The sequence below is a fragment of the Mustela erminea genome, chromosome 17, assembly GCF_009829155.1.
Source record: "Mustela erminea isolate mMusErm1 chromosome 17, mMusErm1.Pri, whole genome shotgun sequence".
NCBI lineage: Eukaryota > Metazoa > Chordata > Mammalia > Carnivora > Mustelidae > Mustela > Mustela erminea.
In genome coordinates this window covers 31,833,898-31,891,023 of record NC_045630.1, presented here as the reverse complement: position 1 = coordinate 31,891,023, position 57,126 = coordinate 31,833,898, and the positions used below count along the sequence as shown (strand labels likewise).

Genomic DNA, 57,126 nt, shown 5'->3' with positions numbered 1-57,126 from the left:
CTCCCTGCACCTGCTCATGGTCTGTGCCGCCGCCTCCCCAACCTGCCTGAACTGAAGTATATTCTTCTCTCAAAGTGCTTCTGTCCCCAAGCTCCCCATGTCCGTCGGTGGCATCGTCGTCTGCCCAGCTCTCCTGGTCTGGGGCCTGGGTTCCCTGCATCCAGCATGCCCTTCCCACCCACCCTCCCCACCGTCAGTGGACTGCTCATTCCAAATGTTCAGTGTTTCTGAGTTGTCTGCTGGCTCCCACATTTCCTGATGCATCAACCCTACCTATGGGGTTTTTGGTGTTCCTTTTTTTTAACACGGATGGCACGATGGTTTCCCTGGTTCTTGTTCTTCCTTCTCTCGGGAAGCTGCCTCCTGTGTTTTGTTCAAACCGTAGTCACTTCGCAGACTTTGTAAGTGTGGTTCACTACCGAGCCCATGTATGTGGGTGACATTTCCTTTCCTTTCCTTTCCTTTCCAACAATTTGTGTTTTTCCCAGGAGTTAACCATCACCTTGTTGTTGTTTTTTTTTTATTTTCTCTTTGGCAATATTTTCTGTGTTTCTATAATAATTCTTCCCTGAGTCTCTAGAAGAGCCCTCATTCTGTCTTGATGCCCCACTCTCTGTGGCTGAATGTAGTCAGTTGGGTGAGCGATCACTCCCAGTTTCCCTGGGGACGTTACCCCTGGAGCCCACCAACCATTGCCCAGGCCTGGAGGGGCTGTTCTCCAGGTTTGCTGCGATCTCTCTGCCCCGCTGTGTTGGGCTCCCCATTTTCTGAGTCTGTCTTCCCATTTCTCAGATGAACCCTGAGTTTGGTGGGGACAGATGTTTTAGGAGCTCCCTCAATCAGGGGGTTTGAGGGGTAACTATTTTGGGATTTGACTGTTTTATGTCTTCCCTCCTCACCTCAAATGTGACTGATAGAGTTTTGGAGGAATCGCCCCGGAGGTTCTGCCTCCTGGAACTGTTGCTGAGGAATCTGGGGTCATTCTGGTTCTCAGTCTTCCTGTGTACCTGCCCTCCTGCCACCAGAAGCCTCATGTTTCTCTTTATATCTGGTTTCCTGAGATTTCCCAGTACCGTGCGTGGTCTGGGGGTCTGTTTGGTTACCTGTCTCTTGCTCAGCAGGCATGGGGGCTGTGCCCCTCACTTCTGCCCCTCCCTTTCTGTGTTGCGGTTGTGACAACTCCCCTCTTCGTCCCCTCTTCTTCCTGAATTTCACGTCAGCAGGGCACTGAAACTCCCAGACTGACCCTGTAATGTTCTTATCTTTTCTCCCCAACGTTCCATCTCTTGGACTTTTTGTTCCCTTTTCTGAGAGATTGCCATAACTTTTTTCCATTTTTTTTTTTTGTCGAGTTTTTTTCTATCTGCCGTAATTTAATTACTAGGAACGCGTCTTTTTTATCTCATCATTTTTTTTCTAGAATAGTGTTCTGCTCTTGTTGCATGGATATGTTCTCTTGTTGTGTGGATTTGCTATCTCCTCCTCTCTCTGGGCCTATGACTGGTCATAGTTCTCTTCCTGTGGTGTGTCCTAGTTCTTCAAATGCTGCTTCTCAGCTTGGAGACTGCCTGACCATCTGTGATTATCGCTGAGACCCACAAGGGCTGTGTGTATGCAGGTGCAGCGGTCTGGGCCACGGCAGGACTCAGGAACCATTGTGCAGGCACGAGCATGGCACCCAAGCACCACCAGCCCCTGACACGCTTCCTTCTGCCCTTCGTGTGGACAAGAGTGTTTTCTCTTTAACACTTTCTCTAGGAGTTTGATTTTGTCCTTAAAACCTGTATGTGGAATTCCACAGGAGTCAAGTCCAGCTCCTTTCTCTGCCCCCGCCTTGTGGGGTCCGGTGGCACAGGGGAGAGTGGGGCCACTGGTCCCTTTCTTAGAGGCGGGAGGGGACAGAGTGTGGCCTCCAGACCAATGAGCACTCTCACTCTGCCTCACCTCTCCAGACTCGAGTCAGCAGCTGCCCTCCCCACCAAAGAGCAGGGACCCTCCAGCTGCCTACCAGCCACGGGCACCCACTCAGGCCCTAGCCTGAGACTGCCCCCTGCATCTTGGGGGCAGAGCACGCACGGCCGAGAGAAGCCAAACACCAGAGCGTACAACCTGCCTTCAACCCTGAGATCAGCCCATTTTGGCTGTGCGAGTTGGGGCCAGTCAGTGAGCCCCTCAGGGCTGCAGTTTCCTACTCTGTCAGAGGAATGATAAGGTGCTTGCTTTCCAGGGCTGATAGGAGGGTTCAGAGATAGGATACATGAGGTACTCAGAACCCTGCCTGGGTATATGGCTATACGCACTGACTTCGTCCTGTCACAGCTCCCTTGTCTCTTCCGGGAAGACCTCCGACTTCCCTGTGCAGGGCGGAGACTTGCACTCGGTGCCTCCGAACGCCACGCTCACGTCCCCTGCCTCGCCTGCTGAGCTGCTGTAATTATTTAGTGTGTGTCTGTCGATCCAACCAGACCAGGCATTCTAAATCCTTCTGTGCTGTGGGTCCTTCCCTGTGGCGTTCTGCTGAAGGTGGTGGACCCATTGATAGAAATTTTTTTTTTTAAGATTTCTTTTATTTATTTGTGAGAGAGAGAGAGAGAGCATGAGAAGGGGGAGGGTCAAAGGGAGAAGCAGACTCCCTGCTGAACAGGGAGCCTGATGCAGGACTCAATTCTGGGACTGCAGGATCATGACCCGAGCTGAAGGCAGTCACCCAATAAGCTAGCCAGGTGCCCCCAGAACATTCTTACATATAACATAAAACGCAGAGACATAGGGTTATTAAAATATTTTTAAGAACAGGTCTGTGACATGGCGTGTGTGTGTCTTTATTAACACATCAAGAAATGAGATTTACCACTGGGTCTAATGAGTGCCCTAATTTCAAAGGAAAGATGCGCATAGACGATATTTTGAGAACAACAAATGGTATGAAAACACCCATGACTTCTGCTGCCGACAAAGTCGCAGGGACTTCTAGCATCACTTTTGCCTTCCCAAGGAGAGGGAACGCTGCTCTTCACCAGGATATGAGCGGAAATAAAAGATAATTCTTTCTAATCTAAGACCTCTTGGATTCTGCAGAGAACATTATCTGGACTGGGAGCTTCTAAGAATTCACTGTTCCATTTATCTTTATAACTTCGGACTCAGGTACAGAGCTTGGGACACAGGAAGGACTTAGCATGTTTCTTTTAAATTAATAAACCTAGGACATGCCACAAAACAGGTGAGGCTCCTTCTTTATTAGAAGCTAAAATCTGTAGGCAAATAACTGATGCAAGATAGAAGCTGGGAGATGTTGTAAGGCAGGCAGTTAGGAAGGTAGATGGCCAGGGATGCGTGCGTGTATGTGTGGGTGCATGTGGTCAGGAGTGCCAGGACTGGGTGTGTGTGCATGTGCGGTCTGGAGTGCAGGACCTGGGTGTGTGTGCATGTGTGTGCGTGAGGTCAGGAGTGCGGGGCCTGAGTGTGTGTGTGTGTGTGTGTGTGTGCGCGCGCGGTCAGGAGCATGGGACCTGGACGTGTGTGTGTGTGTGTGTGTTCTGGAGTGCAGGGTCTAGGTGTGTGTGTGTGTGTGTCCGTGTGCTGTCCGGAGTATAGGGCCTATGCGTGCATGTGCATGTGTTTGTGGTCAGGAATGTGGGACCTGTTGTGTGTGTGTGTGCGTGTGTGTGTGTGCGTGCCTCCGTGTGTGCGGTTACGAGTATGGGGCCTTGGTGTGTGTGCATGTGTGTGTGCAGTCAAGAGTGCATGGCCTGGGTATGTGTGTGCATGTTGTGTGCATGCATGGTCAGGAGTGTGGGGCTTGGGTGTGTGTGTGTGCACATGTGTGGTCATGAGTCCAGGGCGTCTGTGTGTGTTTGTGTATGTGCAGTCAAGAGTGCAGGCCCTGGGTATGTATGTGCGTGTGTGTGCACATGGTCGGGAGTGTGGGGCTTGGGTGTGTCTGTGCACGTGTGCAGTCAGGAGTGTGGGGCCTGGTTTGTGTATGCACGTGTGTGGTCAGGTGTGTGAGGCCTGGATGTACATGTGCGTGTGTATGTGCACACGTGTGGGAGGAATGCAGGGCCATGATGGAGCTGTATGTGTCTCACATGTTGTGACTCTCTGGCTGTGAATCTCTCTCCTTGACTGGAGCAGGATTTCCATGGACACAGACCATGTTTCATTTATGTTTGTGCAATGGGACTGATATTTTGAAAATATTAAGAGGATGTATTTTCATTCCCTAATAATCATGCTCCCTGCAGTCTGGCCTGTCCCCAGGGCCAAGGAACGCAGCCCCAGGAAGGCCAAGAGAGGGACGAGATGAAGGCACCACCTGCCACGACAGCCAGGGGAGTGGACAGGTCTCCTTGCTGGGGAAGGGCCCTGAGGAGACACGGCTGAGGGCACTACCACCTTGCATCTGTCGGAGACCCTGGTCCCTTGGCATTGCCAGCTCACGTCTGCCACGGAAGGGAAATGCTGCAGTGATGGTAGGGCTCTCGGCTGCCATGCGGCGTAAAGGGAGCCAACGCGGCCACGTAAGGCAGCTGAGAACGGCGGGCCAGGGTGTCCAGGGTGTGCAGGGAGAGGAGACAGGCTGGAGATGGGCAGGAGCACAAGGCTGAGACTACAGGTAGGGCAGTAGCAGGCAGCTTTGACGGGGGACCTCACACACACTCCGAAGCGTTCACCAGTGACAGACTCACGCCCTGGATGCCAGCAGGACGCCTGGTGGCCACGGGGCAGAGCCTCTGGGAAGAGGAGCTCCAACCCAGCTTACTGTGCCTGCCACCCTGAGGACATCTGGGTTTCCCTCCTCAGACGACTCACCAGCACTTGGAGTGCAGGGTTGGAACGCCACCTCCACGTGACGAAGCGAAGAGGCAGTGATGGGCCGCAGCAGAGCCCTGTGGCACAGTGGGACTGCACACGCTGTTCTCATCACGGCGCACCTGCCCCCAGGTCAGCACAGTCCCCGGCATCAGTCCTCCCTCTACCCAGTTGAGATGGGCCTGTGAAGTCCTCTGCCTTCATTCTATCGCGGGGGAAGGAGCCTGAGTGCCTGCTTCCGTTGGTTGTCCCTGACCAGGACGGGGCTGAAAGCTGCTATTATAAGTTCCCTCTCTCCTATCTTCCCCACCCTCCCACATGCCAGATTTTATTAAAAAAAAAAAATCAATAAACAAATTCCCAAAATAGGAGGATTCCTAAATAATACTATCAATGGATCAAATGGAGCCATGAAAGAAAATTCAGAGAAGACATGACTCTAATAGAAACATGTTCACAAGAAACATGTTCACAGTGACAATGAGATAAACTTTGCAGGTTACAAAGGTTCTACAGATTTCTAGAGAAAACAACTCCAAATGTACATGAAGCTTTGTCGACATGTGCATTTTCCTGTGAACTACAGGTTGAGCTTGTCCCAATTTCACCAAGGAAAGAAGAGCAAGCGTCCTTCCTCACTGTGTGACCCGGCCGCACTCTGGCCACTCTGTGGGGGGCACAGGGTCCTTGATGGCAGGGGGCAGCCCCCATGCATGCAGGAAGAGGCAGATGGGGGTTCCAGGCAGCGTCAGGACACGAGGAGTGTGCCTTCTCCTGGCCTGGTACCCAGGCTGCGACCCCTGTGTGACTGTCCCAGGGAGCTGGCTATACACATAAAGACTCCGTGAGATCCTATGTTAACACGCCTGCTACTCATTGGGAAGCTCCTGTTTGCCGGAACTGTGTCTTCTTGAGGGGTGAGTTGTGGTCTGGCTCTGAGGAAGCACCAGACAGAGGCTGGTTCCCAGCCGCTGCCACCCTCTCTTTGGCCACAGAGTCAACCTTTCCCCCCCAAGATGGATTGGAGTTGGGGTGGGATTGGGATGGGGACAGGGTTGGGAAGGGTCGGGATGGGGTCAAAAATGGGTCAGGATGGGGTCAGGAAAGGTTCGGGATGGGGACAGGATGGGGTTGGGACGGGGTCAGGATGGGATGGGGTCACAATGGGGTCGGGACACAGTAGGTGTAGTGTCATCTGTCATCAGTAATGAGAGTTCTTCTAAAAATTTTAAGGAGCTCTGCCGTTTTCTTCTGCTCCTGGATGTGACAACGGCAGCCCAATGACTCTTACAAGACCTCCCCACCGCCGCGCCCCGGTTGTTGGACTTTGGATGTATGAGGGCTCTTGGGCCCAGCATTGCACTTGGTCCTTCGTTTGTGCCTGCATGTCCTGTGCTGTAGGAATGAGGCACGGCGATCTTGATGTCCCGTGACTTGTGTGTGGTCACAGGGATGTGGCACAGTCAGGACCACAACCACCACCAGCCCTCCTGAGCTAGCCTCTCAGTGCTCAGGGCGCAGCTGGGAGTCCTTCTGAGAGAATTCACCCATTCTGTTCCTAAATAGTCCGTGAGCCTCGGGGGGACACGCCAGGGACTCCTCTGCTTGGCGTGGACCTGTGTGTTTTCGCTTTGGCTACCCACCGCCGTCAGAGGCAGGGCGCGAGTCAGAGAAGGGCTCGGCGCTGCTGCTGCCCACCACTCGGCACCCGTGAGCCAAGTCCCCACCCTTTCCTCGTGCCCTGGTTCCTGGTGCGAGCCCGACTTAGTCTGTGCCACTGAGCTTGCGCCAGCAGCTAACCCTCTGGTGCCGCCCCATTGCCCTGGCTGGTCGACCCGCTGGCTCCTGCGACTGCACCACCATTCCGCCATTCGGTCAGAACGCGGCATGTCCTGGCCATAGAGGGGTCTGCTGTTGCAGTCCTCCGTGGATTTTGGCTTTGGTCTCATGAGCATGAGTACACGCTCCAAGCTCGGGGTCTCCAAATCCCTGTGTACCTGGGTTGTGCCAAGAAAGCAGGAGCTGGGTGCTGAATTCAGCTGTGACCTCTGGCTCGTGCCCTGGCTCTCGGGTCTCCCTCTGTGGATGCCTCCTATGTATGTTCAGCCCACCATCTTGTCTGGGGCGAATTTCATTTCCATTTGGAGCCTTATCCATGGGTATGGGGGCAGAAGGGGGTTAGGCCCAGCTTTCTCTTTTGATCGGGGGCAGGCTGGAACACATGGAAACAGAATTTGGGGTTATCAGCAAACTCCATCCCCAGCTCTCCTAGTCTCATAGGAAAAACCATGGGTTATATGTTCTGACTTGGTGATTTATAGTCTCATTCCAAGAAACCAGAAACACCTTTGCGAGAAATCACCTTTTCCTGGGGCAGCATCTCTCCCCTTTTTGCTTTCTGTGCCGTGCAGCCTTATGTTCCATGCATGCCCCTGCCCCACGCCCCTCAGGCTCCCCTGGGTTCACTACTCAGGCCTTTTATGCCAGAAGGGCCCAGCAGAAGCAGACTTAGTGATGGATGGATGGATGTCGTGGATGGACAGATGGATGGACAGACTGGTATGGATGGATGGATGGATGCACAGCTGATGGGACAGATGGATGGTCGGTGCATGGATTATGGATGGATGGTCAGTGGGTGAATGGATGGTGGATGGATGGTCGGGCATAGATGGATGATGGTCAGTGGATGGATTATGGATGGATGGTGGATGGACAGATGCATGGATGATCAGTGGACGGATGATTGATGGACAGGCAGAAAGATGGATGGCATAGACAGAGGGATGGTCAGTGAAGAGATGATGGACAGATGGTTGAAGGATGGTCGGTAGGCAGAGGGACGGGTGGATAGATGGATGGTCGATGGAATGATGGAAAGAAGGGCATAGACGGAAAGATGGGCATAGACAAATGGACAGACGGATGGATGGTCAGGGGTGGACTTTGGATGGGTTGTCGATGGAAAAATGGAAAGATGGGCATAGATGGATAGACAGATGGACAAAAGGCAGAGAAGAGGGACTCCTCCTCTCTGCAGCCACTACAACTCTCTTTCCGTCTTTCTTTGGAAAAGCTACCCACACCTGCCTTGTCGACTCAAGCACACTCCCAGCCGGGAGGTTGTGTGGATTCTCTATGACCACCAGATTAGAAGTGTACCCGCAGTGGGAAAGCCACGGGCATTCCAAAACTTGAGTGGCTAGATCTCCGCCTGAAGCACCGGCCACAGATCACTGTTCTCCCTTCATGTTTCGGAGCTGAAAGTTTTCCGACTGGAAACTCTGCAGGCCTGCCCTCTCACACCTGCTTACCGTGCCTTCCAAGTGCTCCCAGGTGTCTTCATTCTTTCCATAGGTGCTGCCAGTTCTCATCAAATTTTAATTTTAAACAAAGACAGTCAAAAAGCACAACCAGGGAGAAAATACGGTAGGTTCTCTGACAGCAAAGGGAGCATCACGGAGGACGCCATGTGTTGGAGTATCTGCCTTTCACTCCCTCCCAGACTAGGCACCATGAGAAACAAAGGCGCATGCATCCCATGCAGCAGGTCCCCTGAGACAGCCCCTCCCTCAGGCCACCTGTTCCAATACCAACACCGTGGTCATGCTTGTCTTGGATCCCAGCCACTCAGAGGAGCCTGTACTACCCACCCCTGACGGGAAACAGTAGAAAGCACTCAGATCTAGCTCTGGACCCTACAGGGGGCTTCCCAGTGCCACGAGGAGACCTGCTCCTGCCTGTGTAATCGTCACCTGGGCCCCAAACACAAGTTTTCAGTTTTTTCTTTATTCTTTGCATTCCAAGGCAACCTTGTGTACCAGCCACGCTCTGTCCTTTGCTGTAAAACCACAGGTGAACCTGCGTACTCCATGGCTGGGGCCGAGCAAGAGCAACATGGCCTGGGGATGGCAGTCGTCCACACTGGCTGCCCCGAAGCCCTTGCTGACTTCCGAGGCCCTGTTGGTTGGCGTGAGGCAGAGATGAGGTTCTCAGGGCTGAGCTAACACAGCTTGCCTGGCTGGCTCAAGCTGCACGGGGCCACCACTCACAGGACTGTGTGCGCCTCCCCCAGCAGTGCTGGGAAGATGCCATCTGCTTCCGCAACAGGCTCCAGCAAGGATCCTGAGATGCCCTGTCCCAGCTGGGAGCGCGTGTGCCCTCCATCTTCCCAGAGAGATCACCGCCCACACACACTGAAGGACACCCGTCCAGGGTGTTCTGAAGACATGGTAAAGTCTCGGATGAGGCAGCCAGAGCACACTTCATGAGCCCCCAAGGGGCTGTCCACCTCCTGTACCCTACCGGCTGTTGCCCGCTTGCATCTTGCTTCATGAAATCCCAGCCTGGTCGCTGCAGAGGAATGAGTCTTGGTGATGGAGGGACAGGTTCCCCTGTCTCTGAGCATGGCTCCTCCTGGTCAGGTGCCGGTTACGATGGGAGGCAGCTGTGGGGAGCGGGGGTTTGTTGGGGACGCTACAAGCAGCCATAAAATACATCGGATGTAGCTCGTGAAATCCTGGGCTCCCTCAGCACAGCCTGTTGTATTCCTGATGACAGACACATGTTCCTGCAGGAAATGGTACAGTATGTATGTAAAGGACACATCTATATTCACACATACTACCTGGATTCCAGCAAGCGCCACCGGGATTAAATGACCTTGGTGAGGTCTTGCAAAAATCACATGTCACCTGCTGCTGGCCCCTATAACTACTTCCAGGCATCTGCGTTCTTGAACATCAGCCTTCCCGGCCCATTGAACCCACATGGTTTCTTAGCATCTGTCCATCAACCAGAGGTCCGGAGTTGTTTTTAAGGCTGTAGTTTGGATCCGAGACTTCAGCATTCGCTTCCTGGGCACTGGTGTGAGTTATTCTGCAATGCTCCGTGACGGGAAGTCGCTGTGGGAGGACCCAGACCTGCCGCTCATCACCAGCTGTGGCAGTTTGTGTCTGCAGAACTGTTGGCCACAGTACCAGCACCTCCTGCCAGGGTGAGTATGAGGATTCAGCCGGATTGCACACATAAACCACTCAGAACATGTCTTGTACTATCACCCATGCAAGAAAAAAATGACTCTGCAAGAAATTAAAATGAAATTAGGGCTTTTTGCTAAACCTGACAGATTTAACACGTGGAGAGTTGTTTTTTTTCTTTTCCTTTCAGAAAACTCTACTAAAATGAGAATTAAGGAATAAGAAAACACACAAACCCCCAGCAACACTTGAAAACAAGAGAAGTGACAATGCAGAAACAGTCTCTAATTTTTTTAAAAGCAGCGGGTGGACTGAGGAGTTGGCAGAGCCACGAAGAGCAGCGTGAGGGCTTGCAGGAGCTGCGGCAGGCGAGGGGCAGGAACACCTGCAGGAGCAATCGGACCAAGGTGCTACAGGCCTGGGCCTTGGGGTGAGCCATCCCCCATGGCATGTGCTTTGCTCACACCTTCTTCACTCTTCAGCCCAACCTAAATTCGAGGGTACCAGGTGCTGCAAAGAACAGGAAAGAGGAAGCAGGCCCAAAGTTGGGGTTTTGGGGAAAGCATAAATCCAGACCAACACCCCTCCCACAGCTTTCCCACCTCTGCAAAAACAGCCCCCTCCAGGCCACTGTCTTCATCCCTCCCCTCAGGGAGACAGTGGAGGCCCTCCTCCTCCTCCAGAAAGATGAACAGCTTCAGGGTGAAGAGAGAACCACCTGTCCTGACAAAGCGGCTGAATTGCCCTCTGAGCCCAGCCCTGTGCCAGGGTTCAAGGCCTGGGGGGGTTGTGTGGGGAGGGGCCCCAGGCTGCACAGCCCTGCATTCAGACCCAGAACTGACTTCTGGTGAGCAGCCTATCCCTCTCCAGGCTTGGACCTCCCACCCGAACTCTTGGGTCCTTAGGAGCTGGGGAGCTGGCACACACATCTGTTTTCTAAGACACACCTACATACAGCATCAGACACTTTTCCCAAATGAGTCTTACCTGTCACCCCCAACACAGAAGACATGAGATGAGTGGTGGTCCCATAGCCCCCTGCCTGGGCCTTGCTGTCCGTCTGAGGGGGATCTTGATAACCCCCTGGGGAAAGACTTGCTGTAAGGTTCTGTAGCACCTCCCCACGTGTAGATGTCTGCCCGCCAGTTTCTACCCAGCGTGGAGCGGCTGTCTGCTGAATACCCACCCAGGTTCCAGGGGGACACTCCGCTCCTCCCTCGTGGCTCCGTGTGGTCCTCCATGTGGAGACTGAGCTTTGGGCAGAGGAAGGTTAGTGACCTCATTGTCACAGGGTGCAGCGATGGAGCAACAGCTCGGCCCCAGGGTTTGCTGTCCAGTTCGCCTATCCGTCCTCCTACCCCAAACCTGGGCCACCCGCGATGGGGGGCCGCCGGGTCCGTGCCCTGACGGGCTGGCTGTGGGTTTGGGAGTCCCCCACTCCTCAGGTTCCGTAACGACCGCGGCTCCCGGGGCCCAGGGCAGTGAGGTACTGGGATTACAGCTGATGGTAAGTACAGGCCAGTTAGAAACCACACAGGCAGGGTGATGGCAGGGAGAGACCCAAATGCGGAGCGCATGTCCTCGGGAGCCTCAGCCTCCCGGGTGTCCACTTGCATCCCGGCAGGGAAGCGCCCTCGAGTGTGTGCACGCACCTGTGAGGTCGGCGGGGGCTTCTCCTCCGCACGGCTGATTGCGTCACGGACCACATGGGTGAGCTGCAGCTGTAACACCCCCTCCTCCACCGAGGGCGGTCTTGGTTCGCTGAAGCCCCGACCCCTGGTCACGTGACTGGTGTTTCTGACGTGGTCCATCTCCAACCTGGGTCATCCGGCTTGTGGGCGCTGTTTGAGGGCCACCATGGGTAAGAAAGAGACGTGCTACTCAGGGGATCCGGAGGAATAGCGGCGGGGGGGTGGGGGGTGAGGGTGGGGGTGGGCGGGGCAGGCAGATTCTTACTTGCCCCCACCCACTGTCGCTGTCGCCTGGGCTTTCCTCCTTCCCGACCTCAGCTTGCCCCCATCTCAGCTAGATTCTCCCGTCCCCCGCCGGCCGGCCCCGCGGTCCTCGACCTGGTCAGCAGGCTACCACCGCCTGCCTCTGGGTAACATACCGTGCTTCTGAGTTGCAGTGATCCTGGAAACACTGTCATCCCGCCTCTCTCCAGCCCCCTGCGGACACGGGGACCGGGGACATGGGGAGCAGACCAGGGTGATGGAGGGGCCCAGGCTTCTAGCCGTACTGCTCTGGGACCTCAGTTTACCAGTCCAGGTCCTTCTCAAATTACATTTGGATAGCCTTTCAGAGTTTTCAGAGAAGTTAGGGGTCTTTGCTTCCCTGCCCCCCCACCCCCAGAGGTTCAAGACAGACAAGGTAATTCCAGATCTCTCTTTTTTACATATAGTAACAAGGCTCTGGAAGCTGATGCAATTTCCTGAAGGAGACGTGTCCCTGAGGTGCTAGAACAGGTAGCTGCCACTGGGTACACCAGCCCATAAGCCCCATGAGTGATTGCATGTGGATTGGTTTTCCTCATGCAGACTTGAGGCCAGAGCTTCTTTCGTGCCCAGCCCGTCCTATTTGCCAGCTAATGAGACCAATTGTAGGCTCCATAAAAAAATTAAACAGCAGCTGCTTCATTTCTTCTTCTCCAACTTTGAAATCATGATGACCTCGTTTGTAGGCAGCTCCAGCTAGGGCTTTTGGGGCCTGTAGCGCCCAGGAACCCTGAAATGTAAGCATAGTCCTGCTGTGTTTTCGGGTTGGCCAGAGTGAAATATTCTGAGCACTGGCATTCCCAACCCGAACCAGTCACCATGTTCATGAAGCACGGGATGCCTGCTCAGCCTGGTAGCTCTAATTAATAATGCCGTTCAGGTAGGGGAAGCACCTGCAGCTTTTCTTTGGAATACTAGCAAGGAGGTGGAAGGAGCAGGTGATGTGAGCCGGGGGAAGATTAGCCAGATGCGGAATCCCAGACCCCAGATGCTGCTGTTTTAGCAACGGTTCCAGAGGAACAGTGCAAGCCTTAGGTTCACCTCCGTCCTCAGTGCAGTTCCTCCCACTTTGTTCTGGGGTCTGGCCTATGACAACAGTATGGACTGCATCTTGGCACTAGGAAGGAAAGCCTAGTTCGCTTCTGTATCGTAGAGGTTTGGGGAGCTTATAAAATTTTGCAAGAAAAATAATAACAAACCCTGAGCTCTTTCTGAGTCAACAAACACCTGCTTGCATTTTTTCCCCCTTTGTGTTCATCTGAAATTACTGTGTTCCCACCCGGACTGTTCACAAACCCCCACCATCCCTGCGGTAATACAGTAAGGCAGCATTTCACGCTGTGGGTGAGGGTGGAAATCTGTGATGAACGGGGTGTCTTTCGATGCCCTTTAGTGAGTGTGATGTTTTTGAAAGCAAGGCTGCTCATTAGCAAGCCCAGGCTGAGCGGAACAGCCTGCATCATGTGGAGCACTTCCCTTCATCCTCCCAGGTAGTGTTGTGCTGAGATCAGAGAGACTGATGTTTGTTTTGGGAAGGGGTGGTGTTCCATTAGCCCGGATTCTTCTCCGTCTCCTTTCTTCCCCAGCTAACCCCACTGACAGCATATTTATAACACAGTTTCAGAAATTTAGTAATTCGGATAGGATGTAACAGTTCATTCTCGATGTCGGCCAGACAGCACTTTTATCCCCGGCATCCATCTGTTTTGCTCTCGTGGTCTCCCAGTGCCTGCCCCGCCTGCGGCCATCGGTTTTCAGCGTGCAGGACCCCATCCCGGAATGAGACCTGTCAACCACGCCCATGGCATCTCAGTGCCCGTGGCCAGGGGACGCTCCCTATAAACCTGCGGAGGCCCGGGGAGCTGAGTCAGCACCACTCCCCCAGTGGGGAGATGATTTAGGGATACCACTAGAGGGAGGTATGTGGTCTGCAGGCACCTGGGTAGATTTACTACCCGCCAACACAGAGCCTGTCCTCGTATGTGCTGCCTCGGGAGAGCCCATTTCACTCTGTCCATCTCTGAGACAGTGACTTTGCCAAGATCCCCTTGGGCCAGCTCTTACCCACCCCAGTCCGATACTCCCTTCCCACCAGGGTTCGTTAAAACATAACGTGGGCTTCTTGATTATAAGCGTTCATCATAGAGAATTTGGAAAACACAGAAATGCATAAAGAAGACTATAAAAGTTGCTCATCAGTCCTGAATCCCAAATAACACAGGTCCTATTGGGCATCTGTCTTTCTCTTCTACACACACGTGTGCTTTTTGTATGTTAAAAACAAGGATCATGATGTGTATGCTATTTTGTGGTTTTTTAAATTAACTATGCAGGGAATTGTCTCATAATCACCCACATTTAATGATCAGAAGATCTTGAGAGCCTTGCGTGGTGTGAACGGATCACTAGCGACGATGGAGGTTTGGGGGCCTGCTGTGTGGGGGCTCCTGGGGAAGTGCTGTGGGGCCGACAGGCTTGTGAGGGTTCCCGGGAGGAGGGTGATAGGGAGCACACTGGCTTGCTGTAGCGAGGCCGGAGCATCACAGCTGGCCAGCCGTGCTGAAGGAACAGTTGCGGGGTGCCGCTGAGGTCAGATCTGAATTGCTGCCCTCCCCATTTGCAGAACGGCACCAACCCAGGGCCTGCCCGCCCCCGGAGATGGGGGCGCCTTGCAGGACCCCAGGACTCCCTGAAGTAGAACACAGCCTTTTCCTGCCTGCACCCGAGAACGTTCCCCTCCATCTCTCCACCACCGGGCCCCGAGGGAGGCCCTCCCCTCCCTTTCAGGCACTCCTGGTGCTGGAGCTCTTGTGTGGATGGGTTTAGAACTTGGCGGTCAGACGTTGGGGGTGTGATGAGAAAGATCACATGGGGAACCCCGATTTCCTGTGTTTCATGAAGGACAAATAAGATCAGAAAAGCCTGCCTGTCAAAGATCTGTTGGGCTCAGACGCAAACACCAGTTATTGGTTGGGTACCTCTTGTGCTCGGGGATGCCTTTCACCTGACTCTGGTGTATCTTGGAGTAGCTGCCATGGGGGTCGACTCCTTCTCACTTGCGCCAGACGTCTGTACTGGGGATGAGGCTCTGCGGGGAACAGAGGGCCCAGATGTGGCAGATTCCTGCATTTTTCTAGATTAAATGTGACATCCTCAGAGCCACTCACTGCCTGGCTGGGCAGGCATCCACAGTGCTTCCATGGTCCTTGGGCCAGGCAGCCACCTGGGGTTCCTGTGGTGCTGGCAGGGAGAACCCTGGGTTGTCCATCCTTGGCGGCTGCCATGTTGCCTTCTGGGGTTGCCCAGGCCCGTGTCGTAGGCCTGGCTCCTCCTGGAGGGCTCAGCCTGCATCCCCCAAAGCTGATCATGATGCCAGGCCTGCTTCCCTGGCCCCTACATGCCCCTGTTCCCCCAGCTGTCCCTGGGACAGAGGCAGCTGGTGAAGGGTAGACAGCATAGGGCAAGGTGCAAAAGGAAGGAGTGGTCCACACGCGGGTGTGGGGACCTGTGGGACGGTGAGGGTGTGTGTACCCTGCCACCTCCTTGTTTTCGTTTTACCCTGCAGCCCTGTTGACCTGTGGCAGGAAGCTGTTTAAGGCCGGCCTTGCCCTTCATGCTTGGAGGTGGCTGATGGAGGGACAGAGCATCAGAAAGGTCATGTGTCTGCATCTTTCAGTCAGAAAAGAATGACAGAGTGGCGGTCTATGCGAGTTTGTTGGAACCAATTCATGTTGTCATCCTAACCCAGAGGACAGCCTTCTATTCAACGCCCTGACCCCTGTGTGTATTGTTGGAGGTCAGTTTTGGCAGTGGCCGGAGGTACAGATTCATTGGTCAGGGTGCCCATTGTTGGGGGTGCCACACCGTGGCCTCCCCGATCAGATGCAGACCTGGGCCCCCTCATTCAGAGCTTTGTCAGTCTGCACACTCCGTTAAACTTTTTGGTCTCAGATTTCTCAGCTATAAAATGAGGGAAATTATTTTGGGTGAATTTTAAGATTCCTTCCAGCAAGAACATTCTGTAAATTGTGTGTAGTTAAAAAGCTTCAGCTGATACCTACATACATATTATTTTGTAGTTTTCAAAATATTTTTTAAAGATTTTATTTATCAGAGAGTGAGCACGCACACGCACGAGCACAGGGAGGGGCAGGCAGAGGGAGAGCCAGGCTCCCCATGGAGCAGGGAGCCTGACGTGGGACTCAATCCCAGGACCCCAGGATCATGACCTGAGCCCAAGGCAGACATTTAACCAACGGCCACCCAGGCGCCCCCCCCACCCCCTGTCATTTTCAACTTACTAATCAGCTTTGTAATTTATCCACGTGTTTGTGGGATGCCGTCAGCTAATAACCCCGAGGTTTATGTCAATGATGAGGTGTGAGTGCCCCATCTCCGGTTGATAGAAGAGGCCCTCGGGTTATTCTGATGGGTGGTTTTCTATAGGAAGGCTTGTTCTGTTTCTCCATGCTGGGATGCAGTCTGGAGTAATTCTGTCGTGTTGGTCACACATTTATGGAGCAGTATTGAAACTGGAGTGGAAAGCGTGTTAGGCATTGGCACTGTTATCGGTTTTGTAGGAGCTGAAACCGAGTGAGAGGGTTTTTGAATAATTGGGTAATCAAAGCGAATTAAATCAAGAGGGGGAAAATATCAGTTTTGGCATCAGATGGAGAGAGTGACAACTTCCACATCTGTGGTCTTTATGCATTTTAATCAAGTCTAAATTATGCTATTAAGATTTACTTTTGCTGCATTTACTTAGATGCTGTGACACAGCTGACTTTGTATTCATCTCTGGATACTTCTCGAAACGGGGAAGCATTCTCACGGTTTCCAGGGGAAGAGTTGCTTCCCTGTGGAGTGCCGGGTGTGGGCTGGGGCCTGGCAGGCGCCATGTCCCCAGGCCACAGGGGCTTCGGGCGGTGGGTGTGACTCTTCTGTGATCAGCAGCCCACCATGCTGGGACACAGAAGCAGCTCCATGGTCACGCGCCTGGTCTGGCTTTTTGGCCTTGTGGCTGTGTTCCCCAGGGGGATCCTGCTTTTTCAGTGAAGTCTCTTTAGCTTAATAAATAGTAGCAGTGATCAGTGTTCCTTTATTCCAGATGTTTGTTAAATATGTAAAGGGAGGCCGTGTTGAACTGTGGCACGATGATATGCCATATTCACAGACAAAATTAACTTAGACGGCTTTGATTGCCTTTGTTGCATTTTTTATCTTGTATCAGAAAATCTGTCCCAAACCCATTCTTGACTCAAGTGCTTTCTGCATGTGTTCTGTTTGGTTTCCATCTGACTCGCTGGTCCCCAGGAGCATGCCCATCGTTGTGCCCAGGCCGGGGAGCCTGACTGCCATCTCGTGCTGCCCACCGCCCTCTGCTCCAAGTCTGGCTCATGAGATACAGAAGGCCAACTCCAGGGCTTTGTGTGACTCTTGACTTTCCTGAGGACAGCATTCTGGGAGTATTTGTTGTCCTTCTGACGCTCGACAGCCAAAATTTGCAGACATCTCTAGGGCAATTTCAGAAGAGTCCGAATATTTTTGGAAATGAAGGTGGTTCTAGGAAATCTGGCGATTGCCCTTTGTGAAGTGAGATGTTTTTGTTCTTGAGGGAACTGGTTGAATATTAATGATGTTAACATATTAGTGACATTATCTATGCTTGTTGTGAACTTACCATGTGCTGGTTGTCATGCTACTTATATCTGTCAGTAGCTCTAGAAGCAGAGCTGTGACGCAGAGAGGTGAAGTAACTTACCTGAGAGCACACAGCTAGAAGAATGGCTGGGTCAGGCTACAGAGCGCACAGCCTCCCTCCACAACCTGGAGTGTCTATGTTATTTAAGGAAATTTATGTGTGCATATAGAATGACAGGGTAGGGTATGTTTAAAGCAGGGTCTTTCAAACCTTTTTTGCCTGTGAACTGTGGAAACAAATCTAGTTACCACTGCAGATTAACAACTAATAAAACCATACGAAAGAGTTCTCCCCCTTACTGTGTGGAATGTACTCTGATTTTTTCTCTTTACTTTGTTTCCCAAAAGTGCCTGTTGTGACCCTTAAAATCTATTTTGTGACTTTCTGTGAGTCTGTGACCTGCAGATCAGAAACTCTAGTCAGTCCTCGATGTAAGCTCACTTTCCAGGGTCGATGGGGGGTGGTGGGCTCACATGGTTTGTTGAGTGAATGCCTGTTGGCAGCTTTCCCCCAGTGCCTGGCACTGGATGTTGACCCAGTGAGTGTGTATATAGGTTATAATAACCCCTCCTCTCCTCCTTCCCTTTTCCTTTTAAAAACAAAGAGCTGAAATTTCGGCCAAACATGGGTATCATCTGGACTGGAAGACAGAAGGTCAAGAACCACTTAATAATGATTTTGTTGCGGAAATATGGGTTATAAGTGAATTTTTATAAAGCAAATTCCATTTTCACATTCATTTTAATTATAATTTTAACAGTGTTAAATTTTAATTTGCTGTTTTTCCTGCTTTCCAACTCCTGTGAGGGTCTTCTGTGGCCCACCTGACTTTTGGCAAGGTGGTAGGCCCAGGGTGGGCTCAGCTCCCCAGTCCCCAGTAGCCCGGGGCCACCTTGCTCGGTCCTTCCAACACTCCGTGGAAGATGTCTGTCATCAGTGGCGGGGGGGGGGGGGGGCGGGGTCCCTCCAAGTGTCCGAGGCTGACCCTACCGAGGATGGGCCTCCCAAATGTGTAGATGGTGATTGGTAGGCTCTGTACAGCTTGTGTGCACAACAAGTAGGTGGCTGGAAACTTCTGGCAAGTGCGTGGTTCCGGGTTCCCCGACCACCATCTGTGTAGGGCATTGCACTTGAGAAGTTTGGTGTTGAGGGTTGATTTATTTGCTGGTTAGGTTTTGCCTGATGTCATTTCCTCAGCATTGTCTCTGTGACTCTTGTCATTGGTAATGCCTTGTTTTAGACACACCCCCAGCTCTGGTGGCTTCTGGAATAAGGCGGGTTCTCCATACACACCTGCATTGGAATAATCAGTAAAGGCCACATGGAGATGGGATTTCTGTGGCAGAGGGAAGCCCAAGGGGGCGTCTGTGGTGGTACGGAGGTGGTTGGAGGCATCCCTTGCCCGCAGGCCCTGAGGACCTGCCTAGTGGCTTCATGTTGGTGCTTATAGCTCCACAAGTTAGGTGCCTAAGTTTCCAGGGTCTTTAAACTTAGGAAAGGTGTTCCGAGGGTCTTCCCCTGACATGACGGGAGGAAGGGCTCCTCCCTGGCTGAGACACAGCCATGTCGCACTCATTAGCATCTCAGAGACTTTGTCCCCCTCACTGGTGAGGAGAAGAAGCAGAAACTGTGCAGGAGGAGCCAGGTATGTTCGGATCCGCCAGACGGAAGCCGTCGTATTGCTTGGAGGGACTCTCTGGTTTACGCACGGTCACTGGGCTGCCCTGCCTTTACTCCGGGCCACCAAGGGCGGGAGTCCGGCGCCTTGCCTGGCTGCTTCTGGGTCAGGAGCTGCTCCCTGGGCCCCAAGCTACGAGGCTCTCATCGCCCAGGTCGTCCATACTGTACTGTTGTCGTGGGGGCTCCATGGCCGGCTTCCCCAAGTTGGCATGTGTCAGGTCACGCAAAAGGTTCCCCAGCCCCGTCTCCCTGAGACGGTGCACCAGGAGGTGTCAGGGTGGGGGAACCATGAGGATTCTTTTCTGTGTGGTGATGAACCCTTCCCCACAGCTGTTTGTTCAGTCCTTTCTGAACAGGTATGGAGACACCAAAGCGTTGACAAATTGTCCTTTCCCTTGAAGCGCTTGCAAAGTCGTGACGATGTGAGCCCCCGCTGCATGAAAGGCCTGCTGGGGCAGCAGTGGGAGTGGCTGTGAGCCCCAGGCCAGATGGCCCCAGTGACCGGACTGGCCCCCCCACCCCCAGCGTCCTCTCCAGGGTGCGGCAGGGCTCAGACCCCGGCCTGTCGGTGGTCCCATGCCCACCAGGGGGGCAGACTGTGAGTGTGGGGGGCTCCGGAATCTGGCTCAGATGTGCAGACATGTGAGCTTCACCTTGGCAGGAATGCCCTTTTCTTACCCGCCCCAGGACCCTCTCCCCAAGTCAGAGCATACAAAATCAATTTCTCTGTCTCTATTCTGTTCCTTCCTCCAAAGACTCACCCAGCAGTTTACAGAGAAATGGAAACCACCCCGACTTCTAAATTGATTTGGCTGCATTTGATACAGTCTTCCTTCCTCGAATATGACTTTTCAGTTATAATAAGCCCAAAGATTGCTTTTCACACCGCTTTTATTTTTATGGTTCTTTCCAGCGACTCTTATGTTGCTCACAGTAAAAAGGTCTGGTGGGTTTCAACAGACTCCAAAGTCCCCAGACCTGAGGGCTCAAACCCTCATAATGAGCCTCAGGTTGGGACGATTTCTCTGGGGTGAAGAACCCACATTCCTGTCACTGCCCCTGCTTTTAGTCGGAAGGAAAGGGAGAGAGGAGATCTCACCTTCTGCCCGGAAGCCAAACCCAAATTACATTCCTACCTCTGACCTCTCGGGCGGTCACAGATGCCAGGGTCTAGGAGGGTATCCCAGGCTGGGATTCTGGGATGGGCTTGTAGACCCAGGCACCCAGCGCTGCCCCACCGTGCAGACTGCTTCCCGGGACTTGGGTCCAGAGAGAAATAGTGTCTCCTGGGGTGTGGGGACGGCTGGCATTCATGTCTTTTCCTCTTTTTTTTTTTTTTAAAGATTTTATTTATTTATTTGACAGAGAGAGATCACAAGTAGGCAGAGAGGCAGGCAGAGAGAGAGGAGGAAGCAGGCTCCCTGCTGAGCAGAGAGCCCCACGCGGGACTCGATCCCAGGACTCTGAGATCATGACCCGAGCCGAAGGTAGCGGCCCAACCCACTGAGCCACCCAGGCGCCTCTTTAAAGTGCCTGTGTATCTTTAGGAAGACTGCATGTGTCTGGGCTCTCCAGAGAACACAGGGCCAAGGAGGAGCACTAGCTCCTTCTCTGGCACACATGCACACATGCACACACGCACCCGCACATACCCAGGGACCGGCTGACCCAGGGTGCAGGATGGGAAGTCCAAGTTCCGCTTGGTGAGCCGGAGGCCCAGGAGGGCTGCTGATGTGCGCTCCAGCCTGTGTCTGAGTCTGAAGGCAGGAGGACTGATGTGTCAGCCCGAGTATGCAGACAGAGAGAAAGAAGTCTTTCTTACTCAATCTTTACTTCTATTCAGGTCACAAGATTAGATGAGGCCCACCCGCGTCAGGGAGGGCAGTCTGCTTTACTCAGTCTACTGACTCCAGTGGTGATCTTATCCGGAAGCACCCCGCAGACACACCGAGAATACTGTGGGACCAAATGTCTGGGTACCCCAGGCCCAGTTAAGTTGACATATGTGAAATGTCTCTTGTACATACGTGTTGTGTTCTGGATTGAATTTAGGAGGAACTGTTAGGGGATACTCTCTCCGGGACTTACTAAAATGGGATCTTCCCTTTTCCTTCCACGTCCCCCAAAAGAAACATTAGAAATCATCCTGTGAACTCTGTTTCCTTCCTAAGATGTGGCTGCTGGATTGTAAAGCAGAATTTGGAGCCCAGGTGGGCCGGTTCCCAGAGCCAGACCCTCTGAGCAGGCCAACTACCCTCGCATGGGTGTGCGTCTGGTGAATGGATCCGCATGTTACAGGAAATGCCAGAGCAGCCTGTGGAGACGTGGCTGAGGCTGGGGACTGACACTGACCCTCCAGGGTACTTTGAAGAGTGGCATATGGAGCTCTGGCAAGACATGGAAAATGGTGGTCTTGCTTGATGGGATGAGGTGTCCAGAGTGAACCGAGGGCTCTTCTTACACCATCCCTCTTTCTTTCTTTCTTTCTTTCTTTCTTTCTTTCTTTCTTTCTTTCTTTTTAAATTTATTTGACAGACAGAGATCACAAGTAGGCAGAGAGGCAGGCAGAGAGAGAGGGGGAAGCAGGCTCTCTGCGGAGCAGAGAGCCTGATGCGGGGCTCAGTCCCAGGACTCTGGGATCATGACCTGAGCTGAAGGCAGAGGCTTTAATCCACTGAGCCACCCAGGTGCCCCACTACCCCACTTTCTGACGGCTGTCTCTTCACTCCTGTCTGTGGCTGGGCCTGGCCAGTGGCATCTTGAGTCTTGGACTGTCTGGATGCAGAGATACAGAAGCTAACTGTGGTCCCTTGTAGGCAGGGGATGGGAGCAGGGAAGGAATAAATAAGAAGAGCACAGAGCTGGGTCCCTGAGGAAATTCCTCTGTCCTCACAGCATAGTTTTCCTATTTATAGTGAGAACAGGAGTCATTCTGATGGATCCAGGGCTGGCACCCACAGAGGCTCAGCACTCACCTGAGAGGGTTATCTCTCCTCTCCTGGAGAATGGCTCTCTGCCTGGGGCAGGGGGTGTGACAAGCTGAAGGTTTGTGCCTGTGATTGATGATCACCGTGGCTCATTTGTTAGTGGGTGTGACTGCCCAAAGAGTGTGTGTTTGAGAGAGAAACACATGACTCAGTCCAGTCCCAACCCAGACCCACCTCTGGCCCTATGTTGCAGAGGGCAGAGGGGGGCGTTCTGTGCAGGTATGGATGGGAAGAAGGTTGTAAAAAAATTAAGGAATTCAGTCCACTCAGGGTGGAAGAAGGGAGGGGGTAAGAAGGTGTAGGAGAAAGCCTGTCTGTGCTAGGGGAGAGCACTTAGTGCCTCCCTCATCGGTGAAATCCATCCGTCCACCATCCATCCATCCATCCATCCATCCACCCACCATCCATCTATCCCCCAGCCATCCGTCTACCCACCTACCCATCCATTCACCCTCCATCATCCCCCATCCACCCATCCGTCATTGATCCGTCCATCCATCCATTCACCCACCCACCAACCCGCCCGTCCATCATCCCCCCATCCACCATCTGTCTGTCTTCTCACCCACCCTACTCATCCGTCTACCATCCTCCATCCATCCATCCATCCCCTCATCCCCCCCACCCATCCATCCACCTACCCGTCCATCCATCCTCCACCGTCCCCTCATCCAACATCCTCCATCCATTCATCCACCCATCCATCTATCCATGCATCCACCCTCCTCCCACCCGCCCACCCACCCATCCATCCTCCAGCCATGCTCCACCCATCCATCCACCCATCCATCCTCCCTCCCTCCCGCTATCCTTCCCTCCTTCCCTCTCACCCTCCCTCTCTCTGTCCTGCATTAGCAGCGCCTGTGGCACGCTGGAAGTGAAGGATAAGACATGGTTCTCCAACCCCAGGAGTTCACAGCCCAGTGGCAGAGGCTGTGAGGCAGAGCACAACACTGCCAGTGTGAAGGGTGCTCTAGGAGAGCTGGGCACAGGTGTCTTGATGGGAAGAGAGGCTCCTGGTCATACTTTGCAGAGGGAGGGATCGCTCCCGGGGAGGTACCCATGAGCTAGTCCCAGAGGGTGGATACACCATGGGGACCACCCTTTCCTCAGTGGGGGTTCTGAAAAACCCTTTCTTGTCTTAGTGGAAGTCAAGGCCCTCCTATAGGGCTGGGTCCTCTCTCCACCACATACCTGCTTCCCCATCTGCTACTCATTTGCAGTCTTTCTTTCTCCCTGCTGTGTGGACATGGGTTCAGATCTCTTTCACTCTCAATTTTTAATATGGTAACAGGAAAGTCCCTCCCTTGGCCCTAATGCAGGGATGGCTTATGCCCTGTGATCTTCTGTCCCCATGCATCACTATGAATGGGCAGTGCACATTTGCTGCAGCCTCCCCCTGACACATGGGGAGGCAGGCTCCCCCAGGCCAGTCCAGTCCTGTAGCTGTCCCGGATCCTTCCTCTGCAGCAAGTGGCTGCATATTGTGCCTTTGCCCAGCCGCCTGCCCTGGTGGCTGAGACACCTCCCCTTGCCTCTGTAGCCTTGCTCAGGCCATCTTGTGTTCTCATGCCCCTAGTGCCCGCTTCTGTCTGAGGCATGTGTCATCCTCTCTCTGTGTTTGTTCCCAGGAGGCTGTCCAGCTGTGCCTTCAGCTGCCACCTTTGTACATTCATGCAGCTCAGGACATCATGGCTTCAACTTGGCTCTCCAGCTGGTCTCCCCCACCTGGCCTCCGTGTCCTGAGGTCTTAGACTCATCGTATCCACCTGCTACACTGGGACTGGTCCCCAGGGCGGTCTTTACCACGTCCCCTCTCTCTGTGTGCAGGCTCAGCGCCCACACCTGGCAGCTGTCCTCGACGCCTCTCTTAACCCCTTCACCTCCCCTCAGCCGCTGTCCCTTTGGTATCTGAATTCATGCATCTGGGTCCTTAGTATCTCCTGCAGCCTTGAGACTCCACATAGCTCAACTACTGGCCCTCTCAGGAGCCAGACTGGCTGCTCAGAGCTGTTTGGAGAGCTTTCCAGGAGGACAGCCCTTCCCCCACCCACCCAGAGAGTGCCTAGTCTGTGGGTCTGCCTTTCACAAACCATCTTGCAGATCCTGGTGCAGCTGGAGTCCGGGAGGCATTTCTGATGGTCTTTCTGCCTCCTGAGGGCTCAGTGCAAGTCCGTCCACTGCCTGGGTGTGAAGGGGCTGAGATACCGATCTGCTCTCAGTCATGCCTTTGTTCAAGTCTCAGTCTCTGGGGTTAATATCCAAAGTATACGAAGAAGTCACACAACACCCAAAGAATAAATAATACAGTCAAGATATGGGCAGAAAACATGAACAGACATTTCTCCAAGGAAGACGTCCAAATGGTCAACACACACATGAAAAAATTTTCAACATCGCTCAGCATCAGGGAAGTACAAATCAAAACCACAGAGAGAGAGTACCTCACACCAGACAGAATGCCTAAAATTAACAAGTCAGGAAACGACAGATATTGGCAAGGATGCAGAGAAAGGGGATCCCTCCTGCATTGTTGGTGGGAATGCAAGCTGGTGTAGGCATTCTGGAAAACAGTATGGAGGTTCCTTAAGCTGTTAAAAATAGAGCTATCTGATAATCCAGCAATTGTGCTACTAGGTATTTACCTAAAGCAAATGACAACACTAATTCAAAAAGATAACTTGCACCCCGATGTTCATGGCAGCATTATCTACAGTAGCCAGGGTATGGAAGCAAGGCAAGTGTCCACTGATGGGTGAATGGATAATGAAGGTGTGGTATATACAGAGCAGAATATTACTCAGCCATCAATTCTGGAATGAAATCTTGTCATTTGCAAGGACATGGATGGAGCTAAGGGGGTATTATGTTAAGTGACATAGTCAATCCGAGAAGAAATACTTTATGATTTTGTGGTATCTCAAACGCAAAACAAGAGGAGAAGCAGAGCCCTGAGTACAGAGAACAGACTGGTGGTCGTGGAGGGGAGGGAAGAGCGGGATGGCCAGTGGGGAGAGGGACGTCCGGTTTCCAGGAATGGGATGAATAAGTCCCAGGAGGGGCGGCACAGCACGGGAACACAGTCAGTGCTGTTGCCACAGTGAAGTGAGGTGGTGATAAGATGGCAGCCATGCTCATGTGACCGCAGTGTAACGCACACACTTGTTGCACCACTGTGTTGTGTGCCTGACACTAACATCACAGCTTGTGTCCCCTGCACCTAAAACAACCAAAACAGCACAATAGTCTCCACTCCTTCACATCTCTGCTGCCTGCATCAAGTCCCAGCCCTGGGCCCACATGCGGCGGTCAGGGTCCGTCTCCAGCTCTCCCTTCGTTGTCCCTGGGGCTCCTGCTAGAAGGGTTCTGCCCGGCCTGGCAGAGCCGTCCCTTATCCTGGGATTGAGCTCTACCGTCCGCACTCCACTGGTCCCCGCAGGACCGTCCTCCCTCTGGCTGGCTCCCTGGGGGCCTCAGCCCTCCCCTGCACCCTGCATGTATCCCAGCCCCCTGGGGCTACCCTAAGGGTGTCAGACTCTGGGGGCTGACGTTGACCAGCCCCCGCGGAGGGGGCACCTACACTCTGCTGCAAACTGAAGACATGAAGCCAGCCATGTTCCTGCTCTCCACCCCCAGCAGTGCTGATCCCGGCCCCTCCTTGGGTCATCTGTGGACCTCAGGATGCCCAGCCTGCTCTGTGGATCCACGTTGCTTCCACATAGCCCAGCTTTCGAGGGTCACCCCTTCCCATGTGGGGTGACTGTGGAGTCTGTGGGAGTCTGTGGGCCTTTGCTCCTCCCTGGGACATGCATGGGGGTGGTGGGGCAGCGGCGGATTCTGAGGGTCACAAAGATGAACAGGTGACTCGTCCTTGGAGGGCTCCGAGTTCAGCACCCGTGGCGGTTGAGCTCTAGTTGGAGCACAGAATGGGAGGCTGGGAGGTTAGGAAGGTACCCAGATCCTCGGGAAGTCCGGATGAGGCCTGGCGGGTGGGGCCAGGGTGAGGGCCGGGGAGGAGACGAGTGTTGGTGGCTCAGGCCTGTCCTGTGAGAATGCCAGCCCTGCCAGTCCTACATCCTTGGTTCTGTCCCTGAAATGTCGTCTGGCCTGCTGGGTGGCTCAGAGTCCATGCCTCCTCCCCGACCCTCCCGCCTCACCCCCCTGCAGCGTCTTGCACAGCGTCGTTCCCTGTGTGGCTTCCTTCTCCCCTGCTCCTCCCCGAGCCTCCATGAAGGGCTGTTGTCGGCCGGGGGCTGGAGGACGCTCCGGGCGCTGTTCGAAGCAAGAAGCCAGTGTGGCACACAGCAGAATGCGGACATTCTGGGCTGACTGGAGTGGCTAGGTGTTCGCGGTGTGTGACAGTGTCCGTCACGGATGCAGGAAGGCTCCCAGCCTCTGAAGCACATATTTAGAGGCTCCTTTTCTTCTCTCTGTCAGTGTAGGGTTCGATGACCTTCCGGTGTGTGCTGACCCAGGTGTCCCTGAGAACGGCTTCAGGACACCCGGTGGAGGGCTTTTCCTTGAAAGGTCTGTCACCCAGTTTCACTGCCAAGACGGGTTCACGCTCCAGGGCCCTACAAAGAGGCTGTGTGTGAGACATCTCAATGGAACCCTCGGCTGGATCCCCAATGATAAGCCCTTCTGTGCACAAGAAGGTAAAGTGCCCCCCTCGTCCGTGGAGGCTGCTCGTGGTGCTGTGGGGACCAGCCGCGCCAGCCCAGGGGCCCACCCCACATGCTGGCGGGAGAGCATTGTGGCCAGGCTGGGGGCAAAGGAGGCTCGGTTTCACAAGTCACCGTGTCCCTCCTCTACCGCAATGATGACCCAGGTCCTGGTTTCTGTCGAGGCAGGAGAGCAGCTCAGGTCACACCAGGGGTGCTCACTGCTGCGTCCCTAGCCAGCCGCGCACTCCCAGCCCCGGTGCCTGAGAAAGCAGAATACGTGCTGCTCAGACTTGCCCGTGGAGGCAGGGACGTGTGGTACTCGGGAGATCCACTCAGTCACTGTCGCGTCTGTTCCAGGCGGGGTTTGATAGGGAGACAGGGCGGCACAGTGGGCATTTGTTTCCAGCAGTTACCCTATGGTCTCTCGTCATGGCGAGGTATCTGCCTACCTCTGGCAAGCGTGGCGGTGTCTGCTCTGTGTGGTTCATGCTGCGTGGGTGTGTGTGAGTCTAGAACACTGCTCAGAGGTTACCTGGCGGCGGGCAGGGGGCTGACTGTCTCCTCGGCAGGTTGGGCTGACGCAGGGGAGGCAGTGCCGGAGTGGGCAAGGGCTCCGTCTCTCTGCCCACCACCCCTGACCGTGGGTGTGGACGGAGCTTTCCTGACCTTGACAGCTCACTGTTTCTCGGACTTAGCATAGACTGTGTTTATGGAAGTCTTCGAAGCACCGAACTCGACTGTCACAGCATAGGCAAAGGCTTCCCCAAGCTGAGAGCATGCGTGGTCTCTGCTTTTATTTTCAAGGTCTTTTTTAAAAGAGTCAAAATGAAAACAAAGAACTAAAGTGAACTAAATCACACAGAGAAGGACAGGTGTGTGAGTGACAGGTGGAATCTCAACAACAAAACAAATGAACAAGTCAGAGAAGCGTTGGAACGAACATGGGAGTGGTGGCTGAGCAGGGCTGAGAGAGCTCCAGCTGTGAGGTGGGTCGCAGGAAGGAACATGCGCCCGGGAGTACTGTCTGAGGTACTGTGACCACGGTGTGTGGGGACAGACTGGGACACCCCTGGCGGCACTGTCGGACGTTCTGAAATATGGAATCACCGTGGTTACGCCTAAAAGCAAGAGGACATGGTTGGTCAACTATACTTTAATTAACAGTGGTCAGCGTCACCATTCAGAACGGGTGCTGTGGGCCTCGGGTGGATGCTGTGTAGGGAAGGTGGCTCCCTGTGTTGCAGGTAGGAGTCTGTGTCACGTGATACAGACGCTTCTCTATATTTATTGAGACAGGCGTGTGGTTTTTCCTCTTTAACTTTGCAGCCTTGCAGGTTACACAAGCTTTCTCTTGAAAATCAAAACAAATTTGGAAAAGGATTTTAGAAATAAATGAATATTTTCTGCTATGCGCAGCCCATGCAGGCTGTGGTTTCCATAAGGTTTCAGTAATGGAAAGCTTATTTGGTTTTGTAGATCGACTTCCCTGATAAATCCTTTGGCCCAAGATACTCAGCATTTAAAACCCAGACAGGCTCAGGAACATATCAGGAATAGTAGAACACGCAGGCTCCTGAGAATATTGCCTAGAGACAAAGGCCTTCTATTGTTTATTCATCCTGGGAAACAGAGAGCTTATCTAAAAGACAACCTCTAGCCAGTCCTGTCCTAACTACCTAATGAAGTATGCCCCAACTTATAAGGCCTTCATCTCCCCTTGCTCACTGTGTCTCAGACACATGGACCCTCCTGTGTCTGTGTGTTTAAAAGATTTTATTTATTATTTATATGTCAGAGAGAGAGCGTGCAGGAGCAGAGGGAGAATTAGACACTGTACTGAGCCAGGAGCCCGATGCGGGACTTGATCCCAGGACCCTGGGACTGAGCCAGCCAGGTGTCCCCCTCCTGTGTGTTTTTCAGGACACTCGTGTTCTCCTGGCTTTTGCACTTACTCTCCCTCTGCCTGAAGCTGCCTTCTCCCAGACCTGCTCGATAAGGCCACCTTGCCATGTGGCCCTGCATCATAAACATTATCTCCTCAGGGTGCCTATCCCATGCACCCAGATGCCAGGGGCCCCTGGTAGGTCCCTGTGACCTCAGCACCTGTTCCTCCTCATGCGAGCGGCAATGACTGCATGTTAGTCTCTACCTCGCAGATTTACTAACTTGTTAACGGCCTTCTCCATGCAGCGAGGGTATTATTCCTAACTCTCCGTGCCCAGCGCTTGCGGCTGGGTGCTCAGCGAGTCACCAGTGGACGGATGGATGGTTGGATGGATGAATACCGGGCGTTATAAATGCAGGGGTAAACAAAATCCAACAGCATCCTTTACAGCGAGGCTTCCAGCACCTTTCCTGTGTGGATATGAATGCTGTGTCTCCAGGGTGGATTACGGGGTTACGTTCCTAGAAACACTTTTTAGGGAGAATGGGTGTCAGAGTTGGCACTTGAAGGAATCAGATTCATGTTCACATATAACTGGCATTTAAAAAGGCCAGTAAATATTGGTCGTGGTATGTATTCTTAGTACTTTGCCTTTTCTGCTCCTTAGGACTCTGCTCTGTGCTAACTAATGTCATTGAATAATTTGTTCTTAGGTATAACTGTGTAATATCACCTTAATATCCCCTCTTTGACTTGTTTCTTTTAAATCCCCTATTACACGAGCAGGACTCAGATGCAGCGATGCAGTGGTCTGGGGAGAAAGGATGTCTCAAAGTGGAAGCTTTGCACACTCTCAGTTGTATCCCCAAAGTGCCCGTTTGTGTCTGCCTGTGTCGGGTTTGATCACATCCCCACTCCTGCCAGAGTCAGATACCGATGGAGCTTTATCTGTCATCCTTGGTAACGGCATTTTTGGAGCGGCTTTTAAACATTCTTGCGGCTGACGGGATGCACTCATACTGTAGGAAATTTCTCTTATTTCTGTTTGAAACGTCAGAACTGATGAAGATTATATGTATTCGTTTTTGGGCACTAAAGATCCTGGCTTATCTGTTTCCATAGACATGAAGTGCATAGTCACGTCCGGCTAAGGATGGCCTCGCTGGGCCAGGCTCGTCTTCCAATCTCCCCTCCTCTGGTTGGGGGGTCAGGCGCCAGACGCCAAGGGTAGGATCATAGCTCAGCTTTGGGGGGCCGACTTCTGTGAAGCTACAGCTGGTCTGTTTTGTTCTGTCCTTTATCTGGGCCACAGCCCTCCTGGCCTCCTGGCCATAGCTCCGGTGCCTGCTCCCAGCTCCCTGGTCAGTGCGAGTCTCTGTTCCATAGCAGCCAGTCCCCATGGTGACTCCATCATGAGCAGAACTTGGGAGGCCGTAGTGCCCTGGGATCCTTGGGCCATGTGCCCCGTGGCGGCCCCCAGCTCCTGGCTGTGGACAGAGGCATCTGGTCAGGAGTTCAGGGCACTCTGTGTGAGTGACTGCTGCTTCTGCTCAGCCAGCGACCACACACTCACGGGCCGCAGTGTCCCTTCTGTCCACTGGCTTTACTCACTGACGCTGGCTGCCTGCTAAGGACCTGGGTCAGCTCCCGGGGAAGTCGGAAGCCAGTCAGGGGAACGGTGGCTTTGTCGCGTAAATCAGCACCATGGGGTCAGTTGGCAGCTGGGGTTTTACAGAGGGGCGCCTGGATAAAGGTGTTTTTATTTGCTCTGAGTAATGCCTGCGTTAGCACTACTAAGAAACGTGATTCCCCGTTTCCATTAAGAAGGCAGCAGTGGTGCCAAGTTGTCACTTGCCTTGTGACTCCAGTCAGGATCCTTCTGGCATTGACTTTGGGGGAATTTGTCTATTCTGGTAGAAGAATTATTGGTTAAACGTGAGAGGTTGGAAACCCCTTTCCACAGTTTGAACCTCAAAAATGAGAGGTCGAACTAGAACCACAACAGTTTTCCTTCACGGACGCTTCCTGCTGAAATTTGCAGACAGAGGGTTGATGGGGTTGTCCCGGGGCTCCATGGCCGCACTTCCTCGACATTTCTTTGCCAGCCACGTGCGGAGTCCCGGAGTGCCAAGGGCATGTGGGAGAATGCAGGGGTGCAGTCCCTGTTCTCCAGCTAATCTGGAGATGAAGGCAGATGCCACACCCAAGCTTTGACTTTGAATGACCCCGGGAAGAGGTCATTCTGTTTTCTAGAGTCTGTTGTCAGATTCTTCATTGGTCCCTGTAAACCCAGCCCCAACCCTACATCAAAACTCCTGGGATGTGCTTTTAAACCCACCTGTATTCCCGGCCATGGGCTGCTTAGGTCCCTTCCCTCCGCAGCCTCAGGACTCCTGGGCTCAGGCCTCAGAGCCAACAGTTCATGGTCAAGTCTCCCACCATTCCAACCGTATGGTTGATTCAGAAGGCTTTCGGGAGTGGCTGAGAAACCCAGTCTTACAGCATTGAGATACTCTTGGAGAAAGTTTCTGTGATTGTCGAAATGCTGTTCTTGGATTTTGCTTCATTTTTAAAACTTGCGAAGCTTGGAGCGCAACCCCTCTGTACGCCTCCGGGGATGGCTGCACAAGGTTATGCGGGGACACACGCGGAATTGGGAGGAGACCGTGTTCGAAGTGGAGGGTTATAATTCATCCACTGTATTTTATCTCTTAATCACCTTCTGTGTGGACTTCCTGTTCCTGCGCCCCTGATGCTGGGCTACAGACCCTTTCCGAGTCTGTATTCTGCTCCCACCTGCTTCCAGGAAGCAGGTCACCTACCTGTGGGGGCCTGTGTGGTGTTGGCGGTTGCATGTTCTTCCATGTTATTACCCGCGTGGAGCAGATCCGGTAGAAGGGAGGTGCCGGCCAGTGTGGCCCCAGCTTGTCCCCCACTGTTCTGCAAGGCCTTTTTTTCTTCTGCCAAGGCTTTTCTTCTGCCCCAAGGCAGAGGCGGTGGGCTGGGTGGGACCACCTAGCGGGTCATTATGAGCCCCCAGCTCTGTCCTTCCTCTCTTATTTCCAGAATCGCCTGAGGCTCCACTGCGAGGTGTGAAGGGTTCCAGGCTGGAGGTGAAGCTCCTTTCATGGCTGGATTGGGACATCTTGTCCTCAGTCCCCTCCAGACCAGGGGCTAGCAGTCCCTGTGCGAGGGCCTTTTATCACAGGGAAGCCTGAGGCCAGGTCCGAAAAGAAGAGCTTTGTGCCAAGCTGGGAAGCACAACAGGCTGAAATTTAAAAAAATAACGTGTCCTTTTTACACCTTTGCAGATTGCCGTATCCCTCAAATCGACGATGCTGAGATTCATACCAGGACATACAGACACGGAGACAAGCTGATCGTCACCTGTCACGAGGGATTCAAGATCCGCTACCCTGATCTGTACAACGTGGTTTCTCTGTGCCGTGATGACGGGACGTGGGACAACCTGCCGCTCTGTCAGGGTAGGGGCGCGGGCTGGGAGCACGTGCGCGTCTCTCCACTGGGACGTGGAGGGAAGCAGGGCCCACCGGCTCTGGCCTTGGCATCCGCACACCCTCCCTGCGGTCCCCACCAGCCCCTCGTGCCCACCGTGAGAGCCCAGACCAGAAGAGCCCTTGTTCTTGAGCATGTTGACTTCTCCTTCACACCGAGAACCAAAAGTCTTTTAAGAAATAGGCATTTTGTAACCAGGCTGTGAGCACGATGATGAACTATGGCATTTTTAATGAAAACAGCAGAACGTTTATACTTATTTCAGTGGTGGTGAGGGTAGATTAAAGGAGCATCTTACAGAGGCTATTTTTTCTTAACGTTATCCATTTTTATAATGCATGAGGAGCAGAAAAATAATCAAATTCAGATTTTATCCAAACTACACAGTAAATAAGAATCCTCTTGCCTTTTTAACATTTGCCTGGGCCAACATGGAGGACCCTGTTTGTGAAAATAAGTCCTCGCGTGCACATTAATTCTGATTTTATTTTCTTGACATGTGACTTGAAAGTCAGTGCATAATTCATTCTTCGGGGAGGAGGCTTGTTTGCGCCGGAGCCTTGGCTTGTTCCGGTCGAGACGAATGCTAGCGCTGGGCTCTAGGTCATGGCTGGCAGGCTCTGATATTACTCTGCATGCCCCGGGGTCGGAAATGAATTATTTCCTTCTGTGAGGGCTTAAGAGTCATACATGGCCCTTTGCAGAAACAAAGGCTCTGGATCGGGAGGACCAAGGGCGGCCAGGCCACCCCTTTGTGAGCTTCTCTGCTCAAACTCCCTGTGCCACGTGGCCTGCACAGATGACATTTCCAGGGATACATGTGCTCTGGGGGCACTTCTCGGGAGGCTGTGGAGAGTTGTCGCGTGATCTGAGGTTGGGCTGAATATTCACGTGAACATTACCAACCACTGGTCCCTTTCCTTCCCGGGGCCAAGAACGCTCCCTCGGATGCCAGCCCCCTCTGCGTTCATGAATCCCGCATCCCCCGCTGTCCCCTGTTCTCCTGCCCTTTCTAGAGGTTTCTTCCTCTTAGGTCTTGCAAATTCCGTGCACCTATTTACGAGTTCTTTTGGTCCCTATTATTTCTTAAGAAATGCCCGAGGGTGGCATCCTCATCAGGGGCTCAGGTGTGGCCTCCTGCTCTGCTCTGTCCACCACCCTGCGCTTGCATCTCAGAGCGTCGCCCAGAGCCGGCTGGCTGCTCTTGGAAGGTGCCCTTCCCCGGATAGCACCGTCACCCACACCACCCTCCCTCAGGGCATGTCCCCTGGTCTGTGCCCTGACCTCATCTCCATGCAGAGGCAGGTAGGGGCCTGGCTGCCCAAGCAGTGACTGCCCAACATGGCATGGGCGTGAGGGGTCTGGCGGCATTAGATGGCCTGACACCTCGGAGCGCCAGGGGGAGCCTGACTGGCCCTTAGCATGACGTCTCGTCCTGTGGCTTTTCTTTGCATTTCCAGATCCGGGGGAGAGAGCCTGACAAGCTGGCTCGCCATTGCCTGGAAGTGTAAATAGAGGTTGCACCAAGCTATTGTGTCAAAGCCTGGTGTCTGCTGCCATGCTTGGGATGAGCTGTCCCCAGCCAAGGAGCATGTCTCTCTTTCCCTGGTTTACTACCGCAGTTACAACCCCTTCTGGCTTCTTTTGGGGCAGGCAAGCAGGCGAGCATGTTCCAAGGCCATGTTTTCCTTGGGAACTTTGTGTTTTGGAGAGCAGTGTCCAGACGCACCTGCTGTTCACTGTGGGTCTGTCCGTTTTATATTCAGGGGACTCCAGCTTCTCTGTGGAAGTGGCCAGGAATGACACTCCTTCTTGGGAGGAGCCGCAGGCACAGTCCCTTGTGCCAGCTCATTTGAACAGCACTTAGGGACTCTGATACGGTCAGTTGTTCATGTTGACGTGCTTGTCTTACTTTTCTCAGTCACGGATTCTGTTTATTCCTGAGTCCCAATCTCCCCCTCCTCCCCGACACTTCACTTTTCCTGTGAACACAGTTCATGTTCAGCTCAACGGGTAAATCCTTCCAGGCCGTGAGAAAGGATGTGGCCACGTGTCTCAGATGTGGCCTGGGTGGTAGTAGGCCCGTGGATCTCTGTGGCACGGGACACTTTCGGCCCAAAGGGAGCATTTCCCTAAGTTCTGCATGCCAGGGCTGCCCTGGCCTCTCTGGTCTCACGCCAAAACATAGATCCCACGTACCAGCTCACTGACCAGGGCAGTCGGCGGAGCATGAAGCCGTTCGAGGCTCAGAATGTCAAAGCAAGCCAGCTCGGGAGCAGAGCTCAGACATCTGCTGCCATGGGCATGCTGTGATCCGTGCTCGGCGACTGGAAGGGAGAGTCGGGATTTCCATTATACGTTATTTACTTCACACACAATTAGTTCTCCGCGGGAAGAGCCCCAGCTCTGCAGAGTCATTATTTCCTCTAGTGAGACCACTGACACCGACAGGAAATGCCAGGATCACAGTGGGGGCCACACAGAACGGGATTCTGTGCCACTGGGAATGTTCCCCAGGCACAGGTTTCAACACGGAAAAGCAGCTTCCGTTTGGCAGAAGCAGAAGTGTGGGAACACAGACAGCATGGAGAATTCTGGGTGTGCTGTGGGGGCTTGCGACACCCAGCCCCATGCCTGCCGTGCATGTCCTTGGGCTCTGCGCAGACCCTGACCAGGAGCTCCTTGGGAGGGGGCCCAGTGGGGTGTGTTCTGAGACACCCTTTTTCTGGGTAGTTCTCAAGGCTGAGAACCATGTCGAGTGCACCTAAAATGCAAATTGATCTTCACGTGGCATCACACAGGGTCCGCAGGCCCCTGCCTCACAGTCCAAGCAGGGGAAGGGGGTTTTTGCTGCCACCTCCTCAGACCCCCCCAGGTGTCCCCATTGTTGAAACAGTTGGGGTGTATGTTTGCTGCACAGCACCTCAGTGCTTCTCACCCCCAAGAGTATGTTAGCATCACCTGGGGAGATTTTAAAAATTCAGGGTGCCCTGGCTGTGCATAGACCTAGGGCTCGCAGCCAGGATTGTGTTGCTTAAAGGTTCCCGGATGATTCTGAGGTGTGTCTGGGGCTCCCTGATCCCAGCTGTACCCCCCTCACTTCCTCCCTCTTCCCCTGGGCCTCTCTGTGTGGTTTGCAAGCATGACGCCAAATTCTGCGACATGAATCGAACAGGAAAGTGGTTACGGGCGTCTGGCTGAAGAGCCCTTGGAGGCGGGCAGGGGGCCAGGGTTTTGCGGGTCTCGTTGGTGCAGAGGGGACCAAGTGCGACCGTCTCCTCTTTTCCTCGCCACAGGCTGCCTAAGACCTCTTGCCTCTTCCAATGGCTACGCGAACATCTCCGAGTTGCAGACCTCCTTCCCCGTGGGGACGGTCATCTCCTACCACTGCTTCCCTGGGTACAAGTTGGAGGGGGCCGAGCACCTCGAGTGCCTACACAGCCTCATCTGGTCGACCAGCCCACCCCGGTGCCTTGCTCTGGAAGGTAATGTGTCCACTCTTCGGGAGGGCGACTCACAGTTACCGCGGGTGCTCCTGCGGGAGGTGACGAGCTGGGAACCCTGGTCAGCGCAACTCCCGTTCCTTGAGTGCACACGGCCCTGAGCTGGGCCGTGAGGCTGGTCATCCCCCAAGAGGCAGGACCTACAGCTAGTCGTAATACGGGCTTCCCCCGTCTGAGGCTTAAGGGCATGAAAGAGAGGTGCTTCAGGCATCAGAGGTTAAACCGTAAAATATTGCCAAGTTAAGTGAAATGTCTTAAAAAATTAATTTTCTTTGCACGAAATGAAAACAGACTGTATTATGGCGTCGTTCATTTTTCCCTTGCTTTATTGTGTGTCCCTGCTTCTCCCTGTTCCCGTGCATTTTATGGCTTGGCTTGAGCCGTGGCTGGCACACGCTGGGAAGTCTGGAGCTGAGGGCTCCTTTCTTCCTGTTCTCCTCGAATGTGTGTCATTACCCTGAGCAGTGGTTCGCAGTAGTGAGGGGACAGGGCATCCAGGGACAGCAGCAGGTCGGGGTCTGAGGGGTTTCCTGCTAGCGAAGGTGGGCATACTGGTTCAGCTCTCAGTTTCATGTGGGTCTTGAAATTATGACTAAAGTACACACACTGATTTGCGTGTGGGCCTCTGAGCACAGCGTGCAGGACGGGTCTACGAGGGGGAAGAGGAAAACAAAAGCAGGCTCCAGTTAGGAGGCCCCTGGAGCTTTTTCTGGAAACAAGACACGATCACATGACGTTCTTTCAAGGGTGCGCATGCAGCAGGGAAGACACCGCTGGACCATGGGTTGTGTGGAGTGCTGACAGCCAAAAGAGGCCAGGGGGGCGTCCTAAAGCAGTGCTGGGGGAAGGGCAAGTGGGGGCCCCTGGGACAGCAGCAGGCATGCCCTCGTGAGTCCGGCCCCCACCCGTCCCAGGTCCCTGGGGTTGGGCCTCCAGTGCATGTGGCAGGTAAGACACGGTATGCCTGGTAAAAGCTGAATTTCAGATAAATGACAAATCATTTCTTAATTTGAGCATGCTCTCAATATTGCATGGGACTTAACTCATTTGTTAAATTCTCAATTCAAACATAACTGAGCACCCAGTACTTTCACCTGTTAACTCTGGGGACCCTCACCTGCAGGGATGGGGTGTCCCCCATGTCCAGAAGTGCAGGCAGGTAGAGGTGAGCCTGGGCCATAAGGAAAGGGGCTCCTGTGGGCCTGGGGTTGTCTCGCTGCTCAGAAAGCCAGAACTAGATTGGGTGGATGGAGTCATGGTTATGATTCTATCAGGCCGAGATGCCTGTTTCAAGATCTTGACAAGTTTGGTTTAAATGTTTTTCAATGGGTTTCCTTCCGATAAGCTTCATTTTGAAACTTTGAGAGCTGTTTCTGTGGAGTCTGGAGGATCTGAAGGGAACAAATGAAACAGACCCTAGTGTTAGTAGCTGGTAGCTAAGGTTGGAACACAGAACTGGAGCGCAGCCCCATCCTCTGCCAGCAAGGGCTATGGCCAGGGTGACCACTGCCACAAAGGCCACAGTGGCCTTTCCTCTGAGGTTTCGGTGTGTGTGCGCGTGCATGTATGGCTGCGTGCATCTGTGTGTGTGTACACGTGCACATGTACACGTGTATGTATGCCATGTCTGTGTGTTGAATAATCTTCGCATGTCTGCTCTCCCTGTAAAGTATCTGGTGGAAGCACTAGTGGGACCTTGAACTGCTCACTGGGCAAAGATGCCAAAACTGGGGTTCAGAACCAAGAGGCACAGCGCCGACTGAAGGATTTTTGTGTTTCGAGACTTGATAGAAATGGAGCCAAGTTGAACGATGGGTCAGGCTACCAGGCAAGGATTCATGGAAGATTATCCAGATGCATCAGATGTTGCTGTTTCCTCAGCCTTACTGGAATCATATGCGGTCTTTGAAAGGAGGAGTCATGCTGTCACGGGGCACCCGTTGTCATCCCCAGGGACTATGCCCCTTGCCCTCTGTCACCTGGTTCCCCCTTCAGTTTCCCATCTTTCTTAGCACACAGTCTGATTTTTCTTGATGTCCCAGGGAAATCCACTGCATGGTGCTGGGAAGCATGGAGCCTTCAGGGGCTTTTAAACGTAGGGGTGATTTGACCCCTGAGCGCCTGGGTCTGGTTGGCTGTGCCAGGGAAGTCGTTCCCTTCCGTTTTGGGGCTCCCCGGGACCCACCAGTGCGTCGGCTGTGGTCCCCACCCCAAGCCTTCTCCATTCCCATAAACGTATGGCCAAAGAAAATGGAGATGTGCTGTGGTGAAATCCACAGGACATGGCAAAAAGGGGTTCTAAGCGGGAATTTCATGACGATACAGGCCTACCTCCAGGAGCATCTCAACAGTTTAGCATCACAGCACAAAGAACTAGAAAAGAAACAAATATCCAGTGTTAGTAGAAGGAAGGAAATAATAAAGATCAGAGAGGAGGGGATGCCTGGGTGCCTCAGTGGGTTAAGTGTCCGTCTTAGATCGAGTCCCCGCATCAGGCTCCCGGCTCAGCAGGGAAGCTGCTTTTCCTCCTGCCTGCTGCTCCCCCTGCTTGTGCGCACATGCGCGCGTGCTCTCTCCCTCTCTCAAATAAATCTTAAAAGATCAGAGAGGAAAAACGGCTGAAAGGACAACAGAAAGATCAATGAAACCAAGAGTAGGTCCTGTGATAAACAAAACTGACAGACCCTTAGGTCGACAACCCAAGAGGAAAAAGAGAAAGAGCTCAATTAAATAAACTCAGATATGAAAGAAAAGTTATAACTGATACTACAAGAAATACAAAGGCGTGTAAGAGACACTATGAACAATTATACGTAAGCCGGTTAGACAACCCGGGAGAAAGGAATAAATCCATGGAAACTTAAAATCTTCCCAAACCGAATCATGAAGAAATGGAAAGTCTAAATAGGCTGATGACTAGGAAGGAGATAGAGCCAGAAATCCGAAACCTCCCAGCAAACCGAAGTCCGGGACGAGACAGCTTCCCCAGGGAATTCTACCAAACATTCAGAGAAGATTTAATACCTGTTCCTCTCAAAGTCTTCCCAAAAGCTGAAGAGGAGGAAATGCTTCCAAACTCATTTTGTGAGGCTAGCATTACTCTGATCCCCAAACCAGACAAGGACACCACAAGCAGAAAAAGTTAGAGGCCAGTATCCCTGAGGAACATAGACGTAAAAACTCAACAGAATATTAGTAAACAGAGGCAAAGGGCCAACAGACACACGAGAAGATGCTCAGCATCACTCACCATCAGGGAAATAAAACCAGAATGACAGTGAGATCCCACCTCACACCTGCCTAAGTGGCTAAAGTGAGCAACACAGAGATAATAGGTGTCGGCAAGCTTGCAGAGAAAGGGGAGCCCTTGTGCACAGTTGGTGGGCGTGCAAGCTGGTGCAGCTGCTCTGGAAAACAGGATGGAGGGTCCTCAAAAAAACTGGAAATAGAACTACCCTATGATCCAGGAATCACACTTCTGGGTATTTACCCAAAGCAAATGAAAATCTATGCGAAGGGAAACATGCACCCCATGTTTGCAGCAGCGTTATCCAGAACAGCCAAGATACGGATGAGCCTGAGTGTCCATCAAGTGATGAGTGGATGAAGAAGTCGTGGTATGTGTGTATGCAGTGGAACACTGGTGAGCTGTCAAATTAGGAATGAGATCTTGGCACTTGGAATGGTTTGGATGGACCAGAGGGTACTAAGTATCAGGCAAAGACAAATACCACATGATTTCACTTAAATGTGGACTCTAAGAAACTCTGGTTGCCAGGCTCACTGTGGTGGCCATTGTGCGGTGTGTGTAGACTTCCAGTCCCTGTGTTGCACAACTGGTGTAATGTTGTGTCATAGACTCCACAGAAGGAAGGAGGAGGCGGGAGCACAGCCATCCGTCCATGAAGGTGGGGGGCCTGGGGGTTCTTGTGCTTGTTTTTCCCAAATAGGGACGCAGTCACTCCACTTGCCATGACTGGGGCAGGGGCTCCCCATGCAGACCTCCTCCACAGGCATTTTCCCAGGAACAGGCAAGCTGGACCTTGTTAGAAGCTGGACATCGGAGTTTTTACATCCGACCAGTCCACAGCTGAGGATGCCGGCGCTGGTTTCTGCCCTTCACCGGCCGGTTTCAGACCTGATTACAGGGAATGTGCATTTCGATTTCCTGAGAACCCGCCAGCGCCTAGAAGGCCTGTGTAGGCCCACAGCCTTCTCCAGAGAAAGAACAAAAACAAGAGTCCGAAAATCGCTGTTTAGCCGAATGTGAAATCCCTGGAAATGTTCTGATTTAGGATCAACACTGAAAGCTAGTGTGGACATGGAGGCATTGTCCAACGCCCTCAGGTCCCAGAGGACCCCATATACTTTCCCTGACAGGAAGCACCTTGCAGCCGTGAAGTGAACTCATGAAGGGGGCAGGAGACAGGCAGCAGGAAGTCGGGGCCTTGTCACATGGGACCTGCCCTGCTCAGGGCAGCCTGAGGCCTCCTTGAGATCCAGGATACACTCAGGCCATTCCAGCCCCACTGGGCCTGTATCCTTCCGATCTTACACGAGGAAAAGCCCGAGCACATGAAGGGTTCATCTGGGATGCGATCGTGTGTCATTGTGTTACCCGCCAACCAGTTGGACGGTCTCCGTGTGGGGCTGGTGCCCCTCCTGCCGCCCCCACCAGACCAGCAAGCTGGGGAGTATAGGCTTTCTCTGCCCTCCTACACATGAGCCCCAGAAAGTGCAGAACTGTGTCCCTTCATTACCTGGACACTCTCCTGCCCTGGGTTTTAAGTAGCTCAACAGGACTGGTGGGACCGAGTCACCGCAGGATTGACTGTTGCTGAGTCTGGACCATCAGTCATGGAATTCAGAGTTGGGGATGCCTCTGACGTCTCCAGAGAGACTTTGTCCCCGACCCCACATGCCCCAGTGCCTCCTTTGCAGAAATAAAGCAGCATGGACAGAACTGAGTGGCCATGTCCCAGGCCCGGCCGGGTGTGCAAGTCCCTCACGTGGGGCCCTCGTGGCTCTCTGTCCCGTTCTTCCTCCCTTGCACTTTGCACCAGGAAGGGCAACCTCCAGAACTCCCTTTCCTTTGGGCAGCATGGCTCTGGGGGCACCCTGCATTCCTCCCTGGCACCAGCGGGAGCTCAGGCAACCGAACGTCCTTGGTTCCCTCCGCCGGCTGCAGAGGGGCTGTTAATACATGGTCACTCATCCTGACAAGCACAGTGAGAGGCATGGAGCCGCCCGGCAGAGTGCAAACAGGCTCCAGCGGCCTCCAAGCTTGCCCAAGGTCACCGACTCACAGGGGGTCCTGCGCATGCACGCTCTGAGACCGCAGCCCCTCAGGTACCCTAGGACCCAGTGTGTCCGCTAGAGGTCAGGCTCTGGGTTCTAAGTCTCACTCCCTGAGTCCCTTCCTCCCATGCAAAGGGACCTGACTTGGCGGGGAGGTGGTCCCCAGGCTCCTTCCCGGCTCCACACTGTGGGACTCTGCTCTTACCCAGAGTGCACTGCCCCAGACTTCCTGCGCCCACACCGTCAGCCTTGGGTCTGCATCCCTGGGAAGGGAGCCGTGTCTGCTGAGGGTCATCTTGGCACCAGCCATGTCACTCCACATCTTTATTCAGCCTCGGAACCACTCCAGGCATTCTTACTCGCTCTCTGCCCAGAGAAACAGGTCTGGGAGCCCATGCGAACAGCCAGGACTCACTCCGCAGGGGTACTCCCTCCACGGCTCTGTGCTGGCTTCTCTGCTGCACTGCTGTTCCCGGCACCCTGGTTCTCCATTCTGGAGGAGGTTTCAGAGGAGGGAAGATACACGCTGTGATTTAACCCAAGCCGCAGGAGAGGTGATGGTGCTGGAGTGTCCTTCCGCCTTCCCTCCCTCCTTCCTGGGAGGGCTGTGGTGCAGCGGCTGGGGTGCTCTGAAGCCCGTGGGACCTGCACTCCCCTCAGCTGGCATGGCACCAGCAGGGACCTGCAAAGACCTCCCACCACCCAGAACACACGCGTTGGCCAACCATGTGGTCCTCTTGGCCCTGTGAGCCTCCCCTGGGCTCTCCAGCTCCCTCTAGACTCACCCCTGATCCAGCCGCCCCTGCATTCGGTGTGAAATGGAATCAGAAGAGGAAGAAGAGCAGTGAGTGCTTTTCTTCTCTCTTTTCTCCCCAGTGCAGCAATGGGGCTTTGGCTCAAGGGAAGACAGAGGGTTTCTGCTTTATCTGCTCGCCTACCTGTACCCTTCTCTCGTGTTCTCTCCTGCGTGTAAAAGGTTTCCACGGGGCCAGGTAGCACGGGCTCAGGCTCCGGCCTCTCGCCTAGACACCCCGAGGTCTGGGGGCTCCCCAGAAAGCAGTGGCCAGACTGGGCTGTGTCCCTGCACCCCCACGCCAACGCTCTGTGCTTCTCATCCACACGCTGTGCTTCCACTTCGGGTTTGCTCGCAGGAAGAGCTTTTGCTGCAGTAAATCTTGTGTCGCTCCTCTGGTTCCGCGTCCCAAGGTCCTTGAGGCCAGAGAGCGAAGTCACTGGCTGTCTCAGCCCATGTCCTCGGCTGCTAGCCTGCCAGAGTGTGAGCAGGTTAACTTAGAGTCCTCGTTAGGAACCCGGCCTAGATTAAAGTCTGACAACATTTTTAGGTCTTACTCTCAAACATGAGAGACTCATCCGTGTTCTGCGAAGACAAACGTGCGTCCTGGCCTGGAAAAGAGGCTGGCTGGGGCTCTCGCTGCCCCGTGAGCAGATGACCTCGGCTCGCGGAGCCCGCGGGAGCGGCGTGGGCACTGAGAATGTGCGAGGCTCCCTGGCGCTTACCTTAGCCCCTTGTGCCATCCCGTTTGCTGGTATCAGAAGTGCCTGTGCCAGGTACGGCGTGATCCCAGCACAGCCTCCCTCTCAGGAGGAAATGCAGAACACAAGCAGTCTTGCTCACTGTTCGCAAGCAGCTGTCGGTCATCGTGGTACGTGTCCACGCTTGGCTCTCACGTCCCCGCCGGGCGATCGCAGGGGTGCTCCAGCGTTTCCCGGGGTCACTGTGCTCATGTTTTCCTCTCTCTTGCAGCAAGTACTTTGGCTGCAGCAGCCCCTTGCCTTCCTGGTCACACTCTTCCCTGCTCAGGAGCCAGCCGTGCTGTGGCATCAAGAACCCTCATTAGCTGTTTCCCCTTCTACACTGAATCCAGAAATACTGGTCTTTCTGGACTCAGAGCCAGAAGGCCTGGTCCTGGTTCCTCCAGGAGGACGGGGTCCCTGGGCTCCCTTGTCTCCTCCTTGGGCTCCTTTCCCTGGAGCTGCATGGCCCCTGGCCTGGCAGCCCCGCGCTTCCGCCCACCTCGCAGCCTGAGCTGCTGGAGGCCCCTCGCAGCACCTTGCCTGCCTTCCAGCCTCGGTAGGAACGAGTGGCCGTGGGTACCGCAGCATTCCTGGACTCTGAGAGCTGGTTTCCCACCTCATTCGCGTAAAGAGATTTACGTGGAAGTCAGAGGTACCAGGAAAGGCCAGCAAAGCCAGCCGAACCCTGGAGTGGCTTTTCCGCCTAATAGGAACCAAAGGACACAAAGGAGGACTCGAACCACTCCAGGGATGGGGTCCCATCCAGCTGCAGCCCTCCCTCCCTTGGCTCCCACCCGCAGGTAGCCCGGCCCGTGGGGGTGGGTTCTGAAGCCAGGCCCCTCGTTCACGTCTTCGTGGGGAAAGTCTTAGATGCAGGGCTCGGGGCTGAGGGTGCATCCCTGGCCAGTGAGCAAATCAGACACTGGACACCCTCCTTGCTGGCGCTGTGGGTCTGATGAGGCCCCCAGTGTGGAGTGCCATGAGGGACCAGTGGCCAGCATTCTGCTGCAAAGCCATGCATCCATGGCAGGAGCCTGGCACCAGTGTCTCCTGGGGCTCATGCTTCTTAACGGGTCTGATTCCCACACCTTCCAGGGAACTCAGGCCAGGGCGGGCTTGTGGCTATCACCAAGATGATTCTTGCTCTGCCTTATAACCGCCTCTGAATTTGGAGAAGCTTGCAGACGTGGGAGCTGAGGTCTTTCCGTTGTCCTGTTCATATGTCCAGTCACTGAAAGGAGTGTGGGACTCACAGCCACAAAGCTGCACCCCAGGTCTGAGCCACCGGTCACGCTGAGGGAGCGACCATGTCGTGCTCAGAAATTTCATCCTGGGACAAATGGGCAAATCTCGCTGTTTGTCCCCAAACTCCAGAATATCTCCCCATTCGCTGCTGCTCCAGGCAGCGTTTCTTTCTTTCTCTGCTGTCTGCGAAGCTCCGTGCCTTGTATTTCATGCAAGTGGGAAAACCTACTTGCAGAGTAGGAAAACCTCTGGCAGTCAGGTCAGCACAGAAGGCCATAAACCCCCCAGCAGGTGGCAGTGGCAGCCCTGGGAACATCCGGGTATCCTGGGGGGTGGTTTGGGAACCACTCCCTCCCTACTTTTCTTCACAGATGGTTGCCAGAGGGTCCTGCTTTTCCCCCAGTAATTAGACATTTGGAGGACAGGCTGGTCAACCCGTCCTACCGTTCTGCATGTATCTCAGGGTTTCGAATCATTCATTGTTTCTGTAGAACCTGTCACTGTCTTGCCTGCGTTCATAGTCTCTTTCTCTTTTTGTGCAGGAAAAGCAATTCTCATTGTTCTTGGTTTTGTTCTTGCAAAAAGATGGTGCCTGACTCTAAATTGCACCCAGCTTTCTGTGGCAGGGACAACTCATTCTTCTCCTGGGGGCCTAGCTTATGTTCTGGCCAGTGCATCCTGATGGATGAGATTCTAATGCGGTTTCAGCACTTGTCTTCCTCGCGCGGGGAGAGGCGTCGAGAAGGGGGCAGTCACTGGAGTTTGAACAAAGGCAATCACAAGTGAACCTCCATCCGTGTTTTCCTACCACAAATACCTTATCCCGGGGGATATTGTTTTGGCTCAGGAAGAAAAGTGATTTTCTAGGAAGCACAGCAGCCCAGAATTCTATAGCCCGCCCCAGCTGAGGAGCGTCGGGGGACCTGGCTATGCTGTGCCTGACATTATCAGGACACGGTCCCTTTGTGTTGACTCTGGGTGACTCTGTCTTGTCCCTAGAGGCAGTGCTTCCGAGCCTGGTTTCTGCTGACACAGCCCAGGGAGGGTTGGAGGCCTGTGAATCCACTCCCCAGTTGCCCTGCTCCTATCCCCTGTGCCTGGCCACTGTGGGGCATGCAGCTGGTTTAGTGCCCTTTGAGGAAATCTCAGTGTCTTGTTGTTTTGCAAGGATGCTGATGTGAGCCGGGAAACCCTCCTGGTCTGGAGAGCTGCTTTCCTGGGGACCTGGGGACTCAACCTCGGTTGCAGGCCCAGCGCGGCTTGTGTTCCTCGCCTGAGGTTCACAAAGCATGGTGTACGAGTGATTTACACAGCAGGGTCAGATGTCCTCGCCTTTCTGGAAATCTGGGAAGAGTTCACAGTGCCATGTTCCCTCTGAGACCCAGGGTAGGACCGCTCCCTGCCTCGTCCGGCTCCCAGCATGGCCTCGGCGTCCCTCGCTCGTCCTCCCAGAGCTGCAGTGCGCCGTTCCCGCAGGGACTCCAGTCACGCTGGAATGAGGGCTGCCCCTCCTGCAGGAGGACCTCCCCGTAATCTGATTTCATCGCAGCACGCAAGTTGAGTTTCCAGAGATCTTGCTCACGGGTGCCTGGACTTAGGACTCCAGCATGGTTTTTTTAGGGACAGTTTAACCTGCAGCTCATGTTCTCTCTTGGCTTAGGGGGAAACAGACACCCTCTGTCTCCCCTCCACCTGCTTCCAGTTTGGAAAGATTTTCTTCAAGGTGTCCCCAGCCCATTGACCAGCCTCCCTGGGACCCTGTCCTCAACACTGCCCCAGATTTGTGTCCCCTTGGGCCCAGCGCACAGCACCCGCTGTGCCCCTGGAGGCAAGGGATCTCCCCCACCTCCTCTTCCTCTGCCTCTTTCAACCTCTGATCTGCCCCCGCACAGCCCAGCAGATAAAGAAATTGCTGCTCAGACATCTGCCCTTGGGTGGCCTACACACCTTTCCCTGAGGCACATGTGAGACCCCATGCAGGACTCAGGAGGGAGTGAGGCTCCAGAGTAACCTCATTTAAGGTCAGATCCTGACTTGGCAGTTTATTTGTTGAGTGACCTTGGGTAAATGACCTCACCCTGCTGAGCCCTGCTTCCCTTACCTGTGCAAGTGAGACCACAAGGAACCCGCCATGCATGGGGGTCATTGGGATTAGGTGGGGCGGTGTGCATGCAGCTCTCAGGGTCTATGAGGTCAGCGTCCCTCAGGGTGGGTACTTGTGGAGTTGTGGTTGTGCTTTCTGCTTATGTTTGACTTCACTGCCCGTCACGTGATGAACGGTCACAGTAGCCATCCAAAGCCCAGGTCTCCTTTCTCATTTGTACAGATCCTACTGCACGGATGGTACCGTTTCTGTGTCATGGGTGGTGGGCACGCTGGCTCAGGACAAGGGGAGGCAGACGCCGTGGGGTGGCTCGTGTCTGGTTAGGATTTGAACCTGGGCATGGAGCGGCTGTGGGGGGTCCTGGATCCCCGGCAGTCCCCGCCCTCTCCACCCTGACCCAGCTCTGCCGACTGGCTGCTGGCCGGCTGCTCCTTTGTGTCCTCTCCTGCCCACAGCGTCGCGGCCAGCACTTCCCAGATTGGTTCTGGTGCTAGGAGCACAGGGCACTTCTTGCAGAATGGCCCAGTGGCTGGGACACACCGTGGAAACCTTCGAAGCATCTTTGTGAGCAGAAAACGTGGCGGTTTATTTTCCGCATGTAACGTAGAGCCGTGCCCACGCTCGCAAGCGCACCATGCAAGCCCTTACTTCTCCTCCATGAGGATTTCTGAGTAGCAAGAATGAGAAGGCACCGATGGGATGGAAGTTGGAGGGTCAGAATACTCAGTAGGCTAGTTTTGTCGTGGAAGGAGAGTCTGAACACGGCCCGACACCCTGACTGCATTGACCTGGGGCGGGGTCTGATGGTGGGAGGGTTGGCTGACCGCCCGCAGGGGCAGAGCAGACCCACGCCGGCGGGACGCGCTCCTCTTCATCCTGTACCTCTGCCGGCTTCCCCTTTCAGAGAAGATGCCCCAGTTCCAGCAGGGTCTCCGGCCCGAGGGAACCCTCTTTCGGAGAAGGTTTGCAGACGCGAGAAGGCTGACACATGGATCTCTTTGTGCTTTGTGTCTCCCCTGCGGCGGTGAAGGCCCTCGGAGCTCAGTCGGTGCAGAGATGGAAGAGCTGCCTCATCAGAGCCCCAGAGTCGCCATCAGCTATCCTTGCGGCCAAGGAGGGCAGAGAAGCCGTGTGTGCCCTACGCCCTCCCTGTGCTCCCCGCGGCGGCCCTGTGTCTCAGCCCCTGCCCGCCTCACACTCCAGCCACCACAAAGCCGCACACCTGTCCTCGCTCTGCCTGGGTGCTATGTATCTTTTTCCCCCTCCCTCAGTGTGGCAGCCCCACGATGACATGGAGCTGATGCCCCCTCCCAGCCCAGGGCAGCTGCGCAGTCCTGATCCTTACCCATCTGTCAGCTCGGACCGGAGCAACAGACGCCAGGCTCCCTGCAGCCTGTGGAAAAGCAGAGCCCCAGCCTCGTCCCCGCCATTTGCTTCCTCGGTGGACACATGTGTTGTCCTTCCTTGTTGCTACAGCAAAACAGAAGTGGAAAATACGCCATGCTCCAGGACATTCACTGACTTTCCCTGAGCGAAAGACAAAGTTTCAGGATTCCCCTTGGAAACAGGTGGGACTTAGGCCTGGAGGTCTTCTCTCTAGGTTCCTGGAATCATGACCCAAATGCAGAGGAGACAGGGAGTTTTCTTTATTGGAAGCCTGCCGGCCACTGATGGCCGAGACGGTGACGTTGTGTGTGTCTGAGCACGGCATGCGCCCCTGCTCCTGAGGCCGCCGCTCAGACAGCATGCTTGGTGCCTCGAGATGATTGGCACTGGCCCTTTGGAGCTGCCAGCTTTCCCACCGCGTCCCCACTCTCCACAGCCCTGCGCAGAGCAAGCTTGCCACAGTTTCCTCCAGGTTTGGGGCAGCACTTCCCGGGTGTCAGGATGGTCTGACTTGCGAGGGACCCCCACCAGGTGGCGCTGAGCTGTGTGTTCCCACGGGCTCCCGGCTGAACCCCCAGCTGGTGGTCCGGGTACTGTAGCTGGAAGCACGGGTCTGGCAGAAGGCGAAGACCCACCACAGCCACCACGGCCACCTCATTCTCACACTGGCTCTTCTGGCTGCTGCCAGCCAGCCATGGGGCATGGGGCCTTCTTCCAGCATCTGAGGCCACACCCTCACATTGGATCCCGCCCTGAGACTCACCTGGAGCCCCAAAGACCTTGCTGAGCCCAGGACCTAGTTGGGACTCACCAAGCCACGCTCCCTGGTGACACCACATGCCGGCAGGATGGAGGAACCGCTATTGTGCTGCTCAGAGACATGGAGACAAGGACCATGTGCAGTGTAGATGGCAGGTGGGCGAGTGCTGGTGGGCCGTGGATGGGAGTGTGCCCCCAGAGATGTTCCGTGGCCCCAGCAGAGGGGAAGTGGATTTTCACGTGGTGGCATTTGTGCATGTGGCCTGGTCACTCGGGCTGCAGGGGCCCATTTCTTAGGACCCCTGGGGGTCGTCTCTGCTGTGGTCAGCCCGAGGCTTGGCCCATTTCGTGGCTCAGCCTGGATGTAGTATTTGTCACATCAGCTCATGTTCCACTGACAGGGACCCAGCCACTGGGTGGCTTTGACCCTGGCGACAACCTGGCAGTGTGGGGCAAGCAGCTCCCCGGCACCCACACTGCAGGTGGACGGCCCTGGTGCGCAGCTCTTGGCTCCCGCAGGATGAGCACTAACGCACGGGGCAATGTACCTGTCCCGGCTCCAGGGCGACTCCCAGAATAGTTAGTGGCCTCGGGCTGTAGGACCCCGCGTGCTTCCATCCCCACGGCACGCTCTGTGTTCGTGAGGCGCAGTCTCCACGGGCTTGTCCTCCTCTGTCACCCAGAGAGAGATAGGTCCGTGGCTGGGGACTGAGGCGGGCGACCATAGGGTCAGGCCAGGCCTCCCCCGGAGGCCTCCCTCTCAGTCCTCTGTAGGGACTCGCCCGCCACTGCCAGACCACTCAAAGCTCTGCTGTGTTCCCCCCTGGATACCTATGAAGGCCAGTCTGTTCCCTCCTTCCACCCACTTCTGCTGTCCCATCCCCGTGCCAGGAGCACTGGCATCCGGGATCTCTGAGCACCGTTCTCACCCACCCGTGTCGCCCCCTCAGCTTAGTCCTAAATAGCATCCCCTCTGCTGAGGTTCCTAGGGGCTCCGTGTGGCCAAGTCAGGTGTTGCTTTTCTGCTCCCAGCTTTCTTACTTGCTGGGAGCCACCCTCCTCCCCAAAGTGCTCTCCTTCCTTGGCTCCAATGATATGGCCATCTGATTCAAATTTATGTTGCTATGGACTTAAAATGCACTGAGGTAAATATAGGTACATATATGTGAACCTGACGGTGATCACAAAGCAAAAATGTATAGTAAATAGACAAAAGAGTGGGATCTGAGCATTACACTTGAGAAAGTTCTCAAACCACAAGGGAAGAAAGAGAAGAAATGAACAGAGAGAAACAACAGCCAAGAAACCACAAAATAGCATTAAGTACACACCTATCAGTAATTACCTTAAATGTAAATGGACTAAATTCTCCCCCAACTGATTCCAGCATTTGGACCGGGACCCACCCTCCTCAGGGGAGTTTGCCCCATGCTGTGGTTTTATTTCTGTGCTCTGAGTCCAGAGCTTCAGGTGAGCTGTGGACGCTCTCCACAGCTGCCCCATCCCACATGGACCCTCTCCCCTTAGCTGAGACAAGCCCGGGCAAAGCCAGACCTTGGTGCCCACTTTCCAGCAAAGAGCAAACCCACCAGGACAGCCCTTCCTGGCACGTAGCTCCACTATCAGGCACGGAATGTCAGAAGTCTGGGAGGCACCCTCGGTACCAGACTCCAACCCTCAGCAGTCCTGTTGTGTGAACGGACTGATGTCTGTCTCATCCTGTGTTCCTCACGGTCACTGCCCCAGTCCTGGGCCAGGCCCCCTCCTTCCTCACCTGGGTGTGGCCTGAGCCACACAACAACCTCAATGCTGCTGTCCCTGCTCCCAGTGGGCCATCTCTCTCAGGGGTACCCATTCCTGCCCCCGACGGGCTGTCTCATGCAGCAGTGCCCGTCCCTGCTCCCAGTGGGCCATCTCACGTGGTGGTGCCTGTCCCTTTTCCCCGAGTGCACAGCACACACAGGCCAGACCCTGGGCTTCCTGCCCAGCCACCCCTCCACCCCCTCTCTGGACCTGGGGCCACCATTCCTGCCACTCCTCCTGGCCCCGCTGGCCCTGTCCTGTGCCTGGCTCTCTGACAGGACGTTCTCCCAGCGGTACCTGTAACCAGCTCCTCCCTGCTCTGTGGGCATTGTGTGTTCGTTGTGCAGTGATGGAGGTGCCCGAGCTGATCCTTTGCCCACACTGAGGAACCCAGCGGCTTGGTTTCTGCTTTCTAACACAGTATAGACCGATCGCTGTATAATACTTGATAAACATGGGTTATAGAGAAAACAGAAAAACAAAGACCTGGTAGACGTTCCCCTTTAGATGATTAGATATGATGGTATTAAAATTGTATTTTAATAGAAATGGAAAACAGGGGTGCCTCTGCTGCTCTCTGTCAGCGTGTAAGCAGTCCCCGCGGGCGTTCCTCTCTCTAGCTTCTTGGGTCCTGGCTGGCCCTGGCTGCCCACTCACATGATGTCAGAACAGCCCCCAGATTCTCCTGTCCTATAGGTGAGGACACAAAGGCTCAGCGGTGAGAGGCCACTCAGCAACCAGGCAGGGTCCCGTGAGCTTCTGCTTCCCCATCTCAGCCAAGAGCCTGGCAGATCTCACTGCCTGTTTTTTGCAGGCCTGGAAGAGGGTGTGAAGGGGCCTTTCACCCCCACACCTGCGAGCGGCTGTGCCCAGGTACCCATCTTTCTGGTGGGCCCTGGGGCTCCCTGCACACATGGCCTGCATATGGGGGCTCCCGTTGGCTGGGTGGTGAGCTTCCGTGGATGCAGATGTGAAGCAGACCCCTATAGAGTCTGTGGTATGTCTCCTGGGGATGTTTAAGCAGATTGGCAGCTCTGAGTCCTGAGAAGAAACTGAAAATGACTATTTCTTTCTCCTAAAATGGAAAATAGAAGAGTTAGAGAAACCGTAAATCGCGGAGGATAGGATAAGCTTTCACTGTACTGGGAAGAGCGTCAAGGCCGGGAGAGGCTGTGTGACCTCAAGAGGTCACACAGTGTGTATTGGCTGAGCCAAGCCCAGGACCCAGGCTCCTCCCACACCACCTGCTGTCCCACAGGGGCCAGTCCAGGGTCTGCTTGCAGCCTGCAGGGTTGAGCCGCGCCCCCTGCAGGGCACGTGGGGATCAGGATGGGAACACCCAGGGAGGTGGACAGTCCCCATGGTGGCCGCAGCTAAGGAGTAGACTGGGGCTCGCTGCTCCTGTCATACGGGCTTCCTCTGTAAGTACGCTAATCTCACCAACCTGGCTTTTGGGCGGGTGACACGTGTCATTAACACAGTCTCTCGATGGCGTCCCCGAAACACACATGCTCTCCGCTGTGGGACAAGACGCTCTGCTTTACCAGGGGCTGCTGGCGCCAGCCGCCTGTGCTCAGTGTGTTTAGCAGGTTCCCGGTGACCCCACGGGGGAGAGGTCTGGTGGTGCACGTCCAGACGCCCCTTCCTGCTGGATGTGCGTCCTGACCGGCCAGCGGGCGGGCCATGGTGCTGACGCTCCTCTTCTCCCTGTCACCCCAGTGTGCCCGCTGCCTCCAACGGTGACTAATGGTGATTTCTTCTGCCACCTGCGGCCCTGTGAGTGCTACAGCCACGGGACTGTGGTGGAATTCTCTTGCGACGCCGGCTACAGCCTCACCAGCAACTACAAGTACATCACTTGCCAGTACGGGCACTGGTTCCCCTCCTACCAGGTCTACTGCATCCAGTCAGGTAAGCACGGACCACCTGGCCCATGCCGCGCTCAGTGGCCACCGGCCATGTGCTCCCTCCAGTGCCAGGGTCAGGGACACGGCTCAGAGACTCCTCTCCGTGTGTGCCTGTCCCTGGGGAGGAGGGACAGCAGCTTCTGTCTGCCCCTAGCCTGTCCCTCCCAGGGCAGGGACCTCAGCCATTCTCTCCTGTATAACCCAAACCCAGCCTTCCTCTCCTGTGTGAGGACGTGTGTCACAACCCAGAGGATGGCATCTCAGGGAACACCTGGTCTCTCAGATGAATGCCCAGGACCTTTGCAAACATTGGTGCTTCTTGGCGCATAGTGAATCCCTGGCCTCAGGAGTCCAGGGTAATGAGTGGGAGACAGAGACCAGGCACTCAGCCTCCCACCGTGTCCCGCACGCCCACCCCTGCCCACTCGCCCCAGCGTTTCCTGCCACAGCAGTAGTGATGGCCATTGTCTGTGGGGGGCAGTACCTCATGACACGGGGCCCTTGGAGGCCCTTGGATGGCAGTGGGAGTCCGAGCATGATGTGTTTGGAGGTGGCGGCACCAAGGGAGGATGGTAGGGGGCAGATAGGGCAGCCTGGGCTGCGGGGGTGGGAAGTGCCTTGGAAGGTAGTCAGCTGCCCCTTTTGCAGGTGTGCTGATGGCCAGAGGCGGTGGAGGGCGAGGGCCATGGCGCGCTCACCCTGCATCCCACTGTCCCTTTCTTCAACCTTTCTGGGGTGCATTGCAAGCTCACTTCCCTTGGGAGACAGACTCACCCTCCCCCGCCAGAGAGGCAGGAGTGTTTCCAGCTGGGCACCCACTCTCAGCCCCATGGGGAACACGCCCGTGAGGGTCCGTGGAACCAGCAGAGGCCACAGTGCCAAAGGAGCGTGGGCCATGGATTCTGGATGTGGGGAGCCCCCAGACGCATGTGATAAGCATGTTGTTTCCCAGATCATCGAGCACGGGGACACATGGCCACCCCAGTCCCGAGGGCTCACATACCACTCTCTTCTCTCCCTGGCAGAGCAAACATGGCCCAGCGCCCATGAGACCCTCCTGACTACGTGGAAGATCGTGGCATTCACCGCAACCAGCGTGCTGTTGGTGCTGCTGCTCGTCATCCTGGCCAGGATGTTCCAGACCAAGTTCAAGGCCCACTTCCCCACTAGGTGAGCGCTGGGCTCTGGCGCCTTGGGGCGGGGGAGGCGGGGGTGGTGGTGGTGAGAGCAGAGGGTTCCGGATCAGGCCAGGCAGATGGGGGAGAGCTGGGAGCAGGTGTCTGGGGCCACGTGGGCTGGATGGGACTCGCCTCCCTCTCTCCCACCTCCCTGTGAACCCCAGGAGCTGTGGGGTATGGTGAAGGGGTGCACAGAGTCAGGACTGCCATCATGCAGGGCCCCCCGCGACCCCATTCCCATCCCCGCAATGTACATGGGGACCACAGGACGGATAAAGTCATGGACCTAATTAGGAGATGCTGTGAAGATGCATGACACAGTAGAGATGCAAGAACAGCCTGTCTGGAAGTCTCTGGAGGGCGACCTGGTTCTGGGTGAGGCATGGGGGAGGGGCAGGACCTGCTAGTCCTTGCCCCACCCATGCACGGAGATGCTTGGGGCTCATGCCTCTGTTGTCCCCATGGCCATCACAGAAGAGCAGTTCGCCAGGAAGCAACTACACCAGCTCCTCCGCGACAACAGGGCCGTCACCATAGCTGCTTGCCGGCCTCGTTCCTGGGAGAAGACGTTGCCGGGAGAGCCAGCAATGAGTGTGTGGCCATCCGGAGGCGGATGGCAGTGCCCTGGCCACCCTCCCTGACACCAGCTGCCTCCAGCCACCTCCCTCCACGGAGTCCTGAGCGTCTTGGGGCTCCTGTGCCCTTGCTGGCCTCCCCTCGGGGAATTCTCACTTCCAGAAAACATGTGTCTTCGCACACGGGACACTGTCACCCCCAGAGCTGTGCGTGCCACCCATCAAAGGGGGCGCTGGTAGTGGAGAAGGAGTCTCTGATGAATCACCTCCCTCCCTTGCCTCCAGGGGAGTCCAGGACAGTCACTCCTGCTCTTCCTCCCCAAGAGGGGCTTCAGGGCACCCGTTCCACAAGGGGTCTGTAAAGTGACCCCAGACTCTTCCGCGTGAGCATCTCTGTCTTAGAGAACTCCCTGGTTTGGGAAAAACCGTGCTCCGCTGTCTGGGTAGAAGAGCACGTTCCTCGGAGCAAGCCCAGGACAGACTCCTCCTTCGGCGCACGGATGTGGGCCCTGGAGAGCTGCTCAACCAGCGCATGGAGGGGCTTTTCACAGAGCTGCTAGAAACAATCCTAAAATTTCTATGGAACACAAAATTTCTATGGACACAAAGAGGCGGGACCACAGCAGTAGCCCGTCCTCCCTACGCTGCTGGAAGTGCGGGAGTGTCCGCACCCGCTGGGGGCATCAGAGGGCCGCGGCCGGAAGTGCCTTAAGTATCCCGGGCGGCCTGCAGCATGGGATGGGCGCAGCCGGAAGTGCGGGCAGTACGCCGGAAGTGCCGGAATGACGCCGGCAGCGTCCGCAGGCGTTCACAGGGAGCGTGGCCAGCTGCGGAGCAGGATGTCCCTGAGGCGCCCGGCCGGCCTGCGCCCAGCCGCCTGCTCCCCCAGGCCGGCTGCCAAGGCGCTGAGAGAGCTCGGCTAAGAACACCGCACGCCTTACAGCTCAGCCCGTTGAATCACCCCGTGACTCTTTTTCGAGCCCCGCGTTGGTGGGTGCCACGGGCGGCTGCGCACTTCGCCTCCATTGGCGTGGCTTAGGCGGCAGAGCTGGGCTTAGATCCTGCGGCCTGCGGGACGGACTTGCTCCAGAGTCTCCAGAGCCCACGCCCCCGAGGCCGCGAGAGACGGGAAATGCGTGCGCCCGGTATGCTGACGGCTCTGCGCGGTGCTCCCTGATTCTGAGGAACTGCGGTCCAAGGTGGGTGTGCGGCGGACCTTCCACTGCTCTCACTGGTATCCAGCTGCATCTCCAGCCCCCATTCAGCCAGGTATCCCGTGGGGTGTGACAGCTGCGTGGGCAACAGGGGCCAAGGACGCCCCCTCTCCACCACTGGGGGAGCTGAGGGAGGGCAGCCCCCGGGGGCTGGGGCTCGGGGTGGGCTGCGTTCAAGCTGGTCCTCTCTCTCTGGGACGCTTCGGGGATTCTCGGGGACTCTGGTGGCAGCACCCTGGCATGGGTGGGTGGTCCTTCCTTCCCTGGTGCCCCTCAGCCCTGGGTTCTTGCTGTGCACTCTGCAGACTCTGATGGGATCCACCGCCACCCATCCCAGAGCTGGCCTCTGTCCAGCAGACGTTCCTGCTTACCCTTTGGTGGTCCCGGGAGGCTTGTGTGCTGTCAGTGGGGTGCACGTGCTGCAGCCCACGTGGTCAAGGCCCGCTCAGTCCATGTCGGTCTGGAAGGCTGCCTTGGGCTTATGACCAGGGAGGAAACCTCTTTCCCTGGGGGGAGGAGAGGGAAGGCACCACAGAGCTCCGGACAGCCCCATGGGACCTCGTCTCACCATCCCAAGTCTCCCTGGGCAGACCTCCGGAGTGTGTGACTTTGGGGTCAACCCTGTGTAGAGCCTCCTGAGATGACCCAAGGCATCTCTGTAGTGTGTGGATACCGAGCACCCTGTTCTCAGCCTGTGATGGGATGCAGCATCCCAGCATGGATCCCAGGGAGTCCCCCTCCACAAAGGCACACGCTGTTCCTCCTGCCCGACCGAGGACAGATCTCATCCCCTCCTGTAGCACTTGACTGCCCTGCGGTCTTTTTGGATGTGAAGAATGTGCCAGAAGTGACACTGTGTTGTTCAGGGCTGACTCCTGAGAGTCCATCCCATGCTCCCAATTCCCTGCAATCCTGCCCCCATGCTGCTGGGGGGAGGGGCCACCTGCAAAGAGAGGCCCTCGGGGAGGACAGACAGCAGGCCGTGACTGCTGGATGTCTGCCCAGCGTGTAGGAGAGCTCCCAACCCCCGCTGGCCAGCAGAGGGCCGCTGTGCATGTGTCCCCGCCCAGTCAACCCACACTCACGGGAGATGACCTGAGCCTGTGGTTCCTAGCCCCCAGATGCTGGAGCCGCATTGGGCGACTGGAACTGGGAGCCACAGCAGGTTTTACAGGGAAGGTGTGCTGCCATTGACATGGGTTTGTGATAAGTCTCTGTACGTGACCTGGCAGGTTGACTGTGTGTCCTGAGGTGAGAGGCAAGGGAAGGGGTGATGTGAGGGGAGAATGAAGGGGTCGTTGGGGAGCCCCCCTCTGCTGGGGACACGGGCATCACCTAGATCCCGGTCTTCCACTCCCAGGCTACAGTCTACTGGGGGGTGAGCGGTATTTCCCAGCCTCACCGCAGGCCTGCTGTCCCGCCTCTCTGCACACATTTCTGCGCCCGTTGCTGGTGTAGGGTTCAGGCAATGCCCTGCACCCCATTCTCCCGTGGAGGAAGTCCAGGTCACCCAGACGGTGGAGACAGAGCCCTGTGGGCACAGGTGGAGGCCAGCACGCTGCCTGGGGACCCTGCAGCCACAGCCTAGGGATCCCAGGAAACCCGGGCGGACATTTGCTGGCTGCAGCGGGCCAGCAGTCCCACCCACCTTCAGCGGGGCCGTTAACCCCCTCTTGTGGAGGGAGGGGCATCAGACACTTGGGGACCAGCTATGGAACCATCCCGGAGGCACTGAGTTTTTCCACCCCTGGCTTGGCTTCTGTTTCTGCCGTGAAAACGCTGTGTTCCAGAAGGGACTTCCCCTCCCTGAATGCTGGGCCCTGTGGTGGGAGAGTGGCCGTGCTGTGGTTGCCTCCGGTGACAGTGATGGTACCACAGGCTCTGGAATGGTGCTAACTTGTTAGTGCAGCAGAGGCGGGTGGGGCCCCCTGGCCGGAGGGCCAGGACGCAGGGCCGGATGCAGGGCCGGCTGAGACGGAGGGAGCTAGCTGTAAGGTAGAAGGAGGATGGAAGGTGGAATGAGGAGGGCTTGGTGGCCAAAAGGCTGCGGGGCTGGGAGGGAGCCGTCCGGGGAACCCCAGGAGCCCCTGCATTGGGTTGGGTCCCAGCTCGTGGCCAGCCGGCCATCAGGCAGGGCTGAGTAAAGGAGTCCCAGAGAAGCCAGAGGAGTCTGCGTAGAGGGCAGCTGGTTGGGGGCATCCTCGAGGTGGCCTGGCTTGGGTGATCCCCCAGCAGAGTGCGCTGGAGTCCCGAGGGCTCAGCTCTGAGCTGGTTCAGCGCCGTGTGCTTAGGAACTCACTCATTCATCGTTCCTTCAGCCAGCTACCATGTTGTGAGGACCTGCTCTCTGCTGGGCACGTTCCTCTACATGGGGCACAGAGGCATGGACAAGACAGA

The 57,126-nt window shown here is 55.0% G+C and overlaps 1 protein-coding gene and 1 long non-coding RNA gene across 3 annotated transcripts; both read left to right on the top strand.

The window, feature by feature from the left end:
* Positions 1-12,191: 12,191 nt before the first annotated feature.
* On the top strand, positions 12,192-32,183 carry LOC116576526. Of its 2 annotated transcripts, none has more exons than XR_004280193.1 (3): positions 12,192-12,259; positions 26,599-26,811; positions 32,017-32,183. It is a non-coding gene; the product is annotated as an uncharacterized LOC116576526 (long non-coding RNA). The 2 variants fall into 2 exon arrangements; XR_004280194.1 differs by lacking the exon at positions 12,192-12,259 and adding an exon at positions 16,704-16,713.
* Positions 32,184-34,972: 2,789 nt separating this feature from the next.
* LOC116575914 (sushi domain-containing protein 4-like) lies at positions 34,973-53,877 on the top strand. Its single transcript, XM_032317546.1, has 5 exons — positions 34,973-34,979; positions 35,518-35,706; positions 51,575-51,766; positions 52,788-52,932; positions 53,415-53,877. The coding sequence occupies exons 1-5, from the start codon at positions 34,973-34,975 to the stop codon at positions 53,875-53,877; spliced, it is 996 nt and encodes a 331-aa protein (XP_032173437.1).
* Positions 53,878-57,126: the final 3,249 nt, after the last annotated feature.

Bases quoted from the DNA above. Each gene is read 5' to 3' on its own strand.
- LOC116575914 (XM_032317546.1), top strand. The intron at 51,767-52,787 runs GTAAGCACGGAC...TCTCCCTGGCAG, and splicing joins GGTCTACTGCATCCAGTCAG to AGCAAACATGGCCCAGCGCC. The intron at 52,933-53,414 runs GTGAGCGCTGGG...TGGCCATCACAG, and splicing joins AAGGCCCACTTCCCCACTAG to AAGAGCAGTTCGCCAGGAAG.